Source organism: Cryptomeria japonica, chromosome 4, assembly GCF_030272615.1.
Source record: "Cryptomeria japonica chromosome 4, Sugi_1.0, whole genome shotgun sequence".
Classification (NCBI taxonomy): domain Eukaryota; kingdom Viridiplantae; phylum Streptophyta; class Pinopsida; order Cupressales; family Cupressaceae; genus Cryptomeria; species Cryptomeria japonica.
This window is the reverse complement of record NC_081408.1, coordinates 123,669,608-123,741,696: the sequence shown is the minus strand read 5'-3', so window position 1 is coordinate 123,741,696 and position 72,089 is coordinate 123,669,608.

Genomic DNA, 72,089 nt, shown 5'->3' with positions numbered 1-72,089 from the left:
GACAAGAGACACTAAACTTGAGGACTACAGTGGATGTTGGTGTCGAGTCTTGGTTTTCTTTTGATTTTATCTTTTTGGTGACATGTCTTTTAGCTTTTCCAGGATGTCTTTGACTAGAGATTCTATCTCCAGGATGTCTTTGACTAGAAAGGCGAGGATGGGGTATCGTCACCTATTTGCATTTGCTGTCTGTGGATTGTCTTTTAGTAATGCTATGACTTGTCCAAAGATATGAGGACACTGTGAGTCTAGTATGAACTGGGGCATTCCTTGTTTGTGACTGTCTTATCTCCATGCAAACAGGTACAATGACTTTCTGGGTCGAACAAATGCCTCGATTGTCATAACCTATTTTGCCATAATAAAGCTCAATGATGATAACGCACAAGAAGCTCTTTCACGTTCATATCTTCTGTCTTCCATCCCCCTTTCTTGATTGACTTCCATCATCCTTCTCAAGTCCGCGTAGCCCGCTATCACATGACTGAGTATAATGACACACCAAAAACATTTGCTTTTCATATAGTTACACCTACATCACCACATATAAGCATTTCATACATACATATAGATATCACAATTGCATCACATCCTGCGGACACGGTCGAATCTATGAATGAATGCCATCGCTGCTGACTGCTGCTGCTCTTTTCTCGCTCTGCACTGTGATCTTCTAAGGGTGTGGATGACAATGAAGATGTCTTTTGTCCGTGGTCTATCTTATAGCCTACCCTAGCCCTGGCCTTCATTTCCCGAGTCAGTATTCTTCATCCTGTGACTTTGTCACTTTATCCAATCAGTCCATTCTATCCCATCTTTCTTATCGAGAGATTGTCTGCAATCTTTTCAGACTTTTTCATCCAATCTCTCGAGGGGGCATATAATTCCCATCCTGGGGCAACTCTGTATCAGTTCATCTTATCTTCTTTGAAACAACGCGACAAGCCGCATTGTCTCAAAGAGGGGCAAAATGTAGACACTCAAAATTGTCATGTCTAATTAAATAAATATTTTATTTATTTAATTATCTAAGCCTAATTCTTCTATTAATTAAATAAATTTTTATTTATTTAATTAATTCATTTATCCTCTTCTAGCCTTATTTCTCATTTAAATAAATACATTTATTTATTTAAATTATCCCTTTCCTAAATTAAATAAATATTTTATTTATTTAATTGTCCTATTTCTTCTATTAATTAAATAAATCTTTATTTATTTAATTAATTCATTATCTTTTTCTACACATGACACATGTCATTCATCTCTTATTTCCTACACTACCTACCTCTTTCATTATTTTGGTATTTCTTATACCTACCCTCTAATCCTAGCCGACCTCTCTTTTTACACCTCTCAATCTTAACCCTCCATTTCTTATTGTTTCTTCTATTTAAGGAGATGCTTTCTTCATTGTCAAACCCTAATCCCTAATGAGACATGCCTAACTACTTGATCAATTGACTAGACTACAATTCTACTTGCAACCACATTCCGTTCTTTGTTGAGCTCTTGTGCATACAAAAATCTGAGAGCAAGTATATCAAGCAAGATCAATGGAGATAGGAAGAATGGAGATCAAAACCCTAGTGGACATGTGATGGTATAATCTTTGTGATTTTGAGTTATTTGCATTGTCTTAGGTTATCTTCATATGTTATGGTGGATCTTTGTTCATTGTTAGGCTAGGGTTTAGTGGTTGAATCCATTTTAGTCTTTCAATATTGTTATTATTGTTGTCCATTTTCACCATATACATTTGAATGTAAAATGAGATGTGAAGCAATGATGGACTATGTGAGACCTTAGAACAGGCTGAATGCTAGATGAAATCTGAAGAGACAACCTAGGAAGCTCAAGTATGCCAAAACTGATGTCTTTTGTTTGTTTGACTGTTAGAATTTTCAAATCCTGACACAGACGCCTCTGTATACTTCACAGACGCGGTTTTAAGACACAGACGCTACTCTGTTTAACGCAGATGTGATTCTGAGATTTTCCTGTTGCTGTTTGCCGGGACTGTAACAGTTTTTGCAATTGTGGACACAGACGCTGATAAAAATACAGATGCTATTCTGTACTTCACAGACGCGTTTATCTGACACAGATGCGGTTTAAACAAACACAGACGCGTTTCTGTAACCTTAGTGCAATCTTTCCTATCTGTGAATTTGTTTTGCTGTGACCAAATCTGATTTTTCGACTGTTTTTCGTGACAAGAGGACACAGTGTTGATGATCCAATGTTTGCTAGTGTTTAGACTCCAAAAAGTGTGTTGTTTGATGTAAAAAGTTTTTTGCATACACTTGAAGACACAAAAGACACAATGTTTTGCTGTTTTGTCTTTGAGTGTTTGAATGTTTATCATAAGTCAAGCACAATTCTTATGGCTGGCCAAGACAATAGTTGTTGATCCCACATGGGGTTTTACCCCCGAGGCTACGCTATTCAGAGCGGATACTTAGATGCTTGACCTCACTGGCTCCACCCTCGGCACTCACTTCTCGGGTCAGCCAAGCATCAGTCCCCATGAAAACTCCCCATGGCGAACTTTGTATCTCTACTAAGAACCGTATGTGTGTGGGCCGCTACCAGAGGTCCGACCTCCTGCCCCAACAACTAGAAGGATTTGGGTCTCTAAAACAAAGAGGTGCTAGTAAGGGCATCCGCTCGTGTGGCCATACATGCGGCACTTTCAGCTCTATAAATACAGAAGGCTCCCAGCCGGTAGGGGTTACGCCCTACAAATGATCAAATAAATTTGATCAAACGGGTTTATGGGGAGACATAGTGTCGGTATGAACTAATCAGCACACGTTATTCATAGTTTTCACCATGAATACATTTGATTATAGTGGTTTGGATGAGGTGGGTTTTCCTCGCTACCACTTGGGTCGTTCTCTTCTCACTAGTAGTCCTAATGACCACACGGGAAGACAGGCCCTCTAAAGAGTAAACAAAAAGAGCCTATTGCTCAAGACACAAAAGACAATGATTCAATTTTAGTGCACCAATTGAAGTGTTTGCTAAGTTATGAAACAAGGCACACAATAAAAATTACAAAACTCTAGCCAAGGCCCTGCAACAAAATTGTTAGTAGTTTGGGTTGTTTCAAATGATAACCCCTTCCTGCAAGCACACGAGTTAGGTAAATTTTTAGAAAACCCAAAAAGACTTTGTGAAAAGGGGCCTTCAACAAAAACGTATTTGTCTCCAAAGCAAGCTGCACAAATCAGGTTAGCTAGATCTGCAAAGGTTAGCCAAAAATAAACCAGATCTGAAACTCTAAGTACAAAATCCGAAAACCCGAATCGAAAAACTTGAAAAATTTGCAAAACAGAATGCACAGACGCTGTTATACCAGACACAGACGCGTCTGTCTGACACAGACGCGGTTCTGTGATTCACAGACGCGATCACAGAACACAGACGCTTCTTTCGGCTACAGACGCGATAAGATGATGCGCAGACGCGATTCGGAATCACAGACGTGTTTTTCGGAAACCTGCAAAAATAGAAAATGACAGAAACACAGACGCGATCCAAGATATCACAGACGCCTCTGAAATACAAAAACGCGATCTGAACACTCGCAGACGCGGAAAAAACCTAAAATGTCGTCGAAATCGTCCGATCTGCAACTTCAAAAATGCAAAATCTGCAACAAAAATGTTAAATGCAAAGGGACAAGAGTCCCACCGGGCGTGCCAAAATGTATATGGTGAAAATGGACAACAATAATAACAATATTGAAAGACTAAAATGGATTCAACCACAAAACCCTAGCCTAACAATGAACAAAGATCCACCATAACATATGAAGATAACCTAAGACAATGCAAATAACTCAAAATTACAAAGATTATACCATCACATGTCCACTAGGGTTTTGATCTCCATTCTTCCTATCTCCATTGATCTTGCTTGATATATTTGCTCTCAGATTTTTGTATGCACAAGAGCTCAACAAAGAACGGAATGTGGTTGCAAGTAGAATTGTAGTCTAGTCAATTGATCAAGTAGTTAGGCATGTCTCATTAAGGATTAGGGTTTGACAATGAAGAAAGCATCTCCTTAAATAGAAGACACAATAAGAAATGGAGGGTTAAGATTGAGAGGTGTAAAAAGAGAGGTCGGCTAGGATTAGAGGGTAGGTATAAGAAATACCAAAATAATGAAAGAGGTAGGTAGTGTAGGAAATAAGAGATGAATGACATGTGTCATGTGTAGAAAAAGATAATGAATTAATTAAATAAATAAAGATTTATTTAATTAATAGAAGAAATAGGACAATTAAATAAATAAAATATTTATTTAATTTAGGAAAGGGATAATTTAAATAAATAAATGTATTTATTTAAATGAGAAATAAGGCTAGAAGAGGATAAATGAATTAATTAAATAAATAAAAATTTATTTAATTAATAGAAGAATTAGGCTTAGATAATTAAATAAATAAAATATTTATTTAATTAGACATGACAATTTTGAGTGTCTACAATCTTAATATTATAACTTTTCGTTAACGCTCTAAATTATTATTTAAAAAAAAAAAAATAAAAAAAATTACACTCTAATTGAGTGTTTTTAACTTAAACCCTTAGGGGTTTCCTGGCGGGGCATTACATATTGACTTAGGATGCTCACATCACATGACTGGAGACAAAGGCAAATTCTTGAACTTTCAAGAATACAATGGAGGTTTAGTAAGATTTGGAGATGACAAAGCCTATTCAATCAAAGGTAAGGGTTCAATATCTCTTGATGGTAAACATAACACTGACAATGTTTACTATGTTGAAGGATTAAAACATAATCTTTTAAGTGTTGGTCAATTAGTTGAGAAAGGTTTTCAGTTACAATTTAAAAATAGAAAATGCAAAATCATGAATAGAACTGGTTTGGAAATCGCAACCCGTAATCAGACTAGAGGTAATATCTTTCATTTGAATAACAGTGAAAAGACATACTTAATTGCACACATAGATGAAAGTTGGCTATGGCATAAAAGACTATGTCATGTAAATTTTGATTGCATGGTAAAAATTAGTACTTCTAAAGCAGTTAGAGATCTACCTAAAATTATGAAACCTCATAATACAATTTGCAAGGAATGTCAATTTGGAAAACAAGTTAGAACTAGTTTCAAAAGTATTCCAGAAAAATCCAATAATGCTCTTGATTTAATTCACACTGATTTATGCGGTCCGGCTAGAACTAAAAGCTTACAAGGTGATAGATATTTCATGCTAATTATTGATGATTATTCTAGAATGTGTTGGGTTACTTTTCTCAGGGAAAAATCAGAAGCACTTGGGAAGTTCAAACTATTCAAAGCAATGGTTGAAAATGAAACCGGTAAGAAAATTAAGTGTTTAAGATCAGATCAAGGAGGAGAATTCACATCTAGATATTTTAATACATTCTATGAAGTAAATGGAATCAAAAGATAGTTATCAGCACCTCAGACACCACAATAGAATGGAGTTGTTGAAAGGAAAAATAGAACTATTTTGGACGCAACAAGAAGTATGCTATCAGAAGCAAATCTACCACATGTGTACTGGAGAGAGGCAGTAAGCACTGCTATCTATACATTCAACAAAGTTCACATCAAAGGTGAAACCGGTAAGACCCCTCATGAACTATGGTTTGGTAATACTTCTACTTTCAAGTATTTTAGAATTTTTGGAAGTAAATGTTATATTAGAAGAGATGAGTATATTGGCAAGTTTGATCCTAGAAGTGATGAAGGAATATTTCTTGGTTATTCATGTAAGAGTAAAGCTTATAGATGCTTTAATAAAAGATTATAGAAAATTGTTGAGAGTACAAATGTAAAGATTGATGAACAATTCAGAGGAACTTCAAGGTATATAGACTCTAAACCGGTAACAAAAATTATGACAAATGAACCAATAGTAAATCCACCGGTATAGAATGATGATCCAGTTACTCCGGTATCATCAGAGGATACCATAGTAATTGAAGAACAACAACAGACTAAGACACCCAGGTATGTAAGACTGAATCATTCTGAAGATTAGATAATTGGAAGCAAATTTAAAGGAGTCATGACAAGAGGAAGATTGGCAAATGAAGAGGTATGTCTTATTTCTCAAATTGAACCATTATCTATCAATGAGGCATGTGAAGATAAATTTTGGATTAAAGCTATGGAAGAAGAATTAGGACAAATTGAGAAAAATAATACTTGGACATTAGTTCCCCGGCCTAAAAATAAAAATGTAATTAGAACCAAATGGGTATTTAGAAAAAAACTCAATGAAGATGGTAAGGTTGTCAGAAATAAAGCAAGATTAGTGTGTAAGGGATATTCTCAGAAAGAAGGAGTTGATTACAATGAAACCTTTGCATCGGTAGCCAGAATTGAGGCAGTTAGATTATTCTTGGCCTTTGCAGCTCACAAGGATTACAAAGTTTATCAAATGGATATTAAATGTGCATTTTTGAATGGAGATCTGAAGAGGAAGTCTATATTAAACAACCTGATGGATTTTCTTTGCCAGAGAACAATGATATGGTTTGCAGATTAAGAAAAGCTCTGTATGGACTAAAACAAGCTCCAAGAGCCTGGTATGCAAGATTGGATAAGTATCTTTTAAAAATTGGTTTTACTAAAGGAAATGCAGATAGCAATTTATATTACAAAGTAACTAATGATGACATTTTGATTATGGAAGTATTTGTTGATGATATAATCTTTGGAGGAGAAGATGAATTATGCAAAGAATTTTCTCTTAAAATGCAGCATGAATTTGAAATGTCTATGATTGGAGAAATAAAATTCTTTTTAAGATTGCAGATTTTACAGACTGATAAAGGCATATTTTTGAGTCAATCTAAGTACTTGAAAGAACTACTCAAGAAATTTGGAACTCTAAACCGGTAAGCACACCTATGACTACAAATGACAAATTATCTCAAAGGGATGAATCTACACCTGTTAATCCAACTAGATACAAATCTATGATAGGAGGTTTACTGTATTTGACACAAACCAGACCTGATATTATGAATGCAGTATGTATAGTTTCTAGATTTCAGAGTAATCCCAAGGAAAATCATGAATCAACAGTAAAAAGGATTTTCCGGTACTTACAAGGCACAACAAATCTTGGATTATGGTATCCTAATGATGAAAATTTTGATCTATATGCATACATAGATGCAAATTGGGCAGGAGATGTGGATGATAGAAAGAGCACCACTGGAGGAGCATTCTTTCTTGGAAAGAGATTAGTTTCTTGGTTAAGTAAGAAACAAAGTTGTACATCTTTATCAACAGCAGAATCAGAATATGTTGCAACAACAACAAACTGTACACAGGTACTTTGGCTTAAGCAAATGTTGAAAGACATAAAGGTAAAATGCAAGGAACCTATTACTATATATTGTGATAACACTGCAGCAATTTATATATCTAAGAATCTAGTATTACATTCTAAAACAAAACATGTTTCTATCAAACTGAATTTTCTAAGGGAAAAAGTTGAAGAAAAGGAAATAAAACTGGTTTATGTGAATACTAAAGAACAACTTGCAGATATTTTTACAAAATCTTTGCCTAAGGAAACTTTTGAGTATCTCAGAGATCAGCTCGGATTCTTACCTCCACCGGTAGAGACTTAGATAGTTGATAATTGTCATCAACCGACATAATTAAATGGACAAATCTTTTATTTTGGTATTTGATGTGGAAGCTACTTCTCAGGGGGAGTAGTTGGTATATTGAATTGGTTGGTATTTTGTATGAACTTGACCTTTTTATAACTTTGACATTTGATGTCAAAGGGGGAGAGATATATGGAAAAACATTAAGGAAAAATATATGGAAAAATGCATTATCTTTTTTAGGAGAGATTGGTATTGTAAATAAATCTTTGTATAAACACATATTACTCCCAGGGGGAGAATTGGTTTTCGTACTTGGCATTTCTATTTTGGCACTTTGATGATTTTTCCATCTTGTGTTGCCATCAATGCCAAAGGGGGAGATTGTTGGTATTTTGGTATGGTTTTGTCATTGATGTCAACACCTGCTAAATACACCTACTTTGGAGATCTAGCAACATTCACCGGCAATCAGTAAACTGTTCAAACAATCACCGGTATATGGTTAACTGACAGGATATAATGTTCACCGGTACCTGCAATGACATGGAAGACGCTTGGTAATGTCGAAGACATCATGTGGACACTTTTCCTTGAAGTAATATCATTGGTATATTCTTATTTGCGTATTTGCTTTTACCGACAAATAGGTCCAGGTTATCTAGGGTTACACCGACAGGTTTATCTTTTCCAGATCAGCATGACACGCTATGAAGATGATTTATTATTGTTATAAAAGCATTAAGCCGACATGTTAAATCGGTTATTGCATTGGATATTGTATTATTTGTAAAATGTTTTACTGTAATATCTTGTAGAGCCGACCTACTAAAATTGGTCTTAGGGTATGGTATAAATGTAAGATCTTATTTGTAAGATCAAATGGGGAATGCGAAAAAGATTTAAGGAAGGATATATGCAAGATCAAGTAGAGATATACATGAAGACATCATTTGAAGGTGAAGTTAGGATTTTGTAGAAGCATATCAGCATTACACCGGTACTGAATCCAACATATGAAGATGCTATTTTGTGCAGTACATTCTCATTGGATTTAACCATCCAACTGTAGTCAATGTGACTCCCATTTGTGTTTGAGTAGTGAGCTCTAGGCTGTTGGCCTTTCTGCATGTGCAGACCCCTCTTGTGCACTTACTATCTACAATAATATCATCTGATTGTGGGTAAGGTTTCCCATCGTGGTTTTTCCCCTTACAGGGTTTCCACGTACAAATATTTGTGTCATGTGTTGTGGTTGACTTTGTGCTTATGTTTCATGCATTAATTCTTACCGGTACAACATTTCCTGTTAACACTATTTACCGACACAATTAACTGTCTTACCGGTATTAATCAATAAGTTGGTTAATAAGATTTTGGTTTGAATTTATTTGACAACTGATTCACCCCCCCCCCGCCCCCCCCTCCTCAGTTGTCCCTGGGACCTACATAAATAAATTGAGTTATTAAATTTAAATAGTTAAAGTGCATGTTAAATTTAAAAGAGTAATTGTATTTTTTTGAGAAAGGAAATAAAGTTTAAAAAAATATGTTTTTTGAATTTTTAATTTATATGTTGAAGTTATTTTCAATTTAAGGAAAAGGAAATGAGAAAAAGAAAATATCTCCATTAACCTTTTCGAGGAGATTAGATTTTACCTTTTTGGGGAAATTTTCTATTGGTCGAATAAAACTTTTAACCTAAAAGTTTTAGGTTAAAATATTTTTATATATTACCCGAGAGTTCATGGGAAGAGGAGAGGAAACAATTTTGGAAGCCAAGTTTTGAAAACAAAATTGGAAATTTGGATTTTGGATTGAGGATTTGGTGTGCAGGTTGAAGCTCATCTCAAATTTTCTTTCAGGAGTGCATTTATAGGTTGGGTAGATTTTATTCTTTCCTTTTTGTTGCAAAAATTTGAAATATTTCAAAATATTCTTGTGTGTGTATTTGGGGAATTCATGAAATTCTTTTGGAAGCTTTAAATTTAGTTTGAGCTACGGGAATAGAGTGATTAATATTTGAGTTTATCTCTTCCCAAATTAGTTTGTTAATTTTGAATAAATTGGTTTTTAGAACCAGAAATTTAGTTCTCTGTTTGTGTTTTTCAAGTTGAATAATTTGTGTTAAATCTCTTCATTTCTAGTTTGGAATTAATATATTTATTTTCTATTTGTTTGTAGATTTTCAATAGTTAAAGAACAAGGGTTATGTTGGCCAAATTTTTGAAATTAGACCTCCCTGTGTGTGTTCTTGATTTTTTTTCATTTGTGTAAGAACAATGGAAATTTGGATTAAATCCTCTCTATTTTGGTTTAATTTGTCATGAATTTTGCCCAAAATCAATTGAATTGGGTCTTTTATGCATTTAATAGTAAACAAAAATTTTAATTAAAAAGTTTCTTTCAAAAAAAATAAAATTCTATTTACTCTGTATTTATAGAGTTGCATTTGTGCAGGAAGTTTTACCAGAGATCTATTTTATTAAAAAAAACAAAAAACAAAAAACTTTGACCCACGTGGCAGGGGACCCACCTTCCCCCACCACGTGGGATGGTAGCTACACTACCATTGGTAGAAGCACACTACCATATGGTAGGTGCTACTACCATATGGTAGTAGAGCTACCATTGGTATTCAGGTAGCAATGCTACCATTGGTAGCGTCATTGCCAATTGCAAAAAAACTACAGTCTATAGTTTATTAAAATCCGCCTACTAAATATTTTATTCGCTGTGCTTTTTGAAGCATGGAGAAAATAAAATGTTTCGCCCAACTTCTTTTGTGGGTTATATATATATGTATGTATGTATGTATGTATTATTTTAAATATATTTTTCCTTACAATTGTTTTTGGTAATCGTAGAATTATCCATAATTTAAGTTATTATTTATATATATATATATATATATATATATATATAATATGATATGTGTATATGAGTATATATTCAATGAATATATAGTTATATACATATATTTATATTATTATATATATTTAATGTGTTTTTTAATATTTTTAGAAATTGTATTATTTGGGAAATTGAATTAAATGATGCTTTTGTGGAAAATGTTATTGTGAATTTTTTCGCTTGTTCAAAAATAAAGGGGGGGGGGAATTTGTTATTTGTGGTTAGTTTAATTTCTAGCCTTATTAGGTTAATGACGACTTGAATTTCTTTTAAACAGTGTGGTTATGTTTTGTTAAATTTTAAACGTTGAATTGCAAGTATTTAATAATTTTATTATTTTCAGAATATTGTTTGAATTATGATCTTAGTGAATTTGATATTTCTTAGCAAGGGTTTAATTTGTTGCAATTATTGTAAATGTTTAGTCATCATGTGGCAGTTATTGTTGTACCCTCTTGATCAGGTGTTGTCCTTATAATCTTGTTGTTTGAAACCATGTTGTGTTATGTTCCATATGGTTAACCAAGGGTTAGTAAGATTATGATTTCGTCACCTATATTTTGTAGTGGTTTTATGGTTGTCAGTATCGCCATAGGGTTCTCGTAGAGAGATCGTGTTTGTATAGTGTCCTATAAGAGAGTGGATTTCGAGTGGGGGTCGTGCCCGAAGTGGTTGGCTGGATAACCCCTCGAAAGTGAGTTAATAAGTGATAATCCAATAATTGATTTGGGGGTGGGTAGTTCTTAACATTAAATAAGATATTCTACCTTGCACATGGTTGAGTGCTCATATAGACTCAAGATGTAGTGGGAAGGCCTGGAATAGAAAACCGTCCACCTTGTCTTCACGAAGGGTTGGTAGGGTACGCATGAGCCTTGAATGGAATCGAGGGTTCGGGAAAGGTTACTAGGATAACCCAGGTTGGGGCCCAGGACCTATGGAGGCCTACCTAGGGTAACCATCATAAGCTATGTGATGACACTCTCTCTTTAGGGTCACTAGTGTATTGTGAGGTTGAGTTCACTTGGAGTATTGTGGAGTCACACTTGTATTGTCGACCATGTTTTGGTTGTGCTTGCTTGAGGGTCTTCTGCTATCTCCTAGCATAGTGGGGTGATTTCATTTTGGGATCACATGGTCAGGTGGTAGTGCCACTTCCCATTGGATGTTTATGTTTGTGCCTTCATGCCAAGATTAGTTTCATAGATATTTATGTGGTTCGTGATTCTTGTATCTTATGCTAGAAATTTTTGTATTTGAGACCTACGTGGTCATTTGTATCAGTGGATTATGTTACCTTGGCATTTTACAAAGGTGTAATTTTATATGTATTATTGGAAGCCATGTAATAGATGATTAATGTAATCTTAATTTTATTTGGATGTTTATTATATCAGTTAGCTTTGTTTATTGTGCAAATGCTTTCTTGAAAATAAATACATTGTAATATTTTCAATCTTTAAATGATGTAATTTGTTGTATGAATAGGGTTTATTGTATTCAATAAGTAATTAATGGATTATTGGATTAATCTTAATAATGGAATTTAACCTTTTGAATAATTCTTCGTTGGTAACCCTTTAGGAATTCTTTGTGTTAGACTTCCGCTTGTGTAATAAATGTGTAATGTAGTAATTAAAGCGATTAATGTAGTTTATACTTTAAAAAAAAAATATTTCACCCCTAGTTGGTTAGTTTGTGTGGTTTTCCTTTGGGGTTCCTTGCAGGGCATTACACCCAAGGTGGTGGAGGAAAACCCATAACACCACCACTACTCGTATCCTATCTCTATGATATGCTATGTGATTGACCCTATAATTTGGATGCTCGATAGCTAGGAACCCTTTGATCTATGGGAATAACCGCCTCATAATGCCTCCACCAATAAGTTGTCTCATAACTAGCCTCAAACAAACGATCGACCATTTGGAATGCATCTGTGTCAAGTGCAAAATACCTTTGATACGAGTCCATACATAATTGCACTCTTCAAAGGGCATCAACCCTCTCTCGCAAGGATAGGTCTTTATCTACTACGACAAGGTCCTGCTTATTCCTGAGTCAATCCTTCTCATTGATAATAGAAGCTCTCTAATTCTTAGGCCTCCTCATCTTTGGTGAATTAGGGTCTATCCTCAACCCTATGCTATTGAGATACTAACAAGGCCATCTATAAATTCTACACCTAATCTTGGAGTTCATGTAACTATACTCTAACTACCTAAGGATCCAAATTCTATAGCACATCCTCTCCAATAGGTACATCCTCTAAATTTGGAATCTCATCATCAAGTTGACCTGCCCTAACTTGATCCCTAATTGCCTCTCCAACACCTCCACCTTTACACTCGGTTCCACCTACCACATCCTCCCCTACTGCAACCATCTACTCATCACCCTCATCACCCTCATCACCATCATCATCCTCCTCAACTAAATCATCCTCCTCACTAGAGTCCTTTGAATCATAGGTGCTAGAAGAACTTGATGACATACCAAGAATGTGAGCCTCCATTTTCTCATTGTCACCCTCTCTTGCTACCATTATTGGGGCATCATCCCCTCCAACCTGTCCTACATCCCCATCCACTGATCTCATCATCACCTCCTTCATCACCTCTTCCAACATTGCCTCCTCCATCATCCCCACCATCACCCTAACCACCATGTTGCTTCCTCATCCTCCATCTAATCCCACCAACAATGGGTATTATAGGATCTATTAATGGAGTGGGCTTATGTGTCATCCACCATGTGTCATATTGTGGTGTCATCCCTAGATCAACAACACTTGCACTCCAATCCTACTACATAGGACATAAACTATCAAACTCCATTGCTACTACCTATGCACCAATACAAGGCCCCCATGTTGCAAGTTTGGGTAGAGTGATTTGCTGGTGCACATGTGCATTGATGTCAACATGCCTTAGTTTTTATTAGTGACTGATATAGTTGATGTTGAGTTTCCTATGCAGTTGTGCAAAGAGATTTTCTCTACATTTATTCTATATTGTTCATCTATTCATGTGCTTTGGATATGTTGTTGATAAATGTTTAGAGATGTTAGATTCTAGATTTGGTGCTCCAGATTGCAATGAAGAGGAGGTTGTGTTCACCAGTGTGTGATAGTGTTTTTGTGTGAAATGCATGCTCTGCATTTCTTCATGTTATGGTTTCTAGTGTTGCAGTTTTGGAAATAAGTTGGTAATTTCCTTAGCTTTATTCTATTTAGTTGGCATGAGTTATTGGGCTTCAGAGGTATGGTTTTAAATTTTTATGGTGTTTACTCCAAGTTTGGCCAACCTTGGGTGTTTACACTTCACAATGTTGCCCCGATGATTATGGATTGATCTATAACATGTATGATATTTATTTTGGTTTTAATTAAGACATATTGTAGTCCACTTTACATTATTTTCCATCACGAGAATGTTTAGTGCTGACCTATTTTGAATTATGTTTGACTAAGATGCTTAGCTGACCTTGGGAGATTTTGTATATGTGACGATGATATAAATAAAGGATAATTTGTTGAGGATAAGTGTGTATAATGTGTGATGGACAAGAAAGTGTGAGTCATGGCATATGTATATGCAACGAAGGTGTGTGAAAGAGGATCTATCTCCCTAGTTGTTTGAGTTGGCAATAAGTGTTGTTTGAGTTGGTAAAAAGTGTTAGAGTTGTGTGGAATTTCATGTGTTAGCTATCGAAAGTAGTGAGATAAAGGTATCTACATATCTTACGGTTGCAGAGGTGTATATGTGGTGGATTCTTTCTCTTTTATTCTTCTTCTTCTAGGAAATGAGCCTTTCTTTGTTTCTTCTAGGCAGTGAACCCTTTGGCAGTGAGCCTTTCTTTGTAAAAATCACCTTAACTGGTGTCACCCTAATATGTTTTCATATATTGAGAATAGAATTCTCCTTGGTTTTTCCGTTAACAAGGTTTTCCATGTCAATTCTGGTGTTTCTTTGTGTATGATGTGTTTTGCTTTTCATGTTATCTCATGCTCATATCTTTTTGTGAGTTAAGTGATAAAGTTAAATTTATGTGGATTTAATTAAAGAAAAGGATTTTGTAGCTATGTGGAAAACTGATTCACCTCCCCTCTCAGTTGTTTTGCATGTAAGAATGCTCAACACCCTAATCTAAGACCTCCTTTGTTGATCGAGCAAAACAGGTTGTACCCTTACGGACAATGTGTACCTCTTTAAACTATCTAAGAACATGGTTGGGTAGCTAGACATCAATGATGCACTAAGAGCTGGTATTCTGACCAATCAAATGCCACTACTATCAACAATATGGTAAGTGTTGTGCATCATTAGCCCAACTTGGACAACCTAAATATGGCTGCCATATGAAGTGTTGTAACACATCAATCGCATGTCTCCTCCATATAAAGTGTAACCTATACATCTTTTCTGAACTACACCTGCATATATATAGGCATATGTTTGCTCATCCTGTAGCTCAATATGCACCACTAGCTTGAAAACAACGTAACTATGTGCTCCCACACCCATACCTGTAGGAGCATAATACTACAAATAACAAGTCATGCACCTAAATAAGAAACCATATGTATCTAGTAGTAAATCATGGTGAGAACACACGAACCCCAAGCATGCACCCAACTGTCTCCTAACATGCCAACCAATACCATACCCAACCAATTGGAAATCCATGATTCCAATGATTCAAAGCCAATGTGTCTACAATCAAAATGTCTAATACCACATTGACATCATCATACTCCCTCATCATATGATCCCATCCAATCTCATAAAGTGCCTCAATCCTGAGCTCATCCATCTGACACTCATAAAAATCACACAATACAACTATCCCTACTCGAAGATCATATGTAACTCTCTCTCTCTCTCTCTCTCCATGAATGGGAATGTGCAGAATCTACCAAACATCCTTGAGATTCACTGATACCTCACCAATCAATAAATGAAACAAGCATGTCTCTAAGTTCTATCTCTCTACAAGCATTGTGATCTGGCTCCTATTGGTCATAACCACAAGCATGCAAAGAATATGATATATGGCCCACATGTCGAAATAAGGTTCACTCCTCATCATCTAATTGATAGAGCAATTCAATTCCCTTGGGCCTATTCTCGCATGCACCAAGAATGGGAAGAATAGCCTATAAAAACATGTTGTTATGAGCCTAACTCTACCTAAAATCCTGAAAAGCCTAATGCACATATCAAATTTCATGCCTAACTTAGATTTTTTTGCAAAAACAACAAATGCAAAATTTAACATTTCCATATGCATCATTGACAATCAAATGTGAAATATTTAATACAAATGCAACAACTTTACAATTATTGTGAAACACTCACTACATATGTGAAATGTTTACAACAAATGAAAAATGCTTCCTATAGTTAGGATACTATTTATAAAGATTGCAAAAAATATGAAATGCAAATGCAAAAGCTTCCAGTCGATTGCAAAATACTTAACAATTGCAGAGTAAAAATAACAAATGTGAAACACAAATTATGATTGCAAAAATTTCGATGCACAAATGTGAAACTGTTGACATTTTGGAATCAAACAAAAAAAATTGAAAGAAAAAATTAGTGCAAAAATTGACAAGATGGGTCAATGTACTCAACTTGACACCTAAGTCTTCTGGTTTGTCGAATATACAAACACGCTCAAACAAGTGTTGTAGCCTCCTAATGCCCGCAACTGCTCCTCAAACACTCAACAATCACCTAAACCCACTCTTTATTTTCTAAACTCCCAGGATGCAAATGAGCCAAATGAACCCCAAAATTTCTATTTATAGCCAAATTGGAGCCAAAATTAGGGTTTTCCACCCTTGTGGTCATCATCAAAATCAACTTTGAATGTCTCATAGGTTAGCCAAATGAGCTCGAAACTTAACCAAACTGAAAACTAGAGATCTTGGCCAAATTATCATTAAATTGGTACTCAAATAAAAAAAATTGACCAATTTTTTGAGGGGGCACAATTATACCCTACCATTGCCAGGGCATGCTGGGGCAAAATATTTCACTTATTCTTTGAAACAATGTTTGAAAATGCATTGTCTCAAAGAGGGGCAAAATGTAGACACTCCCAATTGTCATGTTATCAAGATCGCTAATTATTCCTCTATATTAATTAAATAATTTTAATTTTTTAATTAATCTAATTTTATTCTTTTGGATGAATATTCTTTTTAATTATTCAATTTCTATCTCAACCATTTAATCAATTGATCATTCTCCTTTAAATTAATTAATTATTTAATTACTTGTGATTATTTACCTTGATTAAATGATCGTAATCATTTAATTAAGTTCAATTTCTATTCCTCCCATAATTAAATAATTTATTTTAATTATTTAATTATCTAATTATTTCTTCCAAATTAAATAAATCAAATTTTCCCAAATTGAAATTTCATTTAATTTCTCACCAATTTTAATTTTATTTCGCATTTTTGAAAATCCAAATTCAAATTAAATGACATTTCCTCCTAATTTCCTAGATCACATGTCAAATTTCCTAACTGTCACTGACTCTAGGTCTAACTATCAATCACCTTTTCCTAACTGATCAATCAATTCATCTAACTAATCAATCAAATTAGTCTTCTATTCAATCAAATTTCTTAATTGATCAATCAATTATACTTGACTCCCAAGATTTCAAATCAGTTCATCTCTCAACTAGATCCAATTAAGATGATTGATTCTCTCCCACCAATTTGTCACATGAAATCTCAATTGTTGATTGATTTTGTTCTCAACCATTTAATTAATCCGTCTAGAATCTATAAATTTGGCATTAATCTCATTTTTTCAGCAACCACTATCTCTAAATTCTTGTGTCATTATCCTGTAGGTTTTTATACCACAACTCTGAGAGCCAACATCATGCAAGAAGAATCTAAGAGCAATAGAAGCATCTCATTTGGATTCAACAAGGGGTTTTAGATGTTTTTTCTTTTTTATATTATTGAGTCTATTAAATAAGCTTTTATTGATGTTAAGTTTTGAATTTGATTAGTTAGATGAAGTTTTAGTGGTTAACCTTATAATTTGATTAAGAATGATGAATTTTCCCATAGACAGTTATATTTACATCAAAACAAATCAAATTAAAAAAAAAAATATTTTATTAAAATTTTTGTAATCAAATAATAACTTCATTGAATGTTGCTTTCTAGAGGCTAAAAATAGTGGTCCTCTTAATATATTTTTTTTTAGTAGAATAAGCTAATAATTTTTATTGCTATAGGATGATCAGTTACAAGATTTCCATATAACATTATAAGAAATGTATGTTAACAAAAACAATGTAAACAATTTACTCTATATTTATTAGGACTTGAACTTGATCTATGAATTCTTAGCTTTTATTTTATTCCAATCTTCCCCACTTTCCATTACTCACCACATTTCCATATAACATTATAAGAAATGTATGTTAACAAAAACAATGTAAACAATTTACTCTATATTTATTAGGACTTGATCTTGATCTACGAATTCTTAGCTTTGATTTTATTCCAATCTTCCCCACTTTCCATTACTCACCACTTGCCTCCTTATAAACAAACTAGATAAGATGCATAGTTGTTACCAGTCCATGCAACAAGGCATGCAACAATGTAAGACCTTGTTGCTTATCCTTAACCCAATGTATGATAGATGGTGGTCATAGGCTCATACTTTTAATAATTTAGTCATAGCAACCCAAAGTATTCAGAATGCTCCACCTCAGACCATGCCAATTATAATAATAGTAAGAATTTTAATTGAAGAGGTCAAGTTCATGGAAGAAGAGGAGTAAGAAATAAAGAGAAAAATGGATCTCTTCCACACACTTCAACACTAGTCAATCCCTTACCTACTCAATGAACAAGGAGAAGTGAAGAGTTTGGAAAAATGGAAGGAAGTCTTTGAAATAGCGTGCCTTCAATTATTCTAAAAACTAATTGAAGGGATGAAGTTACAAATGGCCACATATCTCACAATTCTCGATAAGATCATTGCGGTTGGCAATGGATACAACAAACTCATAGTAGATACTAAAGCCACACTTCATAGAAAATATAGGGAAAGCCTAACTCAAGTGTACAAAATTTGTAGAAAATATAGTAGATACTTTCTATTGTACAATGGCATACAAAATATTGTGTCACTATAGATTAGAAAAAGTACACCATGGTTGGAGGGAACGACTACATTCTCAATAACATTATAGCTATCTACATAAGGACCTTTCCAGATCAATAGATCAACCTTACACAATTGAATGGAACTAAATGTATTAGAGATATAGAATCCATTGGTCATTAGATTTTAGTGCCTAAGTGATCATTCAAGTGTCAAGTGCCATGTGTCAAGGCTACAACAATATTATTCCTTTTTAGCATTTTAAATTCCAAGGTCATCCACATCAACAAATTAGTTGGAGAAGATTAGTGCCATCAAGCATTGCATTTTCATAAGCAAGTTCCCTCCAACAACAAGAAAATATTTTTTGTCTTTTGTGAAATGTAAAGATGCTTCCACATATTTAAAAATTGGTCCATCAAAATTTGACGCATGTACAAATGATTTGAAGCTTGTTTTCTCTCTTATTTTTGTATAAAAGGGGATTCAAGATCATTTTTACGGGGTTTTGTGCTAATGTTTTGGGTGGGTAGAATATGTGTCATACAATCTTAGAGTAATAAAAGAGAAAGTTGCAAAAATTGTGTGTTTATGAATAATGTCAACCATTTGAGCAATTAATGAAAAGTACCTTGAGATTCTCTCCTAGATTGTGTTCTCAATTTTTAATAAATTAGTATATAAAGGATATTTTTATTTTTCATTGGAACCTATATGTGAATGTATAACTTATTTTGTAGTTTTCTTTTCACGAAAGAATTAAATTCTATGAACATGTTTCTTTGAAGTAGGAAATGCTGTAGTGATCATTTAGTAGAATCTGGTGTGTATTTCAATCATATGTTCTTGTAATGCATGGAGGTTTAGGATTTAATAGTTAGAGTTAAATAAATTTCATAAATATAAAGTTCTCTCCAAATGTACTACTATGCCTTAGGATTTAGGCACTAGTCTATCCAAGAAATCTAGATCTATTTCGAAAATTTCTTCATTTCAATTATGTTGAAACATGTATGATAACATGAATAGAGCCAATTTAGGATTAAATGTGAAGCCATGGTTAAAATTGCTTGAGAAACATCTGCTAAATTATAATATTAATTAGTAATAGTTTTTAATCTTTAAATGTTGCAAAGTTTCACTCTCCTGGGCCTAGTAGAGCCTAAAGTGTAGAAGAATTTAATCATTATTTTATTAGTTCTTGTTCATTGACCTATGATCTAGATATCTATATATGTATATGTGTTTGTGTGTGTGTGTGTGTGTGTGTGTGTGTTTGCATCTGTGTACATGTACATGTACATGTATATATATATATATATATATATATATATATATATACGTATATACGTATACGTATATGTATACGTATATGTATATATATATGTATGTATGTATGTATGCACATATATATGTATGTGTATATATGTATGTATGTATGTATGTATGTATGTATGTATGTATGCACATATATATATATATATATATATATATATATATATATACACTAATACATTTGACCTAAAATTCCAACGGAGAAGGTATATTTTGACCAATTTTTTATTTTTTTGAAAAAATGTCCGCATTCGTTGGAATTCAGATGATAATTCAACATTTGGTTTCGACGGAGAAGGAATTGGCAATGAAATTTGCATTTTTTAGAAAAATTGCTCGCGTTCGTTGAAATTCTGACGATCGCAGGCATTACCTAAAAAAAAAAGACCAAGTCATTTGATAAACATTAATCCCACCTCTTCGTCCTGTTGACCTCTGCTATTACAAAAAAAATGGGCATTACAAGGAGGGAAACAGTTATGGATCGGGGTGCCACTAAGATCTGGTTGAAGAAAAAAGGTAGGGTATAATCAACCAATTCATTGTTATACATATTGTGTTGAAAAATATTATTTTCTTTTCAAATATTTAGATTCAAAGTTTATTATAGATTTTTTAGATTAATTGCTAATAGCAAAGATGGTCAGAGGTTTTTGTAATATGATATGATCGATTTAAAAGAAGAATTTTGCAAGACCTAAACCCTTGAACAATCCTACAATCATGTATTAATTAAACACTGCATTTTAAATAACGAACAATTTGATAATAGCTGTTACGAAGATTGACTTTTTTTTATTCAAAAAGTTACATAGACCTGAAATAGCTTTTGTAAACCTCCAACATCTTCAATAACAAAGATGTATAAAATAAAGTTTGGATATATTTTGTATGAGCATTGTAAGCCTGAAACATATTAACACTACTTTTCATATTTAAAATATATCCTAATGAAGGAGCAAGATGACCTAAACCTGCGTGATCAAATAGGGAAGAACCATAGATTGTGCCACTCTTGTATTTGACATCCGTTGGAAGTGGCTTGGACATAAGGTCTAGCTAAGGAGCTTACCTTGGGTATGGATGCTGATATTTATGGCTGTGACAGAAACTCCCTACTGCAGGATTGTGAGACCACTGTATAGTGATCGAGTGCCATTTTTTGTCGGTGTTTTGGAAAAGAGCATAAGTTTACCATGATAGGAAGGTGGTATAAAATGGAAGTTGAGAGGTATAAGGTTATGAGGTTTGGGTTAGGATAAGATAGGGAGGTAAGTGATGAAGGATGTAATGGTGAAAGAGTAAGTTAGGATATGTTAGGGGTTTGGAAGGTAGGAAAGTGAATGGGGGGAGATAAAAGGATGTGAAGGATGGAATGGGGTTAGGTAGGTGAAGTAAAAGTAAATGTGCATGAGGTTAAGGTTTAGGATAGGATGTAGGAAAGTGAAGGAGGTTAAGATAGAGGATATGAAAGGTAGATGGAAGGTAATAATGATAGGAAGTGAGGTAAAGGTTATGGGGTGTGGGTTAGAAATAGGGTGTAGGAAATGGAGGAAGGTCCATCCATGCCATAGTGCTTCAAGAGGAGCACATTCACATGAGGGAAAAGAAGAGTCATATCACTTTGAGAGTTTTCACCAAGATGAGTAGCCTGAGTATGGACCTCAAATCTTACAAGCCTTATAGAATTTGATAGGTGTAATACAGGATAGATTTTCACCCACAACAAAGACACCTAATGAGAATCCACTTGTAGTAGAGGAGCATATACTTGCATCTTGGGAGCTTATTAGGAGTTCACCTTGAATTGGGAAATACACATACTAGAGATTGAAGATTGATCAATACACATTACCTAGCCTCATCATGGATAAATACAAGAGGTATAGACTATAGCAAGCACATATCATGAGCCGAAGGATCATATTCGAGAGTTGCTTCATCTTGAATCCTCTACATTTTTAAGATCCACAAATGGGGTTGAGGCTAAGTCTTGGTTACTTATCTTGGACTTATGCTTTAGGTTGGATCTATATGTGAGCAACCTAAAGGCATAATTTGCAATGCAATTTTTGAAAGGACTTGATTCCACCTTGTGGTACTGGGAGGATAAAATGCACCAACTCACATTGGAAACCCTCTCATGGGATACCATTTTGGAGTTCTTAAAAGTGTGTGGCCAATCCAAATGACTTTAGGGTTTCTATGGAAAAGTCTCTTATGGAAAAGGAGGTACATGGGAGGACACACGAGGCATGAGAGAAGTTTGTAACCTTGATCAAGGGACTAAAGTGTCCATAGGCCTCCCCATCCTTCAAAGGAGAATTTAGACTTACTATAGGATTTCAAAGAAAAACCCAATAGTATCAATATTAGGGACAAAGGTCTAGAGCATGGTAGGGGCTATCAGGTAGTCACATGTGACCATCATCGACACAAGGATATTTTAGGTATGAGAGACTATAGGGCTATCAAGCTAGGCCTTCTATGACTCAACAACCTTTTAGGGGAGAATCTAGTGTTTTTAGTAGTGAGGATCTTCTAATTATGGTGGGGCCTAGCCAACATAGGGTTATATGGGAGGCACATGCCATGTATATGTTAGTATTAGACAAAGAGTGCCCACAAGGTTTTAGAGTAGGTGGACAACATCCTAGGATGTCAAAGTAGATAGTTTATATGTAATGCCCCGCCAGGAAACCCCGAAGGGATAAAGCTAAAACATGCAAATGGAGTGCAATAATTTTTTTAAAAAGTTAAACACATCATTAAGATACAACAAGATATCAAAGTTCAGACTACACAGCGGAAGACATCAACTAACACCTAAGAAGTTTCCCAACGTGATTACTTAAATTTCACAATTCACTTAACTCACAATAATAGATCCAATAAGCTGAATACCTTATAACAAGATAATTCATAAACAAGGATAATTTCTTTCAAAAGATGGAAATATAATTTGCATGATAAGGTTCATCCATTAAGATAGATTCATATCCTACATTCAATATTTTCATGAAAATATAAGCCATGCATCTAATATTCTAACACACAAGAATTTCATCATAAACATATGAGATCTTACATGCACACTTAATTTCCTTAATCATAAGTTACATTCTTTCATATTCCAATTTATTGCATTCAAGAAAGGACTGCATACATGCATTTAAAACTATTTTCATCTTATCCACTTACATATTCTAACATATGCCATTCATACATGATAAAATTGAATAAGGAAACACAAGAGATTAAACACCACATAACACCAAAATGATCTCAGAGCTCACCCCTAAAGGGCTACATCTCCAGGTCTACTCAACTACAAGACCCCTCTGATAATTAATAAAGTTCAGAATACATGAGGTTCTCATAATTTACAATCCAACCATCAAGGCGAAACATAATCATTATACAAATGACCACATTGGTCAATAAATACATAAACGGTCCCTGAAAAGGAAAGGATCCAGCTGAACATAATCGAAGCTAATACAAAGGTCCACTAGAGCATCCACAAAACTGATTCATCACCACCCAAGGTCTAACATGAAACCAGGTACTCACAAGGGAATAATCAACAGGATGACTCCACAAAAGTGCTCCTATCAAGACCATACATCAACACACACTAGCAAATGTAGGGACAAGTGTCATCACACAATCTGGTATGGCTACCCTGGTAGGTCTTTATAGGTTCCGACCCCATACACTGGGTTACCCTGGCAACCTAATCCGAACCTCCAGCCCGTCCAAGCCTCATGTGGACCCACACATCCTTTCGTGAAGACAAGGATGATGATTTTCCATTTCAGGCCTTCTCACAACATGTTGAGTCTATGTTAGCACTCATCCCATGTGTGAGGCACAATTATCTTACTTAGAGATTAAGATTCTAATCTACTATTAGGTTATCACTTTTTTTAGACACACTTTCGATGGGTTACCTAACAGCCACTTTGGGCGCGACCCCTAATCGAAAGCCACTTTCCCATATGACAATAGACTTTACTCAAGCAATCTTAGAAACCAAAGAACATACATGGTCAAGCAAATGGAGTTCAAAAAGGACGGAACATCCATTTGGTCAAACATGGCTCAATAGAGGTACACTACTAACGGTACTAAACCAGAGACCTGACCAACTATGGTCAACCACAAATCATCATTCGAAACCTGCATAAATGATATGACCAATTATGACACACCTACAAAACAATAGTCATACTCGAGACCGACGACTAGAATAGGTACCCAAATCAACCATACGACAGGGTCCAATGATGGGATGGGGTTAGGGATAGACTAGCCTAGTCTATGCTCTTGGATCCTTTCCTTGGATCACCTGGTGTTCTCTACACACCCTAGGGTCTCTAAGACTTCCTTTGATTAAGTAATCCCCTAACCTTTCCCAATCCACCCACCAATGAGTTGCAATGCTGCTCCTAAGGTCTCACCTACTCATGAGACCCAAAACCCCTTACTATGGCTAATAAGGGCTAGACTTGTTCCACACATTACAAGGTTTTAGCAAGGTTATATCAAGTCAAATTCATGGTCTTTCCACCCATTCATGTTCCCCCAAGAGGTTTCAAGCCTTCAACCCCTTACCGATTTCACTATTTTGTGTTTTGCCTACAAAATAGGGCTACAAGGATTAGGACCAATTAAGCCTCCTACCCAGACTTTTAGGGCTTCCTCTCACAAACAATGCACAAAATACCCAAACTCCCAAAAGGGACTACCAATCATTTGGCAAGGGCTCAAGTATTTCTTTGGTTTTGGGCCTCCAAGTGGTCGTATAGTGCCTAGGGCAAATTTTGGGGTTTTTAAGGGTTTTGTGAGGGTTTTTCTGGTCTGCCAGGGTCATAGTGAGTGTTTTGAGTTTTAGCCACCTTGTTTGGATTGGTGGAGGCTCCTCCTTCACACCACTAGTGCTTCACACACTCCTCTACACCTCCTCCAAAGGGTGCACTCTCCTCTGACCAACCTTGCTCTCCAAGACCTCTACAACAACAACCATTCCTAACTGGGCACTGTCCAGTGTCGCCTAGGAATGGGTCTTCAAATAGCTTCCTCGCATTTTCAAGGGCCCTGCTTGCATAGAACTATGGTACAAGGTCTCTACTCTCATTCCCCATGGTTTCATGGTGATTCCACAATGGGGAATGGAGTTATGAGTCCATGTCATGCCCAAACTTTTGGGCACAACCAAAATAATTTTTTTTTTTTAAATACTTAACCTAGTACAACTAACTTATTAAAATAATGCAAAACTATTTTAGTCTTAACTATGTTTTTGGAGTGAATCTAACCACTAAGCCAATTTGGCAAAATAAAGCATCTAAGTTAAAAGTGGATTATAATTCTCCAACAAAATTAATAATATCTTCCATTAAATAATTAAACTCACTTAACAAATAATCTCAAAATTAATTGATAGGGGATATTATTAATCTCATGCAACCCCTTATTTGCCTAGGGTCTAATTTAATTTGTCCTAGCTCTTAGATTAAATAAACCTATTAATTAAAATTTCCATTAATTAAATACCTTATAATTTAAAATTCAGAAGGGCCAACTTGACCCTACATATATCATTTTAATTCCCTAAGGATTTATCCTCCCAAAGAGTTTTAAAATCTTCTTATTAAAATGCTTCTTCATACATAAAATAATTGAAAAAGAATTAATTAATTTTACAATTAATCATTTTGTGTCCATTTAATATGTATAATTTACTTACATATATATATATGGGTGTAGATAATTATACATTGAAGACACATATACATATTTATACATTTAGGAAGTGTGAGGGAATGTAAGATTACATATCTATTCCCACACACACACACACACACATATATATACTTTCAAATATATTCCAAAGAGAAGGGGGTGGGGGAGGGGGGTTTCTTTTCTTTATTTTATTAATTTACTTTTAAAAGAATTCTACAAAGTCACATGCTAACCCTAACTTCTTTTTAACACCCATCCCACACATATATATATTTTTTAAATAAACCCAAGTGTGTTTGCCCTAACCCGAAATTAGGGTTAGGGCATGTGTGTGATAAAGTTTATTATTTTTTTGTGTGCTGTGTGTGAGTGAAATTTCTTCTTTTTTTCTTTTGTGTGTGTGTGTGCAGGTGTGGGAGTGGCGGCCATGGGAGGCAGCGCTTAATTTTCTCCACAGCAGGGAACGGGGATTCATGCAGGGCCGAACTGGCGATCCGTGGGGGATGAGGAAGGAGGCGGTGCGGTATACCCGTGGGCTATGGACGTTGCCGCCCATAGCTGCAGGCTCCCGCAGGGTGCAGACGTCGCCACCCATAGCTATGGGCTCCCATAGCCTGTGGACATTGCCGCCCACAGCTGCGGGCTCCCTCCTCCTTCATTGCAATTTTTTTTATTTTAAAGTTTCTCTTTTTTTAAAAAAATAAGTTAAATATATATATATATATATATATATATATATATATATATATATATATATATATATATATATATATATATATATATATATATATATATATATATTTCAATAGCACACTAAAACAATCTATGATTTTTCTTTCCTTTTTTAATAAACCTTAAAAGACATGCAAGAATTAATACTATTAGTTACAACAAGATGATGGGTGAAATATTCTTTTTTTAATAGGCTGAAAATATGAGTTCTATATTCTATTTTTTTTTGTATAAAGCATTTTGTAACTAATATCTATCATGTATTCTAACAGCAAGCTTAAATATAGTCTTTTTTGGTAAACAAAATAAAACTTGAACTATATGTTAATCCCTTTTTAAAAAATAAAAATAAACTACTACTATAGGATTTATTTTCTGCATTAAATGAAAGAATAAATAACAGATTTAATTTAATTTCAGTAGCATAAATAAAATCAGAATCTAATGTATGAGCTTACATGTACCATTTCTATTTTGCTTAGGAATAAAATGAGCCTTTATTTGCAGAATAAACTTAAATGCAACAACTTTATTATTTTTTTGTAAATGAAGATTTTAATACAAGTTCATATATTTCATCTTCCCTTTGCAAAACTTAACCAAATAGAAGAAATACATTTCCTTAAGCAAGTTAAAAAAACAAGGTAATAGTATTACAAATGGGTTTGAAAACCCAACTAGTATTTCCCTTCCATAGGAATATGAATAAAATAAATACACTTCTTTTCTTTTGAAAATAAATACAACAATGGCTCTCCTTTTTTTTTATAAGCTACAATATTAAATACATTTTCTTTTAAACTTTTCTGCAACATAAAACAACAACAAAGCTCTTCATCTTTCCTTCCCATCCCAAGCTACCTGCAATAAAATACAACTTGACCATGGAGAGCTCACCTCCCAGCCTAGGCTTACTAGGAGCCACCCTCGAGCTTGGAGAACCAAGCACTAGATGGGTTACAAACAAACAAACAACACAACAAACAAAGGGAAAACACTCAACATGCATTTTCCCATCAACATGCATTTTCCCATCCCAAGCTACACTCTCACCACAACTTGTGATGAACTTTCCACGGGTGGAAGTGGACCAAATACCATTGGGGAGATTGCAAGTATAATACAACTCAAGCCACCTCATGGCAAAATAAAATACAACAAATTTATCTCCACACCTTATGCCCCCCCAAAAGGCATAAAAGCCATATTTTCTCCCCTTATGACCCCCAAATGTATACACAAGGCTATGCAACAAGGGTCAAAAAGGACACCCTTGAGATCACTCTCCATAAGGAGAGTCTCTCACCCAAGGCTATCATACTCCTTCCACCCCAAGACCATCCTACTCTCCCAAGAGTAGGAGGCCTTGGACACTCCCAAAACAAGAACACATAAACAAAGAATAAGGAAAGGAAAAACATTTACACTTTTCTCCTTCAAAACAAATTACATATACACATCTCCTCATACAAGCATTTTTTTCTTACAAAACAACATAAACAACATAAATAAAAGGAAGTAACACCAACCTTAATCTGCCAATAGGTATGTTAGACTTAGTTGGGGATGAGTTGCCCAAATCCACACAAACTTTCCACCAACACTTCACCAAAATTCTATCCTACAACTAATTTTCAAAAAAAATGCATAATCTCCAACAATGGAGAGTGGGTGATTACTCACTAAGTCCCTAATCCTTGCCTAAGAAGGCTTCTCTCACACTTCCCAACCCCTTGGGTAAGGTGAGAGTTCCCATTGGTTGCTCTTCCCAACCTCTTACATGCTGCTAAAAATGGAAAGGGAAAAAGGTGAGAGAGGATGGGGAAGAGAGTTTGACATCAAAAGGGAAGGTTGTCTATCCTAGGAGGAACCTTCTAAGTTGAATTTTGTCTCAACTTGGAAAAACCACTTTTTGAGGTGACTAAACAGTCACATGGGAGTAGTCACATGTTTAAAAATACCCCTAACCCATAGGTATACCCTTTGGACCTTTGGAAAGGCCCTACAACTGACCCTAGGAGTCCATTTGACCCCTTGGAAACCCAACTGAAGTTAACCTACGGGTCAAACCTAAGTTGACCACTCCCAAGACTCCCTACCCAAGGCAAATTTGGGACCACACTCTTGTGTTTGAATGGCTTTGGTAGAAACAAAACTCCCTCCAAGAGACAAGTCAAAATCAATGACACTAATCAACACATGTGTCAAGTGACACAATAAAATACAATATAAAAGTTACACATGGAATTTGTCTCTTGTAGGATTACACATATACATAAAATTAATTTTAACACTTATGCATCATTCACTTCACAAATAAAATACAATACGAACGGGGTGTTGTCTCTCCAAATAGACAACCCCTGGCTTAACAAACGTACATAGGTCTAGGTTTGGTTCTCCATATTATTTCCATGGTCACATGGATAATTTTCCTGTGCATCTCAATTAACACATTAGTAATTCCAAATAATCACAATTATATATATAATTAAACACATGGATTTCATTGCACATCAAACACTCATACATTTGACAATAAAAATTCAATATCCCATTCATTTAAATTTGATTCCACATAAGCAATTATCATAATCCTCAAAATTGAACCATTCATATAATAAGCATCCTATTTCTATCATCAGAATGAAGTCCTGCAAATCCAATATTGGTATACATCATTTCAAAATGATCCTATTCTAGCAACATATAAAGTTCCATAATCATAATGCATAAAATGAAGCATCAATATACATCAATGTGATCCAAATCATGGAATCATATAGGTTCTAAATCCATAATGCATAAAATAAAGCATCCATAATAGTCTCAATATGAAAATAACATAAAATGTCAGGATGATTCGGGGTAGGGCCTCACAGTCCATTTACACAAACCAGTCCAAAACTGGACAGTGACAATGCAATTTACAAACTATTTACAAACACACTCAACCGACAAACAAAAACCTAATCTAATTTCTCACCAAGAAATTATTTACACCATAGAAGACATTCCACACAGGTTTACATGCAAATCAATCCATTAACTTGCTCAGTAGCTTCATTCAAACTGACTGGTAACCAACAAAATAGTCACAGTCAATCCAATTGGCTTGGGCCGTACAATGTCTGACATCCAACCCATCCAATTAGGGTTTGTAAATACTTATACCACCTTTTCCTTGTTCAGTGTGCCAAAATTAGGGCTCTCCACGCTCAATAAGGGTCTTTTACCTATTGGGTGGAAAAGTTGCTTGACAACTTTTAAAAGTTGTCATGCAACTTTTGCATCTTTTGAGCAACTTTGCCATTGTTTCTTTTCATGACTCCTAGGCCTATTTTGGGCTATCCTAATGACATCAACATGCTAATAAGGCCTAACACACATCTGAGGTACACTCAACCTCTCCTGCACAAGAAATCACAACAAAAACACTAAGGACCTAAAACTAGGACCTAGTGAAGAACAAATGGGCTCCTGGCCCTTATTACATGTACAGTGGCTTCAAAAGAAGTATAACACCAACAAAATAAAGAATCAGGAAGAGCTTGGAAGGGTTCGCCTACACCATACTCCCCCTCTACACACAACTAATAAATAGGAGAAGAGATGAGGGCCGGGTCTATGCCAAGCTTCTTGAACTTACTCTCCTCCACCCATGTAGCTTCAGAAACTGGTTGACCTGCCCATTTCACTAAGTGCTCCATGTAGACCTGGTGTTTGGTAGACTTCTTCACTCTTGACTCCAAGAGCTCCATTGCCATAGGCTTCTTCACTTGAGGTAAGGTATTCACATCCAAGTCCTATAGTACCTTGGCTTGGTTCTCAATTTGCCCTGCTATCTCACCCTTGTACATGATCAAATCAGCAACATTGAAGACTAGTGAAATGGCTAAGTCTGAAGGAAGATCAACCTTATAGGTGTTCTCACCATATTTTTTCAGAATTCTACAAGGTCCTATCCTCTTCATTTGCAGTTTGGTAGGCTTACCACTTTGCATCCTAGCTTTGCTCAAATGGACCATCACATAGTCACCCACCTTGAACTGAACTTCTCTCCTTTATCATCCACTTTGGCCTTCAGTTTTGAGTGGATTCAAGGATGGCCTTCTTAACCTGCTCTTAGACTTCCTTGATAGTTTGAGTGAAGTCCTCTGCTTGCCCACTCTTCATTTCCAAGGTACCAAGGTCTCTCAACTCACATACTCCTCTTGGATGTCTACCATAGACAACCTCAAAAGGGCTTCTACCAATGGTCCTATTCACACTATCATTATATGCATACTCTGCTTGTGGAATGACTAGATCCCATGTCTACCCATACTCCTTAGTTAAACACCTCAACAAATTGCCTAACAACCTATTGATGACTTCAGTTTGACCATCTGTTTGTGGATGGTAAGTTGAGCTAAATGAGAGATTAGTTCCAAGTCTCCTCCATAATGTTTGCCAAAAATGGCCCATGAACTTGTTGTCCCTATCTGAAACAATGCTTAAAGGGAGTCCATGAATCCTAACAATCTCCTTAAAGAAAAGATGTGCAACATAGCTAGCATCATGTGTAGTTTTGCATGGAATGAAATGGCTCATCTTGGAAAATCTATCTACTACCACATAGATGCTGTCCATACCTATCTTTGTCTTGGGAAGTCCTACTACAAATTCCATGCTTATGCATTCCCAAGGTCTATTAGGGACCGACAATGGTTGATAGAGACTAGCATTGCTTGATCCTCCTTTTTCTCTTTGACATACACCACATTGTTCTACATATCTTTTCACATCCCTTGGCAACTTCAGCCAATAGTAGTACCTCTGTACTAAATCCAAGGTTTTGTTGACTCCAAAGTGTCCACTTAAACTGCCATTATGTTTCTCTTGGATGAGGTTCTCCCTCATGGATCCCCTTGGTACACACAACTGGTTACCTTTGAACAAGAGACCATTTTGGAGAGTATAATCTGCATACTCACCATGGAAATGGTTCTCAAACTCCTTGCAAACCTTGTAAGCTAATGAGAAGTCTTCATCTCCTTCATAGAGGTCTTTGAAACCTTCTATTCCTATGCTCTGCAACTGTAGTTCTTGAACTGTCAGCAACTTCCTACTCAATGCATCTGCCACCTTCTTAAGTTGCCCCTTCTTATGCTTGATGGTGAAGGTGAAGGATTGGAGGTATTCCATCCATTTCAGATGTCTATTGCTAAGCTTCTCTTGAGTGTTGATGTAACTCAATGCCTGGTTGTCTGTGAACACCACAAATTCTTTTGGGAGTAGGTAATGCCTCCATTTCTTTAGAGACTGCACTAATGCATACAACTCTAGGTCATGGGCTGAGTACTTCTTCTTTGCTTCATTAAGCTTCTCATTGAAAAATGCCACAGGTCTTCCCTCTTGACTCAATACACCACCTACTACAATCCCACTTGCATCACACTTCAAGGTGAATAGCTTATCAAATGTAGGTAGGAGTAGGATAGGTTTTGTGGCTACTTCTTGCTTTGACATTTGAAATGCTTTGTTAGCCTGCTCTATCCATTTAAACTTAGTTTTAAGGCCTCCCTTAATGGTGTCAAGGACTGGTGCACATATGCCACTGAAATTCCTCACAAACTTCCTATAGAATTGAGCTAATCCATGAAAACTCCTAACTTCAGTCCCTATTTTAGGTGCAGGCCAATTCAAGATTGCCTCCACTTTGCTTGGATCCATCTTCAAGGTTCCCTTAGACACCACAAATCCTAAGTAGAATAGCTCTTGTTTCAAGAAGTCACACTTCTCTAGGTTGATTGATAACTTCTCCTCATGCAACCTCTCAAAGACTAACCTCAAATGCTCAAGGTGCTCCTCTTTGGTTCTGCTATAGATGAGAATGTCATCTAGGTACACCACCACAAATCTACCTATGAAGTCTTTCAACACCTCATTCATCAACCTCATGAAGGTGCTTGGAGCATTGGTGAGTCCAAATGGCATCACAAGACATTCATACAATCCCTCTATGGTCTTGAAATCAGTCTTCTACTCATCACCCTCCTTAATTCTTATCTGGTGATAACCACTTTTAAGGTCTAGCTTGGTATAATACATAGCCCCTCCTAAATAGTCCATTAGATCCTCTATTCTAGGAATAGGAAACCTATACCTTATGGTGTTCCTATTGATTTCTCTTGAGTCAGTGCAAAGTCTCCACTTGCCTCCCTTCTTTGATGCTAGCACTATCGCGACTGCACATGGGCTGATGCTCTTCTTAATTAGTCCTTGTTCCAACAACTCCTACACTTGCCTTGCTACCTCCTTGTTCTGATCAGGTGTGAGCTTATATGTAGCCTTGTTAGGTAAGGATGCACCGGGAACAAAGTCTATTTGATGGCTTATAGACCTTCTTGGTGGGAGTGTTGCAGGTGCTCCATCACTCACTATATCCTTATGCTCTTGTAACATTTGCTTTAACTCCTTGGGTACTTCTGCCTGCAACTTGTCTTCTTCCTCCTTTGGTTTCACAAAGATGGCACACTTCACGATCTCTTCCTCATGTAGCAAGTTTAAAAATTCTTTACCAGTAGCCAATAAGACACTAGGTGTTTTTGAAGGTCCCCCTTCATCCTCTGTCAAAGATTGAATCTTGAAGGTCTTGCTATCCTTCTTGAATGATATGGAGTTCTCCTCTCCATCATATATCGCCTTTCTATCAAATTGCCAGGGTCTTCCTAGCAGCAGATGACAAGCATCCATAGGCAACACATCACAAAGGATCTTATCCTTATATCCTCCAATATAAAACTCTACCCAAGTCTGTTCATTGACTAGCACACTTTGTCCTTTGTTCAACCAAGTCACTTGTAAGGGTTAGTGTGGGGTATCCTTGTGAGTTTCAACTTCCTAACTGCCTCTTCTGATATGATGTTGTCAGTTGAGCCTGAATCAACTATCACCTTGCACACTTTACCAAGAAATTTGCATCTCACCCTAAACAATGCTCTCCTATGTTTGGGTTCCTCCTTAACCAGCCGTCTGATCAAAATCCTATTGAACATTAGATTTTCTCCAATCTCTTATTCAATCTGGTCCACATCTGATGTCTTGCTGCTTGAAGAGTCTTCATGAGCATAGGCAACCCTCTTTCCACTATTTGATGAGGTAGGCTTGTCAGGGCATCTATATGTTGGGTGTCCCAATTGTCCACAATTGTAACACTTCATAGTTGCAAAGTAGGAGTTACCTTTGCTAGTACCTCTACCCCTACTTGTACCACCTTGTGCACCTCTTCCTCTAGAATGGCCTCCTCTAAGATTGGTTTCACTGCCATGTTCAGTCAACTTGGCTTCTCCTTGGTTCCTCTGCTCATTTGACTTGCTTTGGTAACCACCTCGATGGTTCATTTCCTCTTTACCTCTGCCTCTACCCCTGTTATTGGAGTCTCCTTTCCTTTTGTTCCTCTCTTCCACCTTGATTGCAAGTTGATGACATTTTTGAATAGTAGTAGGAGTCCATAGGCTTATCTCCTCTTGAATGTTCCACTTTAGGCCGCTTAGATACCTAGCCACCTTAATAGATTCATCTTCTTGGACTTTGGATCTAAGATAGTTTTTGAAATTCTTCGATGTAGGAGGTCACATTTTGCTTCAAACCCTATCTCTTCTTATGAAGTTGGACTTCATAATCCTCTGGTAAGCAGTTCTCTTTGATCTTGCTCACCATGGCCTTCCAATTGGCAATAGGTAGCTTTCCCATGCTAACTCTCTCTTCTTGTAGGTACTTCCACCATGTTAAAGCTGCTCCCCTTAATCTTGATTTGGCAACTTTAAGCTTTTGAGCCTCTGTCACTCCCTCACATTCAAAGTGGTTTTCCATGCCCTCAATCCATTCCATAATAGTGTCTATGTCCATTCTTCCACTGAAATGTGGCAATCCTTCAAAAGCCTTGGTGTTCAAAGCCTTAATAACCTTTACAAATAGTTCTTCATTGAACAAGGGATCTGGTTCAGGGATAATATCATCTATGTCTATAGTTTTCTTGCCTTTATCCTTGGTATCTTCACCCCAAGGTCCTTGTGTCCTCTGATCCACCACTTCCTACAGTTTATCCCTTATCTCACTGATAGCTTCTTCAAGGAGTCTATTTTTCTCCTTCTGCTCTTCTACTTCTCTAGCCAGCTCTGCATTAGTGACCATTCTTCTCTCCCCTACTGATTCACCAGTATATAGAGACATACATAGTCCTCCAAGTCTTTTACTAGGCTCTGATACCAATCTGATGGGATGGGGTTAGGGATAGACTAGCCTAGTCTATGCTCTTGGATCCTTTCCTTGGATCACCTGGTGTTCTCTACACACCCTAGGGTCTCTAGGACTTCCTTTGCTTAAGGAATCCCCTGACCTTGCCCAATCCACCCACCAATGAGTTGCAATGCTACTCCTAAGGTCTCACCTACTCATGAGACCCAAAACCCCTTACTATGGCTAATAAGGGCTAGGCTTGTTCTACACCTTCCAAGGTCTTAGCAAGGTTATATTTGGTCAAATTCATGGTCTTTCCACCCATTCACCCAAGAGGTTTCAAGCCTTCAACTCCTTACCAATTTCACTATTTTGTGTTTTGCCTACAAAATAGGGCTACAAGGATTAGGACCAATTAGGCCTCCTACCTGGACTTTTAGGACTCCCTCTCACAAACGATGCACAAACTACCCAAACTCCCAAAATGGACTGCCAATCATTTGGCAAGGGCTCAAGGATTTCTTTTGTTTTGGGCCTCCAAGTGGCCGTACGGTGCCTAGGGCAATTTTTGGGGTTTTTAAGGGTTTTGTGAGGGTTTTTCTGGTCTGCCAGGGTCACAGTGAGTGTTTTGAGTTTTAGCTACCTTTTTTGGATTGGTGGAGGCTCCTCCTTCACACCACTAGTTCTTCACACACTCCTCTACACCTCCTCCAAAGGGTGCACTCTCCTTTGACCAACCTTGCTCTCCAAGACCTCTGCAACAACAACCATTTCTAACCGAGCACTATCCAGTCTCACCTAGGAATGGGTCTTCAAATGGCTTCCTTGAATTTTCAAGGGCCCTGCTTGCATAGAACTATGGTATAAGGTCTCTACTCTCATTCCCCATGGTTTCATGGTGATTCCACAATGGGGAATGGAGTTATGAGTCCATTTACACAAACCAGTCCAAAACTGGATAGTGACAGTGCAATTTACAAACTATTTACAAACACACTCAAATGGCAAACAAAAACCTAATCTAATTTCTCACAAAGAAATTATTTACACCCTAGAATACATTCCACATAGGTTTACATGCAAATCAATCCATTAACTTGCTCGGTAGCTTCATTCAAACTGACTGGTAAACAACAAAACAGTCACAGTCAATCCAATTGGCTTGATCCGTACAATGTCTAACATCCAACCCATCCAATTAGGGTTTTCAATTACTTATACCACCTTTTCCTCAGTCAGTGTGCCAAAATTAGGGCTCTCCATGCTCAATAAGGGTCTTTTACCTATTGGGTAGAAAAGTTGCTTGAGAACTTTTAAAAGTTGTCATGCAACTTTTGCATCTTTTGAGCAACTTTGCCATTGTTGCTTTTCATGACTCCTAGGCCTATTTTGGGCTATCCTAAGGACATCAACATGCCAATAAGGCCTAACACACATTTGAGGCACACTCAACCTCTCCTGCATAAGAAATCACAACAAAAACACTAAGGACCTAAAACTAGGACCTAGTGAAGAACAAATGGGCTCTTGGCCCTTATTACATATACAATGGCTTCAAAAGAAGCATAACACCAACAAAATTAAGAAGGAGGAAGAGCTTAGAAGGGTTCTCCTGCAACATCCAATCAAACAAATCAAAGCTTGCCATTACATAAGCAAAAGCGAATACAAAAATTAAACTTGCATTAGTAATAATCTGTAGATACAATCTTTTACCAAATTGATTTAAACATTAAATGTTGATCAAGTTTTCTAAATGATCTAGGTCAGATTGCAGTTATCTACCTCATCTAGGTATAGGTTGTTCTTGGTTTTCTAACTCTCTACAGTTCAATTTCCTTGAACATACGTAAATGCGTCATTATGAGTTCTTAAACCAAGTTCACACGAATATATTTAAACAACCATTTAACCAGCTAAATATGATATTTAACCAGCTAAATATGATATTTAACCAGCTAAATATGATATTTAACCAGCTAAATATGATATTTAACCAGCTAAATATGATATTTAACCTTCAATTAAAACATCAATGTCATATTGGTTCAAAATTAATTCCTCCAAATTTGTTTTTCCAGAACCAAGATACACTATACAAATGAAGGGAATATATATTTAAAGAAACCAATATAGATAATCCATTCCCAAATTAACAGATTATTTCCTTGTGCATATAAAGAAAAATACCAAAATTAACTATTAATAAATCTATATATTTATTAATCCATGATTAATTAAATATAACGAATTAATAATTAATACAAAAGTAACAAATTAAGTATTTAATTACCAAAATATGCATTAATAATAATATAAGATTTGAATTAATTATTGTATATTTAACATTATACAATTAATTAATAACAAATTATGCTTGAATTATTAATTAATGCCAATATTTATTTATAATTAAAAAACTTAATTAAAATATTAAACATAATTAAAAACTTAATTTAAAATTACATTTAATAATATTAATATATTATTATATTTTTTTTGATTTAAAAAAATATTAAAAAAAAGATTAAAAAATAGGGATTTTAAAAAAGCATAATTTAATGGGGGCGAAAGGGAGCCACTGCGGGGGTCGCCGCTCCCTACGGCCACCGCGGCAAGGTCGCAGTGAGTTGTGGCCATCGCCGACTACGACCTGCGCTAGGGGACGAGGCGGGTAGAGCTCCGCTCCCCGCCCTCCAAACCCACATTTCAATTTAATTTTTTTTTCAATAAGCATAAAATTTTGATTTTGAAATAGAACAAACAATTGATATGAAATAAAAATTTTGTTTGCATTTCTTTTTAAAACAACCCCCTTTTTTTTAAAACACAGTCTCAAATTTAGACTAAAACCATTTTTCCAGCAAGCATAAGGTTTTTAAATATGGAGGAATTTGTTAAATAACCCTCCAAAATAACCAATTTTGGACAAAGAGGAGTTCATACCTCAAGCAAGGATTCAAGCAATAAGCCAAATTTGACTAATTTCACTATAATTCTTCATCTTGAGAAATCAATGGAGAATTTACAACAAAATTTATATGAAGAACATTCAAGCCCAATTTTTCTTTCATAAAACAATTAACCAAATCGGTAAGCAAATTCCTACCTCCACAACATTCTTGGAGAAGGTTTGACGGAGAGCCCCAACCTGCAGTGCAAGAAATCCTCCTCCTTCCAAATCCCTCAAATTTTTCATCCAAAATATTTTCCAAAAAATTCAATCTCCCCATATTTTCCAAAAGTCTAGGTTATATGGGAGAATTTTGACCAAAAATTTATTTTTGGAATAAATTTATTTATTTATTTAAAATAATTCTCAAAAATAATTCTTTTCCAACTATATCAATAAATTAAATAGCTTTTCAATTCAAAATTGATTTTTCCAAATAACTGAATTTAACCTTTCTATTTTCAAAATGCCAAGAAGATAAAATTAATTCTATTTCAATTTAAATTTAAATCTTTCTTTTCATAAGCATAAACAGAATAAATTTGACATTAAAATTAACCATTTAATTGAACTTGCTCCCAATTTAAATCAAGCAATTCAAATAACGATTAATCACATAAAAAGGGAGACTATTTAATTTAGTCCCCGAATATACTAATGCATAAACACACATTTAATCAAATTAAATACTAAGGCTAATAACTCAATTTAACCTCACACATCAAACACGCAAACCAAGAAAGTCAATCAGACAGATGACTCACAAACCCAACCAAAAGGGAATACCAACGACAATTGATGATGCTCACTTGAGCACGAGTATGGTCAACTAGGGTCTTACGACCACCTAATCCAACTCTAAGGATTAAAGAGGTACACTCAAACCTGCAAAATTAGGCAGAGACGAACCTTGCACCCATGTGGCACTGTACCTGAAATCTCCTTCAACCAAGAGTCATACATGCATACATATATATACTTAATGAAAGCGTTAGCCCGAGATAATAACATGAAATAGGAGAATTAATAATTTGCATACAAACTGGTGCGAAAACCACATTAACAGGTATGCACTAAAATCAAAGCACTTGACTATAACGCTATAATAAGATAAACTAACCAAGGTCAAACCAAGATTAGAACTTGATTAGGGCAGGGGTACTACATGATATGTGGGTCTTTACCCTCACAACCACTCAACATATACCACCATGGGTCTTTACCCTCCCAAATACCCAAAGGTCAAATGAAGATTCACTGCTGCAACACTCACTTTTTGTGATAGTCTCAAGCACTTAGGACAATCACTCCTTTCATGGCCATTATTCTTCACACAACGCTCTCTAACATTAATTATTATGATAGTGTACCTCCTTAAATCTTCCACCAACACCAAACTCAATACCAAACTCTTTCACAATCTCGCTAATGGACTAACTCAACTCACTGTCAAATTGTGACAGTCAATGCAAGGTTTAGGACAATAGTTAGGATCTTCTAATTATGGTGGGGCCTAGCCACCATAGGGTTAGATGAGATAGGGGAAAGTTCAACAGTGATGTGTATTAGATTGTTATTTTAATGTTGTTTGAATATATATATGTGTGTGTGTGTGTGTGTGTGTGTGTGTTATGCCTGGCAGCAACGTTATGTTATTTTAATGTTGTTTGAATAAATAGATAAAATTTACCTTCTTAACTTAATATGATATTAATTGTCATTGACTTGATTAAGAACATATTAATTTATATTCAATGATGCACAAATCTGAATTTAAATATGTATATCATACTGGCTGATATATACTCTAATGCTAACTCAGGAAATTCATGCTTATACGTACCTGACACTGAACTTACCCCTATCTTTATCCCTGCTAGCAGAATATCATTATTCATCTTTTATGCTCTCTAAACTTGGGCATTAAGGTTGTCCCATGCATTATCACATCACTATTTTTTCTTGTTCTTAGGTTTGTCTATTTCTCTAAACATGATTAGGCTTTTTCACTATGTTGACTACCACCTTTAATGGACTTCCATTATGAAGACTTGTTACTATTGCCCTCTTTGACTATCATAAGATGACTAAATTTTTTGCATACATTACTATATCTATTCATGTGAGTTCTCTTCATAATATTGGTAATTATCATACTTTGATCGTAAGGATACCACCAAACCTCTTTATCTCTTGACATGATTCTTTGTTCACATAGTTATATTTTTGTCATAAAACCTTGTTGCCTCATACCATTTGGATGATAAAAAAAATTCTACAAGTTCCAATGCCTTTGTCCTTGAACTATCTTGGATTACATAACTACCAACTTGGCATTGTTCCCATATGCTTGTGGTGAATTTCTTTGTTATCCTTGGACATACATGCTATGATTTGTATTATTGATCTTTGTTGTTCATTTATATTAAACTTCTTTTGATTGGCTCCACTTTCTCCTAAATCTCAACTGTGACCCTTTGATAATTTCTTTGCCAAAAAGAGATCTCAAAATCTATCATTGGTCTATCTTTTAATCTTGTGACTACTCTAAGGCTCATGCTTATATTCTTGTGTTCCTAAGAATATCATATTCTCCATTATTGGTTATTTATACAGACCTATATAATTTATCATTGGCAATGGTTTGAATGCATTCATAGGAATTCAAGGCCAAGAACAAATATCTACTCCTTGGTGCCAATGAAATCCCTCTAAGCATGTGTTTTCTTCATCTCTAAAACTTTTCTTTCCACCCTTGTTGTCTATAGCACTTCAGACCTATCCACTAGGCATGGGTTTTTAATCTTTATGTTTGGCTACTATAAAACTTCTATCTGGATTGTAACATTTGCTTCTCCATCTATTTTTTATCATCTTCCCATTGTTCTACTCACTATCTTCTACCTAATGGCTGACATCTATGTGGTTTCTATGACTATTAACCCTTGGGGGTTGTCATCATATCTCTGCAAACATCTTATTTTGGCCCTCCTTATGTAATATTTACAAATTACAATCTCTCCTAAGTAATTGATAATGATTATATATTTATCAATAAACAATCTAAATTGAATGCAAATACTTTTTCCTTTGCAATGTAAGGTGTTGGCTTTGGGTTGAAATCCTACCTCAATCTCTGATCTTGGTTGAAAACTCTTTTTAACTTGCTCTTTGACTGCTCGTTGAATCTTTGGGACTGCCCTTCATATATATGATTCTTCACGTGGTTGTGATTATTGCCATTTTTGTGGCTTCTTTGGTGGTGAAGTAGGCATATAAGGGTTTACATGCAACTTTTTTTTAGTAGTTACACTCATTTTCACAATGAAGGAGCCCAAACAGGAAGAAAAGTTGACATGAACACAAAGATACCCTGAATGCCACGCGAAATGATGATGATGATGGATTTTAATAACATCCACGAGGCCAAAGCAGCCCATGGGACCCATAGACAACACACACCCTATAATATCAGGGCATTATGACTTTAAACAACATGTAACCTCTTCTCAAGATCTTCTCTTCTTCACTTAATTTTAATTAGCAAAATTTTATCATTTTTTGAGTTTTGTTTCCTCAAAAAGCGCGTTCAAATTAATTATTTTCAAAATGTCTTCATAAATGGCACAAATGTCACTATATGTCAAGCATTTCATGACAAAATGTCACTCTGTCTCTACTGCTCCAGTGTTACACAATAGGCACATTGTTTTATCTCATTCTTCTTTAGGCACATAAGGGATATAAATGATGGAAGAAGGAGATATGTGGGGGGGAAAGAGGTTTAGGATATGGGCGGTAGAAGGGGTTGGAGTTAGGATATGTTGGGGAATAAAGTGGAGTGGGAGGTATAAGGGGGTAATGAAAGGGTAAAGGGGATGTAGGTTATAATGGGAGTTATAAGCGGCAAGGAAAAAGGGTAAGGGGGTAGGGTGGTAGGTTAGGATAGGGATAGGATATGGGTAGGCTAGGATGGGGGTAGGTGATAAGATGGAAAGGGTAGGTAAGCTTAGGGAAATAAAGGAAGTAAGACTTATGGGATGTGGGTTAGAATAGGTGATTTTAGGGGAATAAAGGGGTAGGTATTGTGGAGGGGAGTGTGAGATATAAGGTATGGGGGGAAGGGAGATGCTAGGATATAATAGGGGTAGGGGTAAGGTGGAAAGGAAGTTAGTGGAGGGAGGTGAGGGTGTAAGATGGAAGGGTAGGTTTAAGTTAAGATATGAAAGAGGTTAAGGCATGGGGTATAAAAGGTGGTTAAAGGATAGAGGATAGGAAGCTAGGTGAGTTAGAAGGTATGGTAAATGGAAGTGAAGAGTGTTAGGGGAGGTGGAAATGGAAGTTATTGGGTTTGGGCAACCATTGATAGGATCGACAGAAGTGGAAGGGATTATGCCTTGGTTGGGCAAAGGGAATGTTAAACCTCACTTCATTTCAAAGAGAAAGACTTGGCCAGCTTCTGAGCAACTATGAACAAAAGGTTAACATCAAAGACTCGACAACAAACAACTAAGCTAAGACAACTAACCTAGAAAGCAAAAAAGTGTGTTATGGTGAAGATTGGGAATAGTGTGTTTTGGTGAAGAAACATGATGTGAGAAGTTTGATGTAGAGGAAAGGGTAGAACTCAGTATTTCATATTAGGACAACAACCACATTGATTAGGAAGGTCAAATAAGGTCTCTCCAATGTTTAGGATACACAAGGGCAACATTAGTCATGTAAGTATGCATGAGCATGGGAATGGATAGTTACTTTCCGTTTAGACTAACTTGTTCTATGACTCTCTATAACTTGGGTCTATGAATCTCAATGGGCATATCACCTGCTCTAAATCACCACAAAGTAATTAGATATGTTTTGAGATAAAAAAGAAGAGAAATGGTTTTGGTTCAATTTACATAATTTATATGTTCAAGTAATTTAATTTGGTATATTATACTGAAACGTGATTTCATAACTAATATTTCAACTTCTATATAACTAGTTCTATAGCCCAATTTTTGTTGCTTGTGAAGAAAGACCATGTCAGACAATATCAATGAACAACAAAATAAGGAGACAATTGCTATATTGTGGTCTAACTTGAAAAGAAAAGGTGATGGAAAATGTTATTATACCTACAAAATTTGTAAGGGGTTAAAGACTAGAAGACTTCTAATAAAAAAAAACTAAGAAACATTGTAGGTTGCATGGTCACATTGAAGGTGGACTTGATTATCATCCATTGGTAACTTTTTCATTATATCGTTTTAACAATTTATATACATAAGAAATCACTTGATGATGAGATTATGATCATGGTTTATTTATGTTTATAAATTTTATATAGGTCGAGCACCCCACAGAACATGATATAGATCAACACAACCTGGAGAATATGGTTTCCGAAGTGGAGGAACATGGAGGTGTGAATATTGAAGCTGAAGATAATGATCCCATGAAAGATGATGATCATGAGCCACAAAACACAATTGAAGATGATGGTACAAATACATTGATCCATGACAAATTAAGTACTGGTGCGGCTGATCATGATGATGAAGATGACCTTGATGTTGTTCATGATGTCCCTCTACTTGAGAAGGCATTTGAGGCCCTTTACGAAGGCTCCAAGACAACTCTTCTCTCCGTTGTATTGTTGTTGGTGAATTGGAAGGTTATGAATGGTTTATCCAACATAAAAATCTCATGTATGTTAAGGTATGTCATATATGTCATAATAAATGGTGAATCATGTTGTACCATTAATATTATTTATATTAACAAATTATATTTTTTTGTTGTAGATTGATAGGTAAGTTTTTGTTACCACCATCAAATATTCTACCTCGCTCATACCGAGAATTATCTGCCATTATGAAAGATATTGGAAGGGAGTATCAAGAAATAGATGCTTGTCCCAATGATCATATTATATATCACAAACAACATGAATCTCAAATTGAATGTCCTGAATATCATATAAGTAGATATCGAATAGATCAAATAACAAAAAGGGTTCCTCTCTATATTCCCATTATTCCACGTATGCAACGATTATTCAAGTGCACTAGCTTGACACAATTTATGGATTACCTTGCATGCAATAGAAGTCAAGATGACATTATTCAAATGCCTGCAAATGGCTCAACATTTATGGACATAGAGGAAAAGTGGCCACACTTTAATGAAGAACCTTGTAATCTCAGGCTTTGATTGGCAGCAGACAGTGTCAATCCATTTAGAGAGCTGAGATTTGTTTACTTAGTGTGGCCTGTTTTTGTTATCAACAATAACATTCCTCCATGAATGTCAATAAAGAGGGAGCACATACTGTTGGCAATGATTGTTTCGGGTGTTCTATCATTTAATAGTCATTTACATTTAATTATAAACATTGCAGTAAAATGGTCATAATAATTATGTAATATCTTTGTTCATTCAATTAGGTAAGTACCAAGTTAAAGATATGAATGTATATATCGAGCCTCTTATCAATGAGTTGTTGGAGTTATGGAATGGTGTCACTATGTATGACGTCTCTCGATCAATAGGACAGAGAATTTCAATTCCATGCGATGCTTGTATGGACAATACATGATGCCCTAGGGCTAACACATTTTTGTGGTATGTTATAGTGTTCAAGTTGCACATGATAATTATAATTAAAAAAATTAACATATTTAATCCAATTATACTTTATCTGGTAGGTCTTCAAACAAAGGGAAAATTTGCATGTCTAGTTTGTGGTCCAAAGATGAAATCTCATCATTCAAAATTTTTAGGAAAGAAGGTGTTTGATGAGTATAGGCACTTTCTCCACAAAAATCATAAGTATTGAAATACTAAAAAACATCTTTTCAATGGGAAAGAAGAGAATACATCAAAGCCACGAAGAATGACACCTCACCTGTGGAAGTTGGAATATAATAGAATTAATCGTCAAGGTAATGCCATTCCATCTAATCATTTATGCCATAAAACATCTTTTCTATTGTGTTTTGTTTACTGATGATGTGATTGATGATCATGAAGGTCGTCAAGGCATAAATGACCACCTTCCTAAGGGACTAAAAAGTTATCCCCGACAATTTAGTAGGTTGCCCTACTATGATTAGTTATAAATTGTGCATTTGTATGATACTATGCATATTGGAAAGAATATAATAGAGACATTATGGAAAATATTGGATGGAAGACGTGTCAAAGAAAAAAATGTCAAAATTTGTAGTGACATCCAGGATTCCAATCATGCAATGAAAAATGTCATTCAATCAAATAGCCATGGAGACCAGATTAATATAAGTAACGTTCCTTGGTTATTAACCGACCAACAAAGCAATGCTATAAAAGAAGCCATATGAAAAATTTGATTTCCCATAGGATTTGCTGCGAACATAAACAATCTCATATCAAAGAAAAGTGAATTTGGGCCAGGGATAAAAAGGCATGATTGACATACCTTCATTAAGGCAATTCATGTTCTTGTGTTTTTACTATATATTTGTATATTGTGCATGTACTTTTCATTGTATTATGTTAGAAAAAAATGAAAAGATAATTTTATAATTGTTGCAGTGCATTGTACCTCTATCTCTCCCAGACGACTTTGATAATAATGTCAAGCAAGTCATATATGATCTTGGAAAATACATGAGGTAAGTATTGATATTTGTTCAGTTCATTGTATAGATATTATATTTCTGATTTGTTTTACTTGTTATGTAATATATTTTTTTGCATCTTGAATATCTTCTAGGTGGTTGTCATGTAAAAAAATCCATAAAGAAGATATAAAATATTGGAAGAGAAAAATTCCTCATCTAATGTGTGAAATGCAAAAGTGTCTACCTTCAACTTTTTTCAATGCTCAAGAACACTACCTCATACACTGAGTTGAGGAGATTGAATTGTGTGGACCTGTACACACTAGGTCAATGTGGATGGTTGAGAGGAACTTGAAATTTTTGAAGGCTTTGGTTCGACAAAGAGCACATCCTGAGGGTTCTATGGTGGAGGGATATATGGTATAACAGACTATGGTGTATGTTTCAAAATATCTTCCTAAGTTTGCAGCAAAGATCCACGTGGATCGCATTTGGGATCCCAACCCCATTAAAAAATTTGAATGGGAGTACTTGACGGGGAAAGGTAGATTGAGGAAAGTGAGAGGTAATTATAAGATGTTATTGTAGTTGATTAATTCTTAATCTTCAAAATAAATCGGTTTTAAGACACCTATTTATTTTTTGTATAGTTGGTCGAGAGTGGGATGCACTACATTTGTATATTGCAAACAATCTTGATTGGATGACAGTATGGATTGAAACTTGTTAACATTCTACTCGCACATTAACATGGGAAGGTGTGGCTTCATTGGTTAAAGAAGCTCATCGTAATGGAGATTCCAATGTTACGCAAAGGGAAATTGATTTAGCATATGGTTTAAGAGATAAGCATGTATGTATAAATTTATTAATCACCCATATGTTTATCAACTCACGATGCACTAATTTTTACATGTTTGACATATCGCAGGTCAAACACCACAACGCTATGTGCTGCAATGGTCATAAATTTCGCATCAAAAACTTGGATGACACGAAGAAAACTTGTGATTCTGGGATAACTGCAGTCTTTGAGGTGACAAATATTTCATCGAGAAATGAAATACATCCTCAAGAATCTCAAAATTGATACTATGGCATTTTGGATGATATACTTGAGTGCGACTCTAATTCCTTCAAATTAGTTTTGTTCGTCATCAAATGGTACAGGTTACGATTGAATAAAAATGATCCTGATAGAACTGTTACTGAACATGATAATGATTTTACAATGGTTAATACAAGGTCATTTGAACCAGTTGGGGATGAGCCCTATGTTCTTCCAAGCCAATGTGAGAAGGTATTTTACTCAGAGGTTCCACATAAACCAGGTTTGTCATTTGTTGCTAGACACGATCCAAGAGGAAGGCCAATAAGGTATAATTTGATTGAAGAAGAAGATACCAAAGAAGTTGAAGATGATGTAGATGATGATCACGATCAACAATTACTCGATGATGAAGAAGAAGAAGAAGAAGGAGAAGAAGAAGAAGAAGAAGAAGAAGAAGAAGAAGAAGTTGTTGATGATGATGTTGATGATGATGGTGATGGTGATGGTGATGGTGATGGTGATGGTGATGGTGATGGTGATGGTGATGGTGATGATGATGACGATGATGAAGACGATGATGGTAGTGGTGGTGGTGGTGGTGGTGGTGGTGGTGTTGGTGTTGATGATGATGATGGAAATGATGATGATGATGGTCATGATGATGATTGAAATGTATGGTATAAATTTAATATTTTCTATTTAATATTGATTTCTTGAAAGATTTTTTTTTGACTTATGTGGTTACATAATTAATTCATTATGTTTTGAATTCTAATGCCATTACACAATTAATTCATGATGCACCTTTTAATGTTTTCAATTCATGTTCCATAACCTCTAGCAGGTCCTTATAGTATAACTATGCCACCCTGAGGAGATGGAGATAGGGAGAGTGACTGTTTATGTGACATTTTTTAAACTTTATTTATTTATGGAATTTAGATTGTTTATTAGCTATGTGATGGATGTTGATTTAAAATACATATGTGATGGATTACATGTTTATGATGATACATGTGACATTTTTTGAACTTTATGTTTATTTATAGAATGTGGATTGTTTATTACCTATGTTATGGATGGTGATTTATGATACATATGTGATGGATTACATGTTTATGATGACACATATGTGATGCTAATTATGATGCTCAATTACATTTATGATGATACATCATGTGATGCTTATGATGCTTATGATACATATGTATTTATTGTTTATCAACTTACAAATGTAATGCTTATGATACTCAATTGATGGTGTTGATTTCATGTTAGTCCCTGTGTGATGTTGTCACCCTTAGTGGGAATAGGTCATTGACTACAAACATCGTGAACCCTTTAGTTGAGGATCTTGCATAGTCTACATAAAGTAAAGGTAAGGAATTAAAAAATTACAATGATTATGATGACAACATCTTTTTTTTAATTTAATACTCTTTTTGTCTACAAAGTTCATGTTGTTCATGTTGTGTACTATGTAATTTTTAGCTAGCATAAGATAATTGAATTACATGTGCAGGAACCTAAACCCCTTTGATGAGGATCCTGCACAGTCTCATGGATCAATAGGTATAAGTTAATACACCCTATAGAAACAGTTTATTTTTAAAAAATTACTTGGAAAACAAACTTCCTTTGTTTTTTAAACCTCGACATGCGCAACAAATCTAATACAGTTATCAACACTTGAGGCCCCAATTGGACTTATTCAAATTTTAATCTCAACGTCAACTTTAGGGCCGACTTCTTCATCAACATGACCCTCATTTGCAAAATATCTCTCTCATTACCAACTAACTCTCTCATTTGATGGAGTGCAGGTACCACCAAATAGGTATTTGTCAGACATGTCTTCCTCAAGTGAGGGAAATGTAGGAATAGAAAATGAAAGTGAGACATGTAGTAGGTCTACAATAGGGAGATCAACTAGAGGTCAAAAGATTAGAATAAAATTCAATAAATGCATAAAAATTTTCTTTGCTCAAGGGAGCTCATGTTCTTATGATGATGAGACCAAAGGCGACATTAAGGTTCCCTTGAGGTACAAAAATCTACATAAACAATGGGTACCCAAGGAACTTCCTCCAATAAACACCGATTTTTGTGTTAAAAATAGGATATATCGCATAACACCTTCATTGTTACATGGTTTGGGCCTATTTTCCATGGACAACATAAAGGTGTGTTACAACAAAGTTGTTGAATTGATGGAGTTTGTCGGACCTTGTTACAATTAAAATAATTGGATGCAGATTGTTCTATATAAAAAAAGTATGCGTAGGTATGCACTATCAACAAATTATATACAACAAAATGATAACGATCAAAGTAAACGAGTGTCTATATACATTGATGGAAGGCTAAAAGCAATAGAGAATATTGGAGGTTTTATAAATAGTACATGACCTGGGTCAACTAATAAACAACCCAATTTCATATTTGATGCGCACGAGGGAAATCATGTGTTCGTATGTGCGATAAAATCAATAAGTGCAGAGGAAGAGCTGCTAATTGATTATAATTTTAATCGTATAGATACAAACAAAGTTACTATTATGGGGGTGGTACATACTATATATACCATTTAAATTAACCAACCTCCAATTAATGACTCCAATATACCATTTTATTATGAAGTCTTTTTGCTAAGTCTATTGGTTTAATTTAGCTAACGTTTTTATATTTTTTCTTTGTCACAGGGCGACATGGATCCATCACATAGTGCAGATAGGGATGTAGGTCACGACACTTCTACCGAGAAGGTAAACCTCATTGTAATTGTACAAATTAGATAGAAGCAAACTGTTACATTATTATGTTATTTTTTTGAGTGTTTTATACTAATTTTGTAATTGTTAATGATATTCTTGTCATAGATGGATGTTCAAGGAAAGGGAAAAGAGGCTACAGTACCTGAGCACCTCTCCAAGGATGTGGACTCAACAGGATTGAGCGATGATGACCCTGGAAATTCCACAAACCCTATGGAATTGTTAAGTCTATTAGAAAAATTAGTAGAGAGATTATTTCTTTGGTAGCTGTGTAGCCTCAAACTACTGAGGTACAAGAGAGGGTGCAAACATTGATTCGAACAATAGACAACTTGCAAGTAAGTAGTAATAAATGCTTTAATTATAACAAAAGTTCAATAATGGTTTATATTTTATACTCTTTTATGTCATTAACTAAAATATGTACGTGTTGTTTTTACAACAATTTATGCATCATGAGACTCGTGACCATGATCAGGGTGTTGCAGGTAGTTCAGGTGATGATGATTTTCTTGGCTTATCACTTGCTTGGTTTATCAATTTGAGTACCCAAAATACATCATACTCGATACTGTCAATGTTCATAATAAAGGTTCATCCTTGTTTACAATTCTTGCACATTTCATATATTTAATGTTTTATATATTTAATATTTTATATATTTAATGTATTATTCTTCAGGTGATGCCAATGTTCCTATACAAATGTCGACAGTGCCTCATAAAAAAATAGACCCACCTGTATTGCCGACTGCAATGTCGACAACACGTAGCATGCAGCCATCCTCTACTGTACATCATATTGGCCCACCCACTATTGGCATATCCCTCTTTTGCTCTATCTTCTATTATGTGTTTATTTCCCTTCAAGCATTCTTCCTTGGGGGCATTTCATAGTGGATTCATTTTCTGCAGTAGGAGATGCACACGAGGATGCGCTAGAGGTGACTACTGGTGATAACATACCATCATTTCCTGGATATTCTCGTATTGCTAGTGCAGGAACGTTGTAGGCCATATTAGTGGTGAGCGATGAAGAAATGATTCCCTTAAAGATACAAAAGGTTCCAGGTACTTTAAAATTATTATTATATATAGTATAATTGTAATTTACTTTTTGATCACTCATTTTGGACTAATTATCCCATGATATTTTTGCAGGAAATGATATTTTTTATAAAAATCTTAATGACATTGCATTGCAGATATTTGGGCCCACCATACATAAAAGGTGGAACATCATATGTGAACTAACCCTAATCCACTATTTTGATTTCATATCATTGCTAGAATAGTTTTCCTTTGATCCATTTCTTGAAGTATAATAAATGTAGCTTTAGCTCATTTATGAATCTAACAGGTTTTTTTTTGCTTTAAAAGTGGAATGACCAAGAAAAAAGGTTAAAATATGAATTGAAAAACCATATGGTTGAGAGGTTTGGAAATGACACCTTTGACAAAACCAAGCTCCTTGAAAAAGTTGGCACATATCTAAAGTATGTGAGGGACCAATATAGGACCCATTTAGAGAAGAACGTAAAGTATGAGCATCCCCCCCAATGATTCCAAAGAGGGAGTGGAAGGACCTAATTTTGGATGCCAAGAAGAGAATTGAAAGGAAAAAAGGAAATACACCACCAAATGCCAAAAGAAGGTGTGAGATACTATTAAGAATGTAACTATGTACTAATTAATTACTCTTTATATTTATATAATGTAACATATTTCAAACTTTTCATAGACTGAGCGACATGTCAAAGGCAACCAAGGCAAGACAAGAAAATCATGGGCACCACAAACTCAGCTTTGGTGGTTATATGAAACTTGTCGCACGAATTGTAAGTATCTGTAAATGAAACATCGCATCAAAATATTTATAAATTGCAAATGATTTTTTTTTATCAAACAATGCAAGAAAAATTCACGATACCAAGCAAAAATGCAGGGCTCTAAATTCAATAGAGTGCCCTTAGAAGATGACAAGAGAATTGCCTACCAGCAAGGCTATACAGTCATGGCTGATCGGCTACGAGAATTGAGTGGGAAAACACAAGATTCTGGTGCATTTGTCACACAGGTAAATAAGATAAATGAAAATTATTTCAAGTTGAATACTTTACCAATAATCTAATTGATGTTGAGTTCCAATATAAAGTGACTATATTTGTTTTAAATAAGCAAGCAATGATAACAATGTGCATGACATTGGAATGCAGCCTACTAATCATGTTACACCACTTGCACATGAAGGTCTGGATGTGCATCCCAGTAGTGGAGGTATTCATTTGCTATTCAAATTTATTTATGTAATTATTTATACAATTAAACATCTTAATTTTTAATTATAGTAGTAATTAATGTAACTTTTTTTGTTAATATTTTAGAGCATGTAGTCGGTGGTGACCAAGTGGAGCATGATCCGGGTACAAAACATCAGGAAAGTGATGTTCCCCAATCAAGTAAAGAGGACCACTGTTATTCCTTTAAACAAATATAATTTCAATTGGTGTTCAACATTAATGCAACCTTTAGTATTTCAACTCCAGATGATCTAGAGGGTGTTTAGCATGTTGAGGTTGAGGCAGGACAAAATGATGTGGCCCCATCAGGTAAAGAGCGCAATAGTTATGTTCTCTAAATTAATGATATACTTGTAACAATAATAAAAAATGTTTTGAATTTAACCCATTTCTTTGTTATTACAGAGGACCCCCCTTCGCTTCAGTGTTCTCGTCCTCAGTATAGGACTAGGCATACATCAAGATCATGTGCAGAGGGCAGAACAACTGAAGAGGGGGGAAATGATGAAGAAAATGATGTTCCACTTAGTCTTTTCATAGCTTCAAAGGAAAAACAAAAAAAACAAATGATTGTAATCTACCTTATTTGATAATGACTGATTTTAATGTGTTAATGAATGTAATTATGTTCTAATGAATGGTTATGGTTATGGATGATATGTGTTAATTAATATTGATGAATGTTGCATATTAATTAATGTTAATCAACATTATGTGTTAATGAATGATATGTGATATTAATGAATGAATGTTGTATTTTATTAATTGTAGAATGAATGAATGAATGAATGAATGTTAGATGTTAACGGGGAATTTTGAGTGATGTTAGGGGGGGGGGAATGAGCTTCCACCTTCATGTGGTTGGCCCTATTAAGTAGATAATATTAAACTATTCACGAAACCAAGTGAAGCCCAATAAGATAAAACACTTTTCAATATTTCATTATGTTGCATAGTTAATCTTATTGAATAATGTATATTGAATCTTAATTGCAGGGTCCAACACAAGTTTGCTGGGTATAATGAACTCTCATATTGTCTTGTATGTACACTAATAGTATGAGTTGCTTCTAGTGTTGATATCCATGGCGGGACTGCAAAAGTTATGAATATGCCTCATCCTTGTAAGTTTTTTTATTACTTGACATTTTCTTTAGCATTTTGTTACTTCATGAATGTGATGTTTTCAGATGTCCATTCCATGAATATCTCTGTCTTGTATGCTTCATAATCAATGTGTCTTCAACATGTCCACTCCATGAGAACCTTTCTCATATATGCTTGTACCTTATGTGTACTTATGTATTACTTCATGGTTTACATGTATGATTCATGCCTTGCATGTATTCATATGTATGGTTTGTGCTTTACATATCTCCTTCATGCCTTATGAGCATTACTTCATGCCTTGCAGTCTTCTCAAAATATTGCAAAATCATTCAACAAGAAAAAGAGTAGTAGAGGCTACATACCAAAACAAATTAGATCTCCCTCTTTATTTCCTCACTTTCTTCCCTATTTTCTTCCTCCCTTCTTTATCACTTACCTTTTCTAGAGCCTGGAAGGGACTTGGAACCCAGAACCTATAGGTTTTGGTTCTAGGTCCACTTCCACTACCAACTCCCCAACCTATAGTTCCTTCCCAAGCCTTGGGCCTCACTTGAAACCAAAAGCATATTTTTTAAATTGAATTTGGGAACCAAAACACATATCTATTTTTTCTCCCAACTACCGCCATGCATGTAGAAGGTCTCCCAACTAGCATAATTCAATGCTCAATCTATTATTTGATCTAAGATGCCCTTTTTGGTTGAGATTCTCCCTTGCCCTTAGATTTGGCACTACTACAGTATCACGGGTTAGGTTTCATGCCCAAAATTAACTAAGTAATGTTTTGGAATCCATTTTGGAAGAGTTTAGTTCAGCTATGGTCTCTAAACACCAAATAAATCACAGGGCAGCCATAGACTCCACATGCAATTTGTTGAAAGATTACAAACCTATGGAATCAAAGAAGAGTAGTATTGTAGAATATATCCATGGCATTAGGTGTATATTCAAGAAGATTTATTGGCCTAACCAAGCATTTTCCCATGTCACATTTATTGGCATGAGTGTAAGATTGGGTCAAATGAATGTAACAACATTGTAAGAACAATGCAAGTATTGTAAGATTGGGTTGAATGAATATTAATATATCATTACATTATAGGTTTGAGTATAACCCACTCTTATAGAGTTGACCTTTAACCCTCCATGTTTTGTTTATGAGCTAGTTTCACTTGCATGATGACAACCTTGGTCTTGTGAGTGGAATTTCACTCTAGGATGTGGAGCAACAGTTTTGGGATCAAAGTCCCTTCTTTATCACTCAGGATCTAGAAAACAAAAGTCCCTTCTTTATCACATACCAAAATAAATTAGATACTCTTGTTGATAGTTTGGTGGCTCTAAAAAATGGTTCCTTTGAAGAAGAGAGATCCTTGTAATTTTGGCCTTCCATGATGTCAAAAGAGGTTATGTTATGAATAATGGTCCAGATGATTTAGTTATTTATTATTATGTTGAGTATGAGTAAATTTGGGCTTCCTTGGTTGTGGTCACTATTTTCTACTAACTATTGTGATTTAGTGTGACTTGAGCATGGACTTCAAGTAATCAAGAGGGTGGAAACAATCTTCAAGTGTTAGGGGGTACGCGGCCTTGACCAAGGGATGAAAGTATCAGGAAAGTACAAGTGATTCATGTTTAGATCAATGTATCATTCACCTATTAATTCCTAGCAACAATCTCAAATAAACAAGCAAAGAGGTATGTTAAGTGCATATATACATTTTATGTTGCCATGATAAAAGTAAGATATCAAACATGTAACTTAGATTGATTTACAATTTCATTCATAAATATTAGATCTTCCTTGTGGATTTTTGAATGCATAATGTCTCATTGATTTCAATATCTTTATTGCAAGTACTCTTTTCAGCATGAAACTCCACTCATTGAGGTCTCTTACTAAATGCAAGTTAGTTATCCTATCAATGATGATATGTTTTGCATGCATTTTATGGGGAAATATTATTAATAGCTATGGTTGGTTTGTTCATTATTTTGTGAAAATATATACAAGTAGATTGGGATATTAGTTATAAACACCATAAATTTTGTTTGAGATCATTGTCCTAATTGTAACAGTCAATCACCATTGGCCCAAGGCCACACTAGCACCATTGTGACACCAAGGTTTGTGCATATTGGTGTAAGGGCTAATCTTAGGACATTTCATTAAAATTACATATCCACACTTAGGGTTTCCAAACACAACTTGTTTGAGTAGGCAGTATCACTGGTAAAATTATGATTGTCACAATTGGTACCCTTAGGAAAACCATTAATATTTGGTCTATGGCACTTTTTTATGGCTTCTAAATGATTCTATGGGGTGTGCAGGGATGCCACACATCTCTTACAACATTACATCCAAGGCACTTCACTCTCACCTATCTTATATTCCACTTTCTCTATGCTGCTATCCCAAAGGCTCGATACATAATAAATATCAAACCAATCAATCAAATCTAGCATGTGTCTCAAATATTTTGGAGACCTGAAAGAAAGAGAAATGAAAATACATATTTACAAGAGCTTTTCCAACCAGTGGTGTGAGTTTTTAATGGTGAAAAGGCCAAAAATACATTTTTTTCCCCACTCATTGGAAACCCTAGTGAGGGTTTTGATAGTTTTTGGAAAAATAGTGATATCTTCTTCAAATTTCAATGGATCTCAATGCTACAAAATATTAAATGAAGGTAATTCACTTCTTGACCATATCCAATCGACTTCTAATGAAAGTATGACGAATTTCACAATTAAAAATAATGAGAATCAGACTGAAATGTTTTTGTATGAACAAAAATCTCCAACTTGATTTAGTAGAACTTTCAAAATTCAACAATACAAACTTGGGTGGTGTGAAAAAGGCCTTTTTATTCCCATCCAAGTGGGTTACAATCTCAAACTGCCAAAAACCAACCTCCCAATCAAATTTTAAAAAGTTGTCATGACAATAATGACAACTTTTTACAATTTTTACAATTTTTGCCCCATGGACCTCAAACTTTCCCAATTAGGTCCAAATATATAATAATGGCCTCAAATGGATTTATTTACATTAAATAACACAAAAAAAAAACAAAAATCTCAAATTTTGACCTTTTTGGCCAAACCTATGCTTATCTTGCAATCGTAACATTTCATGAGGTGACAACAACTATGAGTTTTAATAGATGCTTTCATTAAAGGAGTTGCTGCATATCCTTCCTCAATTGTGTAAACTACTTTATGTAAAAATCCATTGGATTTGTATCTTAAGACTGAAATCTAAACTTAATTATTATTACAATAACATCAAGCAAACAATAAGGTAAAGAAAAATGGCTTTAATTCATGATTAAGTTGTCAGAAGATTTGTTTTTACTATGTCCCTTATAAATTATATTAAGCAATGTGTAGTGGATTCCATCGATAATCATCCCATTTCATAGGTTAAATGGTTGTTTGTAATATTTCAATTATTTCTTTCACTTCTAATCACCAAAGGTCTTTTGTCTAAGGTTTTGCTTGGCTTTGATTTTTTCTTTACCTCATTGTTTGCTTGATGTCATTATAATAATAATAATTAAGTTAAGATTTAAGTCTTAAGATAGAAATCTAATGGATTTTTACATAAATTAGTTTACACAATTGAGGAAGGATATTCAACAACTCCTTTAATGAAAGCATCCATATACCCTTGTCAATATAATTATAGTGATCATGGGGCAAAGATCTAGATAATGGAGTGTAGGCCATGGTTCAATAGTTGGGAAAACTTTGTCACTTTTGTCTACCCATTGATAGAAAACCCTTTCAAGGGTTCCTTAGGGACCAATTAATTCTGCATAGATTGATTATATGTAGAAACCCTAGAATTGGCAAGCGATCATGTTTGTCACATGATCCTTGTACTCATGTTAGCATGATTGCCGATATATATAAATTGAGATAACCTAATAAATATAACAAATAGAAATTGAAGATGGTTGAGAGACATGATAGACAAAGAAAATAACTTTCAAGACATTATTGTAAGTTTGTAAGTATGATAGTAGTTCTTTATAAATTTAACGTTCTTCCACTATTTTGTTAATTGTTATTTAATTTTAGTCTACCTGTAGTATTGTTCGTGTGTAGATATGTCTCACTCTAATACTTGATCAAGCATAATCATCTTGTGATTATGCAAACTAAGTATAAGATCTTCAATAGGTTCTTTGCATTCACTTTTCCAGGGAGAAGCAAAATAAACAAATACACTTAAGAAGATATAGAAATGAACTTAATATAAGGAAATGGCCAAAGGGCCATTCACTGGATAACAATAATCAACAAATGCATAACATAAGAATCCACAAATTAAAAATTCACAAGTGTTTCAATTCACAATGACAATGGTTTCATATCCCATCCTTTATGGGTACCCTTGGACACACCTATTGGCCACTAGACTTTGATCACCCTTTCAAGGCTTGATCCAACATTACAAGGCAATATAAACATCATGGTAAAATAATCTTGGAATTGTGACATCATAACAAGTGCAAATTAGTGGATCTCAACAATGCCACACATACTATCATTGATGGTTACTAGTCCTTTGCAATTAGGACTGTCAACGTTGATGGCCAAAGGCCAAATCAAAAAATCTATGCCTTTATAAAAAAACCCTTGAAACTGACTTGCAGAACCTACACGAGAACTAGGAACAGTCTCTTGGACTTCCAAACTCCCAAACCCTCTAGCAAGACTCTATTTTACACCAATTACACTAGTAATTTCAATTTGTCACAGTCTGTCCTTCTAGGATAGTCAATAGTGCTTGTGTTCTTCCTTTACAACATGATCTCCAACCTTGTTGATCGGATGTACAAGGCCCCCACACATCTCTCTATCACCAAACATAAGGTGAATTAATCTCTATTCATTGAACATGGTGTATATTCAATCTTGTTGTCCTTAAATGTCTGATACCATGAATAAATGAGAGAGGCACCTCGAATATATAAAGGTGAGAGTGGAGTTACAAATGTAACTCCCAAGTCTAAGCATGCCATCTAACATCCTATGTGTGTGCAAAGTGCCACAATCCTCATACAAAGAAAATATAATATTCAACATATTTGGAATAAATAAAATGAGATGAGATAACTCAAATAAGACAAATGACTTGTAGGGATTCCTTAGGAATATTCCTACAAGTAACAAGTAAAATGAAATCAACTTTACCAAATAAAGGTTAATTCCCAACAATAACAAATGATACAGAAAGTAAAATGGAAGATTAGAGTTAGTTATCAAGAGAGATAAGTAAATAATTAAGAAGAAAAAAATCACAAGAGCTTATAATAACATGAATACAAAATAAGCTAGAGGAGTGGATACATATATTGGAAGGAAGGGAGACAAAACCAATCAATGAGAAACATAGCTCTAACTACCAAAAAATAGTGGGATTTACACTAATAAAATATGCCACCTACCATAATATTTGTCTATGGTCAGTTTGACCCACTCACTTATAAATAATCCAACTAAACTAGATGTGTAGGAAAATAAAATACATCCAACTAAAAATGAATTAGAAACCTAGAATTTAACACCATCCTTATGTGTAGACTAGGTGGGTGAAATGATGGGTCCTAGAAATTGAATCTTTATGAGATATATATGTACAAATAGATTCCCCTCAAGAGAAGAAACCCATTCAAAAAGAGAGATAAAACACAACCCATAAATAATGGAAACAAAACCACCCAAGTAGAGAGAAATAAAGGGCCAAGTATACCTTAAAGAAGTGACCTCTTACATCTCTAGAAAATATCATATATGAAAAAAATAAAATTGTATAGTGTTTTGTGAAGGTGTTGACATCTATTTGGAATTTAGGAGGTGTTGGATATGAACAATTTGTCTGTGAATAAGATCTTGATTCTAGTGAATGTGAACCTCTATGTGACTAGTGCTATGAAATTTTTATGGTACTAGAGTTTTTATAGAATATGATAAATGGTCATTCGAGATAGATACCAAACTTGGGGAGAATATGTTGAAGGCAAATGGATTTTTCTACTAAGATAGAGTTGCACCATTCCCATTAGGTTGATAACCTAAAATGGAAACCTGATGGGGGGAAATGTTGAAAACATGCAAGGGAGTCAAAGGCTACAAGCTTAAGAAAAACAAGCAAAGTAGGTTTCAAGTAGATAAAGTCATTGCAAACCAAATGTGACTCATACAACTAACTTATGAAAAGAACAAAGAAGAACAAGAACAACTAACTTAGATAAAGATAAAAATGGTGGACTTTGCGAGAGGTGGTGAGCGACAAGCGGGAAATTTAAATTTCAAACAGGGTGATGGCGGACTTTTTGCACCTGGTGCTGGTGCTCATGCAGGTTCCCAGGCTGCCCAGGCTACTGTGGGGGACAAGGCGATAATCAAATCGGTGGAAGATAAAGATTCCAAAGTTGGGGACCCACATGATAGAGGTAAAGTAAAGAAGTGGACGACTCTAGCTGGAGTCAGGCCTTCAGTGCAATCTGGACTTCTAGAAGTTAAAATCTTTCTGGTCCGATGACAGGGGTTTTTGTTATATATGTCCATAACAAATATGATGTGTCAACAATTGTGCTATGACTGTCATCAAATAATGAAGAAGATTTGAATAAAGCGCTCTTTGAATGTTTGTGGATGTTTGGCAAGTCAACCTTGGTTTTACAGAAATGGGCTCCTAACTTACCGTTGGATGATTCCTTCTTCGTGTCGGCTCTTGTGTGGACGTGTCTTCCTGGCCTTCCATTGGAGTTTTAGAATGAGGAGGTTTTTAAAGGGATTGCGGGCTCCTTTGGGGAACTCCTATCGATCGACCCAATGACTACAGCCAAATCTAGGTTGGTTTTTGCTCGTATTTGTGTTAATGTTAATCAAATGACGAATATGCCTCAATCCATTGAGATTTTGCCTAACTGGGGAAATTGACCCAAGTGATTGAATATGAATCCCTCCCATTTATGTGTTTTCATTGTAAAAAGTTGGGTCATTGGGCAAAAGCCTATCCTTCCAAGAAGGGTAAGAATAGTAAATCTGATAGTAATCCGAAGTAGAAATGGAAAACGAAAGGGAAAAATGATGTACAACCTTCAGAGATAATCCCTGAGAAGAAAGCGACCGAGTTGGAAAATAAGGAAAATAAGGGCATGAATAACAAGGAGGAAAGCTCAAATTGCACCTGTTCTAATAGTCAAAAAGAATGTAATGAGGAGGAAGAGGATGGTACTGAAGACCTAGCTCAAAATACTGAATCTGCGGATTTGAAGGTTGATCTTGTCATCCAGGGTAAAGCTAGTGATTTATCTAGTAATGATGTTTCAACTTCATCTAATAATAAGGAAAACGAGGAAGACTTTAATGAAGCTCAGGATTATAATATCTTGGAAACAAAGCCTTTGTTGTTATTAACCAATGGAAGTCCTAAGAAGACTAGAAATATGAACCTGAACTCCTAATGTAAAACTCCTCCCTGTAGCATGGAGATTGTGGGTCTTGAGGGAAATCCTAGGATATCAGGTATTAAAGAAGGCAAGTCAAATAATGGAGGACCCAATGGAGGTATTTCAACCAGAAGCAAGAATAAGAAGGTAGCAGATGTTGGAAGTCAGAACAAAAAATAGGGGAGACCCGCTCTAAAGAATTAGAGGGAACAAGAGAGTTGGAGGAACCGTGTTGATGGAACACAGATTTCCATCGAGTCAGCCTTATCTCTAGTTAAAGTATGAAGATAATTTCATGGAATATCAGAGGGTTGAATGCCCCTCACAAGTAGGATGTGTTGTGTAATATTGTTAGAGATCATAAACTAGATGTAGTTCTTATTCAGGAAACTAAGATGTGTAAGGATAAAGTGGAAAAAATTAGAATTTTCATAAATAATGGGGTGATTGGAATTAGCTCGGAGGGTGCCTCAGGAGGCACAACTATCTTTTGGAATCAAAATTCCATTAAAGGTAAGGAAGTTGCTTTAGGGGTTAACATGACCTTAGTTTTGCTAGAGAATATTAGGGATAAATTTGTCTGGGTTATCTCTAATATCTATTCACCTAATACTAAAGTTGGAAGATTTAAATTTTGGAGGAGCCTAGTAGAAGAGAGACAAAGTTTTTCAGATAAAAGCTGGATGATTATGGGAGATTTCAATACTCCCTTAAAAGAGGATGAAAAGATTGGAAGCCTTCCTTTGCAGTTAGATGGAAGACAAGATCACATGGACTCTATCAATGATCAAGCTTTGATGGATGTGGATCTTAGAGGGATTATTTATACTTGGAAAAATAGAAGAACTGGCCCTAATCTCATTCAAGTTAGGTTGGATAGATCCCTGATCTCCCTCGATTGACTTTCCAAGTATAATTGTTCTCTAGCGTCTATTATTAAGATTGGTTTTGATCATTATCCTATCTCTTTCACTACCGATCCTACTTCCTCAATTCATAATTTTCCGTTTAGATTTGAAAAAGATTGGTTATCCCATCCCTCTTTGGAAAACTTTATTTTTGAGTGGTGGAATTCAGAGGTTGAGTTTACTGCTTTATTCAGAGTGGCCAAAAAGCTTAATATTATCAAAGCCAAAGTCAAAATATGGAGTAAAGAGACATTTGGAGATATATTCAAAATGAAAGCCAATATTAAGATAGATATTAAATAAGTTTAGGATAAAATTCAAGTGGAAGGCCTTTTTGAGGATTTGAGGAACTTTGAAAAGGGGCTGCTTTCCAAATACCATGAAATTATCTCTAATGAAGAAATCTTTTGGAGACAAAGATCAAGAGCATTATATTTGAAGGAAGATGATAAAAATACCCAATTTTTCCACGTGAATTCTCTTAAGCATAGGGAAGCCAACAAGATATCCAGTTTATCCAATAATAGGGGGATTTTGTCAGATGAAGAGGAAATTAGAAAGGAAGTTGTGGATTTCTTTAGTAATCTTTTGGGTGGTGAGGATTCTCTAGATATCAGAAATCAAGACCTTCTTGCTCAAGCTATCCCTTCCATTTTAAATGAGGATGACAACAAAAATCTTTCTAGGATCCCTTCGAATTAGGAGATCAAAAAGGTAGTTTTTTCCTTTCTTGGAGACAAGTCTCCTAGTCTGGATGGATTCCCTATGTTTTTCTTTCAAATTTTTTGGAATATTATGGAGATTGACATCTGTAATGGTGTTAAAGAATTATTTGGGTCTAGAAGGCTTCTAAAAGAACTCAATGCTACCTTTATTGTCCTCATCCCTAAGATCCCTGGAGCTGATTCTCTCAATAAGTTTAGACCTATCAGTCTTTGTAATTCTGTTTGCAAGATTATATCTAAGGTGCTCACTTCTAGAATGTTGGATATCCTTCCTTGCATAATTTCTGCACAACAAAATGGTTTTGTCCTTGGTAGACAGATTCTGGATTCCATCATTTCGGTTCATGAGAACATTCATTCTCTAACTGGTGCTAAAAATAAGGGCATTTTTCTAAAGCTGGATATGTCCAAGGCCCATGACAGAGTGAATTGGCAATTCCTTTTTAGAATTAGGGTTGGTGCAGGATCATGGGGGTCCAAAAAGTGGTGATGTGAAAAAAATAGCCTTCTCCACTCGCCTAAAAATGCAAAAATCCGTGTTGACTTTTTGCTTGGCCTAGGTGTCAGTACACCTTGGCATGGTAATTACCTAAGCAAATCGGATATCGGATATTCGATTTTTATTTGTAATTTTAAATTAAAAAAAATATTATATAATATATAATGTAATGTTATATATTACATATTATATAATATATAATATATTATTATATTATATATTATATTATATAATACATAATATATAAGATAATATTACATTATAAAATATTATATTATATTATAGTATATTATATTATACAATATAATATTACATTATAAAATATTATATTATATTATATTATACAATATAATATTATATAATTATATAATTATATAATGTTATTTTAAAATAATTTAAGTATAAAAATCGGATATCTGATTTTCTGAGACAATATATTTTGACCGTGACAGCTCGTGAGTCATTTTTAAGCCATGGGCTACGCGATTTTATAGAAATCTGATATCCCATTGCATCCGATATTCGGTGTTTTGCCCAAAAATTGCTAAAAAATAGATTGAAAGGTAAGAGTTTTATTGTTTTCGATCATTTTCATTCAATTTTTGTATTTTTTTTAATGTTTATTTGATTTTTCATTAAAAATATGGTTTTTTTCATGAAAACTAGGTTTTTTTAAATCAAATACAAAATTGTTTAAATTTGTTAACTAAATTCAATTGTTTACATTCAATTAGGTTAAAAATGGGGGATAACAATGAAAACATTGATCAACCACAACTGCAACAGCCAAACCCTCCTTTGCCAAACCCCCCCTCAATTCAAGATTGATTGCACAAAATTTGAATGAAATGAGGGGGATTGCAGATGTATATCATAGGATCCCTCGTCTAAACCCAATGTTTGATCCTCTCATGTCGATCATAAAGAGTATGGAAACCATGACTAAGGAGCACAATGCTGCCCTTTTGTGGCGAGATTCTATGAGGGAACAATATGTGAATGGCTTGTCATATAAGGAGATCAAGGATCTCGAGACATTGAAAGCCGATATCACCTCATTGTTTGTGAATCCCCGCATTGGTCAACCCGTAGACCCCCCCCCAAAAAAACTTTCTATTAAATGATGCACAAATGATGGTATTGTGAAAATTTTTTGGGATCGTTCGTGGATGGTTTTCGACAAACCACCCAACAACAATCTTGATGTCCCCTTCTACTTTATAAAAAAATTGTATGCTGAGTTTGTTTTAGGCAAACATGTGAATTACTTTGACATCCAACCTTTCCAGGGTGTGGGTCTAGGTATGCCCCAAAATAGACTTGGGACAGTCAAGGTAGTCTAGGGCCCATATGTCCCCCCTCCTCCTATTGATCCCCCACCTCCAGTGCAACATCTAGATATCATTTGTGAGGCGGCTTCACGGACCATATCGACTATTCACTCTTTGAGTAGCCTTTCGGTTTCTCAGGCGGGGTCAGTAGCTCAGCCTACTTTTGATGGTAGTAGTGCATCTAGTGGCAATGACACGTCATCCTCTGCTCCACGTATATGTGTGCCCCATAGTTGTGTCATGTGTGGGCATGTATGCTTGGGTCTAGTTGGACAACCTGTTGATCCTCCTATGGATAGTGCAGATTATGAGGTGCATGAGATGCATGATGCACCATATGTTATGATATAGACTGGAGGATACCCTGGGGAGTCCTCGCATGCTAGAGGCAAGGAGGCACCATCATCATACATTGATGATGTAGTGGTAAGATTTGTATTTTCAGAGTTCATGCTATATTTTATATGAATATTTATAATATAGATAATATTAAGTACTAATTTTTATTTACATGGTCTATTTAACAGTTGATGACTGAGGAGGAGTTGAGACAGATTCAGGAGGGCACCTTGTCAACCATTTCATTTGGCCTTGATAGCTTGATAGTACATATATTATTGCACCTAGTCATTTATATTTTATTTTACATACATGCTCATCATTTATATTGGTATTAATTAGATTATGTAGTAACTTGCATGTATATCTCTTGTATGGCACAAGCAACACGAGTGCGAGGCAGTGTGATTTAGGATCTGGTAGTGCAGTTAGAGACAAGGGAAAGGTAATTGAATGAAAATATGATTGAATTAATAGTTTAAATAGCTTATAATGATTATACACATCTAGACATAGATTGATAGTTTTATATACTTGTTGTGTATATGTACAGAGAACTCTTGGTTTCACATCCTTGATGACTGCACCCAGTATACCCGAAGATGAAGAAGAAGAAGAGATGCCTCGAGTAGATGTGTGTTTATTTTATTTTTTGTTTAGTAGATATAATTTGTTATTATTTGTGATAATTATATGCTAACCTGTATCAATGTCATGTTTCTGAACATATGTAGGTTGTGTATGAAAATATTGAAAACATACCTCCTCTATTGAAGACATACATCAAGAGTCCTACAAAGTCAAAGAGAAAATGTGGAGATGAGGTAAACATGAATAGTTCAATTATAGTTCATTTTTATGTTAACTTTTCAAATGTGAATTATATAATATAACTAATATTAATCATGGTTTGTTTTTCTTGTGTAGGATCCTTTAGAGACGAGCAGTGCAGCGAAGAGGATCAATTTTGATGATCCATCAGTAGCTTAGGATGTTATAGATAGTTCTAGGATGCTTACATGTCTAGTTGGCATGTATATTTTGTATATGGACATACATTCACGTATTTAGACATACATTTTGTTTGAGTTGGCGTTTATGCCATATTTGTGTATGGACATACATTTGTAATCATTTGACATTTTTATATATACAAAAGTTGATATTTGATCATATAAATTGTTGCTTATCTGTGCATGGTGTTATCATAGAAATCTTTAATCTTCATTTCAATAATTAACAATGGTTAATAATGGTTATTTAATGAACAATACAATTCATTTCATTTCAGCGTAAGTGTTGTTTGTATAATGAACAATACAATACAAATCATTTCATGAACAATACAATACAATTCATTTAATGAACAATACTTGATACAATTCATTATTACCCTATGAATGGTCCTATTTTGCCCCCCACCTTGGTCGAATGCTCAGGGTCATACCCTACCAGCATCGTTGGTGCAGAAGCACCCATGGCGTAAGGAAAATATATGGTCAAATTCATCATTTGAAATATAATTTATATTTGAAGGTCATTTATAATGTATTTGAATCCATTTGGAATGATTTGTAAGACTTGGAAGCCTAAAAATGTAAGCAAGTCCTGATTATGTCCTAGTTGTCCATATAGGCCCTTATAGGTCAAGATGGTCAAAATTGTATAAAAGGCCATGAGAAGGCTATCAAGTATGTAAAAGGTATTAAATAGATTATTTGGACATGTTTATGATTTTTTTACAATTTGGAGAGTCATTAGGAAAAAGTGTCAAAGTTGCAAGAAAATTGCAAAAGTGCAACATTTGCAAAAATGTAAAAGTGCAAAAATTGCACATAAAGTTGTAAAAGGGAAGATGAAGGGTCATAAAGGTAGTTGGATGGTTTATAACTACCAAAGAGTCTATAAATATGTTGTATTTGTCAAACCAAATAATTATTGGAAGAATAGAGAAGAAAGGAGAACATTTTGGATACATTTTGGTGCATTCTACTGTTGTTATTTTGGTTGGCTTTCCAGTTTTTGTGTTGGTTCCAGGCCTTGTACGACCATTTATGGCCTGGAAACCTTTGTATATGTATAATTTATAGCTAGATATGTCAATTAACTTTCTTTTCCTTTTTTTTTGGAGTTATTATGTTTATAAATGAAGAAGATATGAAAGTTTTGGTGAAAGTTGTTAATTGCAGATTTGATACTTCCTGAGAACAGTCACATTGCAGCGTATGGTATGAACTCATATGATATTATTAAGACCTATAAATAGAATTATTGGAAATATATGTGAATAATATTTCTTTTCCCTTTGGTTTGAGGCATTTTTGTTTATATTTGTGGAAGTTATGAAGATTTTGGTGAAAACTGGTTTTAAATTGTCTTAAATGGAGTTGTTGGAAAGGGTTTGTACTTATCTTGTGATTTCACCATTGGAAAAATTAATGACTTGAATATTATGAAAGTAGACTCAGAGGGGTTTCATTTGAGTATGGTATTGTTTTAGTTTGGTTAAGTATTTATTGTGAAATATGATGCCCTAGCAGGCAGCAAGCATACATTTCTCAGATTTATGACAGTCAAAATGGGTCTTGGTGCAAAGATGATAGCTTTGTATCGCACCGTTGGATCATTCTCAAGTTTGGATATGGTTTTAGAAACCTAGTTGTCTATAGCCTCACTGAAGAGATCTTCCAAATATGCTCAGGTTTTAAAGTTATTAATAACTGAGTACAGGTATATCAAACTGTCATTAACCGGGACAGCATAATGCATTGTTTTGGTCTTGATTAATGTTCAAAGGGTTGTAAAATGATATGATGGATTTGATATTGTATTGGTTGGTTGATATTAATATTGTTTTGGACTATAGAATAATGATTATGATCAGATTATGCCTCTAATACAAGTGAAGATGTTGTGTTGGGATTGAAACTCCATGTTGATTTGGGGTTCTTGAAGTTTTCATGATGCTTCGCATCAATCATCCCTTGAGTGCCCTAAGTGCTAAAAATTGTCAAACTTTGACGGGCCCTAACTTAGAATTCATGGAACCTACAAATGATCGATTTGAACCTATGAGGCCATGAGAGGGGTCCCTACAAAATCCTATCTCAATTTTTCAATTTTTCGTATGGCTTTATTAGGGCAGCAATTTTTCGGTTGGCGAAAAAAAACATTAGTCTCATTCATTCAAATGTTGTCTCGTGGCCAATTTCTCATTCTGCTCATTGCAATGGTGAACTGTCAACTCCAAAATGTCTAGTTAGGAATTATTACCCTATGCATGGTCCTATTTTTCCCCCCACAGTCGAACGCTCAGTGTCATACCCTATCGGCGTCGTCCCTTGAGCACCCTAAGTGCTAAAAATTGTCAAACTTTGATGGGCCCTAACTCAGAATCTGTGGCACCTGCAAATGATCAGTTTGAACCTACGGGGTCATGAGAGGGGTCGCCACAAAATCATATCTCAGTTTTTCAAGTTTCCCTATGGTTTTATTAAGGCAACATTTTTTTCGATTGGCAAAAAAATTGTCAGTCTCATTCAATGGAATGTTGTCTCGTGGCCAATTTCTCATTCTGCTCATCGCGATGATGAACTGTCGGCTTTGACATGTCTAGTTAGGCATTATTACCTTATGCATGCTCCTATCCCCCCCCCCCCCCACTTGGTCGAACGCTCAGGGTGATACCCTACTGGCGTCGTCCCTTGAGCACCCTAAGTGCTAAAAACTGTCAAACTTTGACGGGCGCTAACTTAGAATCCTTGGCACCTGCAAATGATTCATTTCAACCTATGAGGCCAAGAGAGATCTCCCTACAAAACCCTATCTCAGTTTTTCAATTTTCCCTACGGTTTTATTAGGGCAGCAATTTTTCAGTTGGTAAAAAAATTGTCAGTCTCATTCATTTGAATGTTGTCTTGTGGCCAATTTCTTGTTCTGCTCGTCGCGATGATGAACCATCGGCTCTGACATGTCTAGTTAGGCATTATCACACTATGCATGCTCCTATTTCCCCCCCCCACTCAGTCGAACGCTCGGGGTCATACCCTACCGACGACATCCCTTGAGCGCCCTAAGTGCTAAAAATTGTCAAACTTTGATGGGTCATAACTCAGAATTTGTGGCACCTGCAAATGATTCATTTAAACCTATGGGGCCATGAGAGGGGTCCCTACAAAAGCCTATCTCAATTTTTCAAGTTTCCCTACAATTTTATTAGGGAAAAAAATTCGGTTGGTGAAAAAATCGTTATTCTCATTCACTCAAATGTTGTCTCGTGGCCAATTTCTCATTCTGTTCATCACGATGACAAACCATCAGCTCCGAAATGTCCAATTAGGCATTATTACCCTATGCATTCTCCTATTTCTCCCCCCCCCCACTCGTTCAAACGCTCGGGGTCATACCTACCGATGTCGTCCCTTGAGCGCCCTAAGTGCTAAAAATTATCAAACTTTGACGGGCCCTAACTCGGAATCTGTGGCACCTACGAGGCCACGAGGGGGGTCCCTACAAAAGCCTATATCAGAATCCGTGGCCCTAACTTGTTCAATGAAAAATATAGATAAACAAGCATTATACTGTAGACACATAATGATCATCAATATTTCCATGTATTGTATACACATATTTACCATTACACTTGCATGTGACATCCATGAAGGGATATGCAAACATGATTTTTTTCTTCATTATCAATACAACTACACCAATGTACTCATGTACAGATACATTGTATATCATCAATATAACTAAACCAATTTTCTCATGGTCATTGTATATCATCATAACAAAGTTACATCAATTCACATCCATATACAAATACAACATCCCACTTCATCTACATCAGACATCCTCATGTCCTAAGATAAAAGCTTACGTATAGCAATGCCTTCATATAAATGAAGACCAAAATAAGTAACCTTTTTATGCGGAATGAATGTGCTATAAGAAACAAATTATAACAATTAATACAAATTAGTTTGTCAAATTATAAATAGATCATTTGAAACATTTTTAAGATGTACAAGATTGTATAATTATGAAACTTACCAGTTTCTCTGCAAAGTATACAAGCATAACTTTGAAGAAAGATGCATGTTGATTAAGGCCCTTCTCACTGCATTTCTCTGCATGGTTGAAGACGATGGTAGATATGGTAATTTTTGAATAGCAACACATTCACTTAACTTAATGTTTATGCACAAAATTTAATCTCATTAATGCATAAAGAAATATGTACCATCACCAAGAGAGGGCCTTGTCAACGGTGAATGATCTAGCATGAACCTATATTTTTAAGAATTGTTAGTCTACACATAGAATGCATGGATGAAAATAAAGGCTTTATGATAATCACTTTAACTAAAATGCATGATAATAAATGAAAAGGTGGGATTATATACCATAAAAATACGTCCCTTTGAATTATATCAACAGAACCCACTATGTTGACACAAAAATCATAATGTGATACTGTTGTATATGATCAAAAAAGACTTGCATGGGCATAAAGGTTTTGTGATAATTATACCATAAAAAAATGTCAAATAGTGTTCTCTAATAATTTTTTTTTTAAATCTCATCAAATGCATGATAATAAGTCGTGTTGCAAAAATACATCCCTTCCGATTATATCGAGTGTACCCGCTATGTGCATGCAAAAACTGTGTTTCCAAAAAAAAAAGTTCATCAATAGACCTACATTTTGAACACATCCTTAATATACACGTAACAAACTTGAACATTAAGGTTTAATGATCATTGTTTGAAATGAAATGCATGATAAAAAAAATAAGGCACCATTAAAGACCTACTACTCAAGTGTGCCTGAAGGGTCATCTCTTTGCTTAATAGTATCCAATATTGCTTCATGATCAATAGTAGTCACTGTCCATAGCTCTTTCATCTTTGGTTTTGCTTGATGCTTCAACAACTTGACATTTGTATCTATAATAAGGTGTGAATACATTATAAAGGTTTTGTGTCTCTCATAGTCTTCAAATGCAAGTATGCCATTCTTTCTAATCATGTATGTTCGCAACCAAGTTCCCACAACAACAACTGAACCTGTAGGATATGTGAACCCGTCATCATCTATCACTTGTTGTGTTAGCTTTTGTTTTCCCTGTACATATCATGCCAACCAATATTTTGATCTCTCTTCATTACCTTGCGGTGCAACAACTGCAAAAATATGTCCTGGTTGTACAAGATCTGATAGACGGTCATACTCAAGTGAACTTTCCATGTCATCATTTGAAAAGGATATTGTTTGAGATAAAAGAGTTAGATATTGGGGAACCCACGTATCAACCCACTCACTTGACTTGCACTGATCCCAATCACACCGAACACAACTCTAACAAAAACAAGCCAACACTAGTGTCCAAATGGTCCATGTACTTGCATCTAAGTTGAGAAATGAATGCATCTTTGAAGAATCTTTAATTGTTTGACAATCCAATCTATCACCCATTGTTCCCTCCTCAACCAACCAAAAGAATTTGGTCATTGCTGAATTAAGAGTACCTCCATGTGACAATACTAAACTACACCAATCAACAATAGAATGTGCATCAAAGAATTTTGCACCTGAAATCCTCATTTTCTCCTTAACTAGAGCTCTCTTCAAACATGCACCTGCTCCATCATGCTCCCCCTTCCCATGTCCTACATCAACAAAACACCAAATATGAGGTATACGCCTCTCTACATGCATTCTACTCAGCCAATAAAACATACGAGCATTATTGAATTGACTTGTACAGTTATCTGACCATATTATATGTCGGTCAATTGCAATATCTTTCTCATGCAAGAACTCAAAAAAATTCTTGAAAGAATGTTGCACATACTCGAAGGAGTGTGATCTATCATCACTCATATAAAAATGATACTCCTTGATTATCTTCTTGTCCTCTTTTGTACTATCAAGAGCATGTCTATATGTAATGTGAACAAAAATAGCAATCTGGACTAAATTGTAGTACTGGGACTGTACCTCATTCTGTGGTTGCAATGTATAGTTCTCTGCAAAATCAACCACCGATACAATAGTGCCAATCGGGAAGGAGTTCTTACACATTCTAAATTTTTCATCCAACCATTGAGACCTATGGGTGTGCCTTGCATACTTGTAGAAAAGATTTTCCTTAAAATCCAAAATAAAATCAACAATACTCACTTCTCTTGAGACTAATTCACATCTATAACCTTCACCTCCACCCTTCAAAGTATATTTCACTATCTCATATCTTTTTTTCTCAACATAATTCTTTCCAAACTTGTGTTCGCTGCCCTCATGAAAACATGAAACAAACTTTGACAACCCACCACATTCTGAGCACTTCTCATTCAAACAATCATTTCTATAGAAATAACAGCCATCATCTCTAGGGCATAAAAATAGATCTTGCAAGTCTCTTGATGATCTTAGAAATAGCAATGCACCACACTCCTGCAACATCTCATTAGTATGCATCGTAGAACGAATATGACATAAAAGTTCATGACACATTGAAAAGTCCACATGGTACTTGCAACAACAAGCATGGCACATTGAAAAGTCCACATGGTACTTGCAACAACAAGTATTGTGAATCTTAAGAGGAACACAATAAAATGGTTTCAAAGATTCAAAGGCCGTTTGTGATATTTGCAAATTTGGATGTACTTCACAAAAAAATTTGTACAACATTGTTTGGCTTGATTCAAAGAAATGTTTGGGATGTGGTGTGCGGTCTCGGTTGTCAATGATTAATTTCAAAATGTCCTTTACATTGGGTGACACTCTAGAATTAGAGTGCCAAAATTGTTGAATCTCCTCCTTCACATTGTTAGTCAACTTTCTATAAACACGTGGAAGCCTCCCACCAAAAGCCCATGTATCTTGTTGAAGTGGATCGTCAAGTCTTTGTCTTCGTGCAAGTGCTCTATCCAAAGTTTTACGGTTTATGTTAAAATCAACACAAGTTTGTCTCATTTGACAAGCCTTTCTCAATTGATGGCTTACTAAGGAGGTTGTAATCACTCTTTGAGTGGCTCTTTTATCTCTTTCTTTGGTATTCTTTCTAATAGAATTGAGAGCGCCAAATAGAATTTTTACAATAATAGAATTTCTCTCCATCTTCTTGTTCATACGAATATTCAATTTGTTTTACAATGGTCTCATCTTTATCATCTTTAGCAATTGAACAAAGAGTTGGCATTGCTCAGTCAGTGTCTTACTGCTAAAATTTTGGTCAAAAAGTTGTGTATCCCACAACCGAACGATTCTTGTTGACCTCTTTCCT